Below are 71848 nucleotides of genomic sequence, written 5' to 3' on the forward strand. Positions count from 1 at the left end.
TTTTGTTCAATTCTTGATTTCAATATGGTGTACTTCTCAGTGCCATGTTTACATTACTTTGTTTATTTTATCTTTGCTAATTGTGGAATGCAAATTTTCTTTCACTTGCCATGTTTACTTTTTTCTATCATTCATTTTCTCTGGTATGTTTACTTCTATCTGTAATTTAAACAATTATTGAAAATTTCTCTCCCATGTTTATGATGCTGTGTTGATTTTCTCTGACATGTCAAATTTTCTGTAATTTTCCCTTATCTGTAATTTTCTCTGGCATCTCAAATTTTCTCCCTTATCTGTAATTTTCTCTGACATTTCCATTTTTCTCTGGGATTTAATGTTGACATCTCTATGCTTTAATCATTGTCTAGAAATGGCAAAACGTAAAGGCAGCGAAACACCGGAAACACCAAGCAAAAAACAGAAACGGTCTCAGTCTTCTTATGGACTAGGATCAAAAACCAGCAGCAAAACACTAGAAACACCAAAGAAGCAAGAACAACTCTCTCAGTCCTCTTATCATCTAAGATCAAAAACCAGCACTAAAACACCACAAACTCCTTCCCAAAACACACAAGTCCAAGCTGATGAAGCAACTAGCATCCAGATGAGTACCCCAACTTCAAAAGACTCAAGCTCAAGGGCGAAAAAACCTGTTAAACTCTACAGAAAGAGAGCTCACTACAGCATTCAATTCCGATCCAACCTCTCATCTGTCGTCTCCTTCTTTCAAACACTTAAATTCAGTTCAAAACATCTTCTAGAGCTTCAAAAGACCCCATTCTGGTATTTGATCCAAGCTCTAACCACTGGAAGGATGGATCCAAAGAAATCTAGGAAATCCGATGATGATGTAGTTGTTATAATCCAATGTTACAATGAAAAAACAAAAGCATTCACAGTTGGGAAGAAGAACCTGACCTTTACAACAAATGACATGACCTTGATTTTTGGTTTGGAAGGAGGTAAAGGAGCCATGTCATTAAGATACTCTAAAAAGCCAAAATCTGCATTCCTCAGGAGAAGATTCCAAAAGGACACAAGGCTCACTGGTCCTGTTCTTAAAAATGCCTTGGTCAAAGCAATGAAAGGCAAGCAACCAACTGACTTTAAAGATGTAGCAATCATTGTTACATTGTACTTGTGTCTCACCCTATTTTTTGCAACAAGTGGGAATTCAATAAGTTGGGTTTTTATAAAGTATGTGGAACCTCTTGAATCAATGAAACAGTATGATTGGCCGGAAGCAATCACATCAACATTGATTGATTCTATCATGGCATTGCACAGAACTCCAGAAAAAGTTACGGGGTGTGTCATTGTATTGCTGGTAAGTATAATATCCATTCAAATTTGCAGTTATCATACTTACAAATTTGTGCGTTTACAAAATTTTATTTACTTTCATTTTCATCACAGTATTGGCTATGTGAACATGCAACTATCATTGACTCAGAAGACAGTAACACCACAGACTTCCCAAGATGTGCCAAGTGGAACCTTCAAACCTTGACAAAACAGCTGCAGAAGACACCAGTTCACTCTCTTGCACCTCGACAGGTTAGATTCCTATTGCTACCGAAATCTCAGTGAAATTTCAAAATTTCTCTGACCACTGCTTTGTTTCCCTCCTTGTGCATTGATTGATTAAGATTAATTTTCTCTGAAATATCAATTTCTGTTTTCTTCTTTGTTAACCACTGGTCTATTTCTGCCATTGTAATCAATTTTCTCTGCCATCCAAATTTCTCTGACCACAATTGTAACACATTAACTTATATGCCCTGATTCATTTTCTCTAATATCTGAATTATGTTCTTTGTTACATAATTTTCTCTGGCCCATCAAATTTTATCTCCTTGTGTGTAATTTTCTCTGCCCATAACTTGTGTGCCTTGCATCTTTGATAAACACTGTTTATTTCTACCCTTCTAATGAATTTTCACTGGAATTCAAATTTCTCTGACACAAATATAGTAAAACATTAACTTATAAACACTGTTTATTTCACTGTTTCATAATTTTCTCTGCCCCATAAAATTAACTCCATGTCTCTAATTTTCTCTGGCCCAATACAATTTTCTCTGAAGTTTGTTTCCAATTAGTATCATTTAGATGAATTTTATTTTCCTTATTTGAATTTTTTCTCTCAGTGAATTTTGTAACATTTCTCTAATAAAAGAGTCTCCTGTTACAGATTGATAACAAGCAGCTAGTCAAAAACCCATTTGAGGAGTTCTGTCTTGGCAAAAAGACGAAGAAAGAATTAAAAAAGGCAATTGTCATATTCAAGGAGACATTACAAGATCCATCTGAAGATGGAGGGAATGAACAAAAAGAAGGCAACACAGAAGAATACGAAGCCAGCAATGGACAAGAACATCAAGCAAGCAGCACAGAAGAAGAAACCACCAAAGAAAGTGAAGAAATAGAACCAGAAGACAAAGAACAAAATGAACAGAAAGAAGAAGACAGTGAACAATAAGATGAAGATGAAGATGAACAAGAAGAAGAGAACAATGATGAAAGTGATGAAGAAGAAAATAATGAGCCGATGGACCAACAACATGATGGCATTTGTGGCTCAACAATGCATCAGCCTGAAGAATTTGAGGAATCAAAGGATGCCCAAATTGCTGATCTACGTCAAAGACTGAAGACACTGTCTCAATCTAAAAAAGAAGAAGACAGAAATTGGATGGAATTACTTGCTGAAAAGAATATTTCAATAAGAATTCTGACATCACATAACTCAGAACTTCAAGAAAAAGAAAGCACAATCCGAATGAAACTAAGGATGTTGGAGGTTGAAAAAGCAGACGATGCAAAAACAATTCAACAGTTGAGGTGTTCAAATTCGGAGCTTGAAACTGAAAATGCCAAATTGCATGAACAAGTTCAAGAACTATCTGTCCAACTAGCAACACAACCATACCGAACACCAACACAACTTCAACCACAAGGTCAGTGAAAATCTTGAGCCACAAAAAGTTATGTCCTTGTCCCATCATAACTTAGAGAAATTTCTATTTATTATAATTTTCTTTGTCATTGGTAATTTTCTCTGGAAGTTATATCTCTCTCAACACATTAGTTATATTTCTACTGCTCATTTCATTTCTCTGTATATTTTCTTATTCCATTTTTGGGGCTTGTTTGATATTCACTGTGTATAGTTGGAATGCAACTGGAACAACAACCAACAACCCAACAAGAGCAAATGCCACACAAACAACAACCGAAACAAAAGAAGAAACTCTATGGTAACTGCAAAATATTGAATTAAATAAATTTACATATTGAAATATCATCTGTTGCTTCAGAGAAATTTCACTTTTCCTAATATTTTCACTGCCTACAGTCAAAAAAGATCCAACCTCAATGATAAAAAATTTAAAGGCAAAAGAAAGGAAGGAAAAACAGTATGATCTAGAATTCCAATATCCGAAAGTTGCGAAAGTGACTAGAGCTTCAAAACAAGCTGCAAAACAAGTTGAGCAAAGCACGAAGGACGAAGAAGTGCTTGATGCTAATGCATACGTCTTGCCTCAACCTATAAACATCACAAAATCTTGGGTCTTTCCACAAACTCTTCCCATTTCAAGATTGATAAAAGATCATATAAAAGACATCTTGCAGCACATATCAAATGTGTCTGGGCTTGAGTAAGTACAACAAACAAAATAGAACATAACAAACAACAAATTACAAACTTATGTTGCATTAACAACAATTCAATCCCTTCTTTGTCATCTTGTAGAGCTTTAATTTGGACAAGTGAGTTGAATATCATTACCTTTGAAGACATTGGAAACCTCATAAAGCAAAAAGAAATTGCCAACAATGTAAGTCTTTCCCTTTCATCAACATTTCTCTGCAATGTTCCATCAGCCTTTATAAAACAATATTACAATTATAAATCATATTTTTCAGGTCATTGATGGCTATGGAGAGATCCTTTTGGCTGACCAAATCAGAGAGAAACAACAACCAACCTCATTTTTTTTCACATCCATGTGCTTAGTATGTTACTACTATTTTATTTGATTTTCTCTGGAATTTACTTTCTACTTTCTCTTCTTAACATACTTCTTGAAGTCAGTTGTGTCACTAACAAAACCATTTTTTGATTTTCTCTGAGCACAGAATTTCATCAACATGACAGAAAATCAAAGTTTTCGAGTGTCCTTATTTGACAAGCATATTGAAACAGCATGGAGGAACTATAGGTTCCTCCATTTCCCAATAAATACTGGAGGTAATGAGAAGTCCACACATGGAAATCACTGGACCTTGCTTGTCCTGGACAAACAAGACAATTTATGGAGGTTCTACAACTCACTGAGGCCAAGGAGGGATGATGCAGAAGACAAATATGTCAAAGATGCAAAACAATTGGTAACGAGTGCAAATTTCTCTGATCCATCATCATCTTTATGTAATGATAATTTTCATAGAATCCCATTGACTTGTCCGTAAATTTCTCTGTTATATAAAAATTATTTTTTTGCAGCAAGATTACGTGGAGAATTTTTTGAAAGCTTGTCTTGAAAGAGACGCTCAATCACAACCCTCTTTCAAATTAATTAACTCATAAAACACAAGTTATGACTTTGAGTATGTCAACAATGCTCCACAACAAGAAAGCGATTCGTAAGTTTCATACATCTATAAATAAGATAATTTCAGTTGCATGTTTCTTAAAACAAACCATACCTATAATTTGTATGCAGTCTGGATTGTGGCCTCTTTGTCTGCTATATAATGAAACAATATAGCAAGCATGAACCTATCAAATCCAAATTGTCCACACAAGAGATAAGGTTGATGAGGGCAGAACTCATAGAGAGATTTGTGACCGAAGTTGGCCGGTCATGGACTGAACCAATTGAAATACCCCCAGAAGAACCACAAATGTAATAGTGAAACTAGTGAAAGGAAGACAATGTACATATCCACACAGAGAAAATTGTCTCACATATATGTATATATCCTTTCTTGACTAATCTAAATTTCATTTTTTTTTTTATTTCGACTAATGTAAATTTCAACAATTGTCTGCCAGAGAAAATTGTCTGCCAGAGAAAATTGTCTGCAGAAATTTCTCTGGTATAAACTACCAGAAATTCACAGAGAAATTTAACTTGTATCGTCCCAAGGGGATGCCTATATGATCATGTAATCTGTAAAACTTTGTGTTGGTACAAAACAATCATCAAACTCAACAAAACACAAAGCACACAGTAATTTTATCTGCCACTGGAAAATTTCATTGCATGAATTTCAAATTTCAGAACACAATGCCCATATAGTTTTCTCTGATGGTGAAAAATTTCTCTGGATGAAAATTTCTCTGGCTTTGACACAAATTTCTGAGTTCAAGTGAGTCCAGAGAAATTCTTCCCTGGTCCAGAGAAATTCTCAACTCAGAGAAATTCTCAACTCAGAGAAATTCCAAAAGAGCTTGATTTTGTTTCTTGGTTGTACAATAATTTTTTGAATGCTCTGTCTGCTGTGCACATTTCTTGAAATGACTGATATGAAGCTACCAGAAATTTACAGATAAATTTAACTCATATCTCACCAAAGAAGGTGCCTATATGATCATTCAATCTCTAATGCACTGTGTTAGTACAAAACAATTATCAAATTGAAAAAACACAATCCACACAGTACTTTAGTCTGCCATTGTCAAATTTATGTGGATGAATATGAAGCTTCAAAACACAACACACAGAATTTTCTCTGCCATAGGGAAATTTCTCTGGATGAATTTGACAGGTACTACAAACCCACTGCCTATAGTATATATCAACAAACACACTTTAACTGATATTGAAAAATTTCTCTGGACGAATTTGATTGATATTATTATATACACTGTCCAAAAAATAAATTTCACAAAACAAAATACACAAAGTAATCATCAAATGTATTATTCCATCAATAAAATGTATAATCCTCAACTATTTAACAAAGGTTCCTTGCATGTCCTCTTATTATGGTGACCAATACTCTCACAACGACTACACTTAATCATCCTTTAAAACTCTCCAGTAGAAGCAATTCTGTTCTTCTTCGGCCTCCCAGCAGGCCTCTTGCTCAATGGAGGTAAAATCATAGCATCTTCAATGCTACACACAGGTTTTTCAACAGTTGGAACTGGGCCAATCGAAAAGGAGTATGCTTGATGATACATATCAGCATGAAAAAATGGTTCAACAAATGAATTCAAATTCTTTCCACTCCTAAAAATTGCAGCAACAGCATGTTGACATGGATACCCATTTATTTCCTATTTTCGACATGAACAAGTTCTCAACCCAAGATCAACCATAACCGAAGGAAAACAATGCACTTCAAAGACATTATCAGATGATAAACTCACATTCCATGTCCTTCCGTCCAAAAAAGACTTCTCCAACACACTATCCATACGAGGACACAAAATTTTATTCCATTTACTAGAGAGCAGCCTCCTATCAGACCTCATATTCATGATTTGAAACCGTATCATGTCCACCAAATTTGTTATTGGCAAGTGCCGAGCTTCTCGTATCCATGAATTGAATGACTCAGCAACATTTGAATACATCTCACCATAACGTTTCCCTGCAAAATATGCATCACTCCAATTTTCATATGGTAAACTTCTCAAGAAAACACTCACAATGTCTCCTCCCTCACTTTTTAACTCATTTAACTTGAAATGAAATGATGCCTTTGTTGGAGCATATGCACATTCTGAAAACTTGGACACAATCGTCTCCCTAACCAAATTTGTGTTTCCACATGACAACTTATCCCTCAAATTTCTCTTTAGATGTTCCAGACAAAATCCATGAAAGCAGTTAGGGAAAAACCTAGCAATTCCCTCCACAATTCCACAATGTCGATCTGATATGAAACTTATCACCCTTTCTGATCCTAATACTCCATATAAATGTTCAAGAAACCAACACCAATTGTCTTTATTCTCAGCATCAACAACAGCAAAAGCTACAGGAAAAAAACCTACAAAACAAATAGGAACAAGCATATTAGGTACACACATGCAGAGAAAAATAGAACAATAAACAACCAGAGAAGTTTGACACTGCCAACATCCAGAGAAAATTCACACATTGGCAACATCCAGAGAAAATTGAATAAGTGACCAGCTACAGAGAAAATTCACACAATCATAATATACAGAGAAAATTCACTTAGTGACCACCTACAAAACAACAGAGAAAAATAGAACAATAAAACAACCAGAGAAGTTTGACACTGCCAACATCTAGAGAAAATTCACACATTGGCAACATCCAGAGAAAATTGACTTAGTGACTAGCTACAGAGAAAATTCACACAATCATAATATACAGAGAAAATTCACTTAGTGACCACCTACAGATACAATTCACACAATGACAACATCCAGAGAAAATTCATACATTGACAAAAATCCATTGAAAATTCTCACAGTGGCCACAACAATAGAAAATCTACACAATGGCCAAAACCAGAGAAAATTCACATTCACTCAATTCCTACATGTATAGAAAATTCACATACTTAGATAAAAATAGATATATTTACAATTACCTTCATTCCCATCTTTCCCCGTTGCAGCAAGCATAACTCCTTTGTATCGTCCTTTCAAAAATGTTCCATCAAGAAAAAGCAATGACCGACAATATTTGAAACCAGCAATGCATGCATGAAAAGTCACAAACACTCTTTTGAAACGCTTGTTATCTTCAAAATCTAACTCAAAACGACTCCCTGGATTGTTCTTCAATGCCTCATCAAAATACCACCGTAATTGATCAAATGACAAACAAGAATCCCCATATGTATTACATTTTGCTTTTTCAACACTCAACCAACCACAATTATAACTAATTGAGACCCCATACTTGTCTTTCATTTCTTTCACAACATCCACTGGACGAGTTAAAGGTTTTGCACTTACCTCTTCAAGTATCAGCCCAGAAACCAAGCTGGAAGTCATCCTCGAATGTTTACTCGTACGAACCGCCACACCACACGTATGTTCATTGTTCAAAGTCCTTATGTAGAAGAACCCATTTGTTTTTTCAACAGAAGCATGTACACGCCACATACATCCCCTTGATTCCTTATATGCACATTCTGCCGTAACCCTCAGCTTGTCATTTTTAACATACGTAAACTGAAAACCAACCTCAATAGCATACTTGCATAAAAAAGTACGGAACTCAACCACACCACCCTCAAACTTTTGTCCAACACTCGTAATATTATTCTGCCAACTAGCCGACAATAACACCTTTTCTTGGTGAGAACAAAACTTAGAGAGTGAATTCCTTTCAACATCCACCAGCCTATCACACTCACCATCCACAACATCTACCCAATTAGACCCCACTTCATCATCTTCATCAGAAGTACTACATCTACTAACTGAAACATCAACTATATCAACACCGCGTGCACAAACAACCCTCAACATATTCAGAAAATCAATATTATTTCGAACCATACAATTCGGATGGCCCAAAATAGAATATGAAATACACATAGTCTCAGGTTTCAAATTCTCCCATGTTTTACACAAAATGCCAACCAATTCCTCAAAATTCAATTCGCATGAAACATTAATGACAATAGTATCATTCCCATATTTGCACAGCAACAACACTGCACTGTCCATTGAAACTGAAACAAAAAACAACAAAAAAAATCACAGAAACACTTCACAAGAACAACATAAATGTCCAGAGAAATTTCTAAAAATTATAATTTTCTCTAAACTTAAAATAAAACTCCAAAGACATCTACAAACTGATATTCACCTTCAAGATGATAAAAAACAAAATCACAGAAACTTAATGAATCACAGAGAAATTTACTGCTAACAATTAAACACAATTATAGAAAAAAAATCACATAGAATACAAGTCCAGAGAAATACTTTTCTCTGAACTACAAACTGAAAGTGAGTAACAAACTTACAATTTTCTCTGAACTACAAATACAAGTATAGAGAAATTTATGAACTTACATTCACTTTCTCATATTCTATCTCCATTACAAACTTCTAATAATATGTCCATATGCACTTATAATTTCCTCTGGACTACACAAACAATAGTGCAGAAAATGAAATTTCTCTGGTTTGAAAAAACATAGAACACAACTATAATTCATCAGCATGTTGATAAAAAACAAAGCACCAAAAATGAACTCTAAACATCAAAATCACCTACACTGTCAACACTATCTGAAATTGATCAAAAAACAAAGAATGAAAAATTAATTCCAAAAATAAAAATCAACTCTATCAAGCTGGCCTCTCTCTAAACAAAAATCAAAATCCATTTGGAATCTAAATCGAAAACAAACCTAATTCAACTCAACTCAAAAACCTACGCGATCAACACACTGTCAACACTCTTTCAAATTGATTAAAAAACAAATAATAAAAAATTAATTCCAAAAATAAAAATCAACTCTATCAAGCTGGCCTCTCTCTACACAAAAATTCAAAACAAATATCAAAATGCATGTGCTATCTCCATCGAAAACAAACCTGATTCAACTCCACTGAAAATCTACGCGATCAATACACTATCACACCACTGAAATCTCCGACGAAATCTCCAACAAAATCTACACGATCGTAGCAATCTTTCTCGTCAACTCCACTGAAATCTCCGACGAAATCTCCACCATAAAATCTCCACTGAAATCTCCGACGAAAACTCCGACAAAATCTCCACTTCAAATTCGGTTTCCAAAATGTATCAGTTAAGTCAGCCATATAATATTCAAACAAATTTATGTTATAAAGGAAGGGTAATTTAGGTACTTTATAACCTAAAATAAATTTGAGGGACCTTAGCCATCAAAACATATTATAAAGGACCTCTCCTCATATCAAAAGTAGAGGAGGGACCTTAGGCCAATTTTCCCTAAGATAAAATGTCACATTCTATCTATCATCATTTCATTTTTTCTCTCTTAACCATCAAATCAACTAAAAAAAATCACATATATTTCCAAACACAATTTTTTTAGCCAAGTTAAAAAGTCAACTGAAATAACTAACTTTCTAAAGAAAGCCAAAATATGACGAAGTATTACTGTTATTATGTTATACTTTTCTTTTTTTGGTCTCAAATTGTTGGTATATTTTCACTATTTGAGATATTTTAAAAAATTATTTATATTTTTAAATTTGTTTTGTTAATAATTTTGAAAACTTTATTGTTAAAAATTAATTAAGATCTTTAATTTGTGAAAAATTTATTTTTTAATAAAAATATATTATTTATTGGCTTAATTAAACAACATAAATACTACAAATTTAGAGGGAGGGAGTGAGTGCGAATTTGTTCACATAAATGTTAATAACACAACTTTTTACTAGTCTTATCAAAATTTGAAAATCAACCAATCAAATATTGGATTGTCGTTGATTATACCTTATTTGATTTGATAGTATGTGTGATACTGTTTAATATAATTTTTGTTTATAACTTATTAAGTATAAATAGATTTTAAAAAATTAAAAAATAATTAATTATTTAAAAACTGAGAGGTGGATGTTTTTGGTTTCTGTTTTTGTGTTATCAATTTTTAGCTTAAAAAAACTATACCAAACATGGTCATTATGTATTTTTCACATTATTTAAACGAATTCACACTTGAGAGGAGTACATGTGTAAACATATACGGGGCTTACGAGTAGGTCATAATAGATGAACTTATTATCTAGTAGGTTCTATCATAATTAATGGTATTTTTCATTAAACATTATTAAAAAACGTCATTAATTATTAATTTTTAGCTACAATTTGAAAATCTTGTCACAAAAAATATCACTAATTATAAGTTTTAGTGACCATTTAAAAAAATACATCATAAAAAAATTACAAATTTTTAACTTTCAGCTACAGTTTAAAAAATTTATCACAAAAAAATAACTAATTGTAAGTTTTACCGACAATTTATAAAAATTGTGACTAAAAAAATCAATAATTATCAATTTTTAGCGACATATATTGTTAAAAAAAATTATTTTAGCGACGATTTTACTAAGACTTATTTTTAATAGAACTTGATGAAAGTTAAATTTAACTATTATGACCTATTGATAATTTACCTTAAATATTATATTAGTGCCAGCTATTGGTGGACCACAAAGTTTTAATTTCCTATTTTTTGAAGGGCTCCTTCCTACACCACTCTATTTTTCTTTAAAAAATAAATAATATATTTTATGTTGCTGATAAATTTGAGATTCAACAATTATACGTTTGTTTGTTTGAGGGGAAGATAATAAATTTGAGATTTGAAAATTATTTATTAGTCGTTGCGCATAGTCTTTCCAATTTAGAGTGCTGTTCGGACTCGTAAATTTATTATGAATCTCGTTTTAATGATTAAAATTATTTATTTAATTTTTTTTATATGTATATCATTAACAAAAAATTAAATTGATCTAGCAATGATAATATATTACTTAACAAAGGCAAGTCAACCATGTACCACTCCTAATTTTTCTTTTCTTTTCAAAGAAATCCTAAAAACTCATAATTTAAAGGACACAATTTATTCATAATGACTTGACAATGAGTTTTAAACGATTGAGTTGGTGAGAAATCAAATTTGACACATATCATACCATGTAATTATGGATAAATTATATATGAGTCTTTATCTTTTACTAGTTTTAACTATGTTATTGATTAAAAATAGTATGTAAATAATTTATCTTTGTATTTGGGGATTAAAAAGTAATTATTTAATTTGAATTTTTTGATAGTTTAAAAAGAGTTTCACAGCAATTCAAAATCAATTAATAGTAAGTGAATAAATTTTAAAATATATGGAATTTAATTTGTCCAACTTACAGATTAGATTATATTATTTAGGTCGATGAGACCCATCGTGAGTATCACCTCAATGATCGTAACTGGTAAATTATCCATAAAAAAATCATTTATGAAAAATCAAGTCGATTTAACAATTATAACCAAAGTCTTTCATTATTTTTGTCTTTTAAAAATTGAATAATATAATTTTTAAATAGTATTTGTCATATTATTTTTAATAAATAAATGTTATAATCAAATCGATTTGATTATTTTTATACACGATTTATGTGTGGTGATATAAAAATTAAATTGTTTGCATCATCAAAATAAAATTTAATTTATAAAATAAACTAAAAGAATATATATTATGGAAATTTGAGTGGCTTTTAGAAAAGAGGAGATGGACAAGTCCAAAAATTACCAATCACGCCCATTTGGTTAGCCTCATGTTTTGAACGTCTCTCTCTCTCACATCTCCTTATACCTGAAAGACTGGAATTTTAGACAAAAATAATATCAGAAACACAAACACACACTTTTGTTTCTCTCACTACATGCGGTGAAGACTTGCTGTGAGTCGTCAATTATTGGTTCGTTTGTTATCAGATCATCAGAGTTCTGAGTTGTGGCGGTGATGGTGCCAACAAAAGCAGAGACGAGCGGTTCAGATTCCGAGATACGCAGCACCACCACAGGCATCTCCGTCACCGGAGGAGCAGCGGATCAAGTCCCTGTTGAGAGTGAGGGCTCCACAGAACAAGGTCCCAAGAATCAAAGTGGCCACGCCGATGACCAGGTAATTCTATAACATTCCCTCTCAAATCTCTCGCATGCTATGTATACATCCGTACTTGTGCACATAGAGTGATGGGTTTCTTCTACTGTATACACATTTTTATTTATTTATTTATTTATTAACATTATAGGTAAGTTATGATAATTCCTGGTTTTAGTGTTTGGAATGACTCATTGTAGATATTATTTTAATTAGAAAATACTATTTATATGGCCTATTTTGGTAAGTTTGTTAAAATTATTTTTTTTGGTTTTTTAATTTTTTTGAATCGTATTATCTCTATTTTTTGTACGTCTTTTTAAAAAAATTAAAAAACTAACTTTTAATCTATTTTTTAAAATAGGCTATGTAAAGTTCATATAAGAACATTTTCAACCTTTTTTTTTTTCCACCAAATTTGAGTAAAAACTCTATTTGATATGACGCGCTTCAACGGACTTTTATCAAAACACTAGTTGACTGGGCGGATGTCTAGCCAAGTTGACTAGCCAGTGTAATTTTTTCATAAATTTTTGCAAGAAGGTGGTCATTTGGAGAAACAACCGACCAGATCTGGCTGGTTGGTCGATAGTGAAAATGACATACAGTTTCAACGGTTATGAATAGTAATTTAATGAAGGCACATTCATCCTCAATTTGATGAATGATTTGAGAAATTCTGAATTTGATACTTATTTGATGAAATGGTTGGAGTAGCAAAATGTTAGTTTTTTCATCAAATTTAAATTTGATGGAAGAAAAAGTGATGGGTTGGAAATGTCTAAGAATGATATGACAGGAAACCTCAAGAGGTTAGCTTAATAGGTGCAATTTGAGATTTAGGAGTGTGTTTTCTCTAGATTTTAGGTTAAACTCTCATTAAGAGAAATTTACTTTTTAAGGCTACGCTTGCGGGCTCTGCCCACTCACATGAAGGGGGCGCTTTGTGTGCGTAACTAGCTCAGACATTCGATCATAAAAAAGAAAAGAAAAGGAATAATGTGTCACGAACATTGTTTTAAATATAAATTATATTTATGAGCGTTTTGTTTTAGGAATTAAGTATGAATTTTCTGTTTGTATACTTTAGTTATGTGTGTTAGGTTATGGGTTCTAATGATTTTTTTTTTATAGTAATCAAAATAATTATTACAATAAGTTATAATTAAATCATTATTAAAAGTATAATAAATTATAATCAAATCATACAAAAAAAATATTACAATTAATCATAACTAAATACTAAAAAAAAAAAAAAAGCATAACTAGATGCATGATAGATCTTTCTTTTTGAAGTATGTATTATAAAATTTCAATGTAAGTGATATATGTGTAAAAAGTAAATGAGGGCTACAATGATTAGAATGTTTTTGGGATAATTTTAAAAAATTAAAAAGCATGACGATATTTGTGTTCATATTAAATTGGAGTTTACACATTATATAATACTAATCATGTGTTTGCAGTTATATATTCAATTTGTTTGAAGAATTTGATTATGACAAGAATCATTTGACAATTTTTGATTGAAGAAAATCGTTAAGTATTTTTAAACAGTTTGATGAAAAAGTAAAATTGTTTAGAGCATCTTCAACGGTGAATTAGATTTTTCATTAAATTTGAGTAAAAAATGACTCATTTTACCAAATTTGATACCACTTGCTCCAACGGTGCACTTTCATCAAATTTGTGCCGGGGACAACCGGTTGGTCGACTGGTTAAGCGAAATTTTTTTTTTTTTTGATTTTTTTTAATTTTTTTTTTGAACTTTTTGAACCTTTTAGTGGTCGACCGGTTAGGCAAATTTTTTTTTTTTTTTATACTATTTGAACCTTTTCTTCGAACCGTTTGAACCTTTAGGCGGTCGATCGGTTGGTCAACCGGCCGGGCAATCGGCTGATTGACCGGTTGGTCTCTCCCAACGGTTAGGAACAGTGATTTGGTAAAATGCTTCGCCTATTCTTATTTTGGTAAAAAATTTGCTGAATTCTGGATTTGATATCGATTTGGTGAAACCGTTGAAGCTCAAAAAAATGACTTTTTTATCAAATTTTAAATTTGATACCAAATTTAATGAACAGTTAGAGATGGTCTTAGTAATCATAATATAGATGTAAGTTGAATGAATGGCTATTGAATACCATCCATATTGACGGCGCTGAGAGTATTTCTGTTCAGTATCTCCACGTGGTGGGCTCACAGCTTGCGCAGCTAAAAATTCAATTGAATACCATCCGTTAGATTAGTTCTGTTGTTCACCACTTTTATAGTGTCTGAATATTATCCGTTAGATTAGTTCTTTTTTTTTTTTTTTTTTTTTCTTTCCAAGTGGACATAAGAGAATCGGTTCGAATTCGCCTAAAAGTGGAGTGGATTGCGTGAGAACAAATGGGTCAAGAATCTACGTCAAAAAAAAGAGGCAAATTACATATACACCTCTCTCGAAGTTTGATTAAATTATAGATATTTTTTGGAGATTTTAAAAATTACATCTCATTTTTTGAGATTTGTATTTTCATAACAATTTATCACTTGAAATTTATATTTCATAACAAATTATTCCTTAATTTGATTTGTAAATATAGCATTCAGGGAAAAATTTGTAATTTCTCAAACTTCAGGAGGGTATTTGTAATTTAGCCAAACCTTAAGGGGTATATGTAATTTTCTCAAAAAAAAAAAAAAAAACTTCATCCAAGATAAGTTTATTAATTTATTTTTTAATAAAGATAAAAAAATATTCGTATTAACACAACATAAGAGTTGAACTCTACCACATTTTTAAAAAAGTCAGTTTAACCTGTAAGGAGGATGAACAATAAGAAATAATAATGAGATATGTAAAATTAATCTATATATAGATTGGTTTTTTTTTAGATTAGAAAGTGTTGTTTAGGGTTTTGAATTTTCTTTGTGTGTATCATCTGTTTGGCTAGTTTCATTTTAACTATGTGAATTATTTATTTTATATAATACTATATGTTAAAAAAATAATAAATCGATCTAATAATTATCATGATGAAACCAATTGGGCTATGGAATTTTTTTTTGATTTCTTGTGTTTATCATACGAGTCTCTACTTGAATCAGTCAAATTTTGAAATGTGAGGTCTAAAGTGAAGGATTTGTCTCCAAGTGTATTTGGTGGATTAGATTTTTATTTCAATGATTTAAATTGTTTATTTTATGAGTTATTATATATAGATCATTTTTTAAACTAATAAAAAAATGATTAATTTTATACATACCATCTAAACTTTTAATTGTTCAAATTTTGTTTGAAAATTTTATCGATTTTTAAAATTTGTTTAAACTTGATTCATTAAATTAATCACATTTTTTTCAATTATACCGAGATCTCTTTTCAATTCTCTACCAAAATTTATGACCCAAATACAACCTTTAAATTTATCAATTAATCTAAACCTATTATAAGAGGTTTTTGCAAATAAATTGGTATACACTATAAAGGACCTAAAAATTTGAAAACCTTCTTCAATATGGGCCTTAATTAACCTAATGTTCGGGGCCGTTTGGAAACTTTAAAAAAAGAAGATTATTTTTTTTTAAAAAAAAGTTACAGAATTGATTATTATCAATTAAAAATAAATAAATTTTGCATTTTTTTCACTCATAAGAATTTTTTTTTATTTTTTATTTTTTTATTATTATTTTTTTTTAACAACGTCCTAAATATATTATCTTTCCTAGCTCTTAAAAGAAAAATCCAACCCAAACCCCAGAGTTAAAACTTTATGTAGATAAATACTTGAATTCTTGACTCCAACAATGGAAATATCTAATCCCTTCGTACTAATTTTAAAGGGTTGGACTTGTTCATATCTCATCAAATTGAGAGTCATTTTGATGATTTGAATTATTTATTTTATAAGATATGTATATTATTCATAAAAAAAAATTAATTTGATAATCGTAACACTTTCATTTTGTCGTGTTTGTTTTCAAAAAATAGATGATAATTATATTTAAAAAAATGACTATTTATTTTTGTAGAAATAAACACAATAAAATAAAAAGATAATGATTATGGGATCTACTCAATTTTTTTATTTATTTATATAAATGATATATACAGAAGACTTTATAATATGAACAGTTTAAATTATTAAAGCGAAACTGTAAGAAGCCTTATAAACTCTTCAAATTTTCTCAAATTAAGTTGTGAACTTGAGATAAATGTAACACAATTTTAAATTACTCACGTGCTCAATTAAGATCAACTCTAAAAACTATATATATGTATATTACGGGTGCGTACTTAAAATATAAATTTTAATTTTAAACCGATAATATATTTTTTATGTTGTTTAAATGATGAAAGTGTATTATAGTAAGTTAACCAAATAGTTTTAGCTTCAAGTCTTGTGGTTGAGAAATTAACACTTGACAAAGAGGAGAAAATCACTTGACAAAAGTAGAAAAAAAAATTTATAAACACTAGGTGAAGTGTTCACTTTTAATAATAGTATAGATATAGATAGATAGATAATATATATATATATATATATAATTGCCTTAAAATAAACGGGATTCAATTAAAATGCGGTGGTACTACATGCACCAATTAATGTATACATTAGTGTACCAATTAGTATTATGATATTATTATTGATCACATTTATTATACAAGTTATAAATATTTAAAACCATACAATTAATATCAATATACCACCACTATGTATATTAATTAATACATATAACATTATTCATTAAAATATCACCCACCAACCCACAGACCCAGCTTGCAATAACTCTCATCGTCTTGTTGTTGGAGTGCAGTTATTTAACTCTCAACTACACAAGTTGTAGCACATTTTTCTTTAGAGATATGAGCAAATTATTATTATTTTTGTTGTTTTTATTTTCTTGGACCCCATATATAAACTATCTTGGGTCCGACTTTGGTCCAATCTGAGATCTGATTGGACGATACTGTTGGGCTTGTAGGAGTTTATCATAGGTCTCGTTTTGATAATCCGAACCGTTCAATGTGTAAAGCTCGTTGAGTACTATACTATAAAAAATCACGTTGATCGAATATTGATAGCTATGTGATCAAAAATAATTTTTTGTTAATCGTTAATTTGTTCACTGTCTTTTTGTTTTATACAAAACTGATTTGATCACATAACTATCGATTTTCGACTAACTTATTTTTTATAGATATATAGTACTTGACAAATTCTACATATTGAACGGTTCGAATTATCAAAACGAGGCCTGTGATGAACTCTTAAAGACTCAATAACACCGTCTAGCGATCTCTGGACCAAAACCAAACCCTACTAACTTTATGCTTTATTGGGATAAATTAAGACTGGGCATTCCTCAAGTTGGAGTGATAATATATAATACAACCCCGCTAGGTAGCTTGAGAAATTGGTGGCCCAAATGGCTCGAGGGTCAAAATGACATCGTTTTGACCCTTTTTTTTTTTTCTTTTTTTTTTTCAACTACTTCATCTTTTCATCCCATTCACAGTTGCTTGCAGAGGTAGAGAAACCCCAGATCCATGAGGGAAGAAAAAAAAAAAAAGAAAAAAAAAATAGAGATGATCTGAAGTGACTTAGGTGGTAGTGGTGGATGATCTGGGTTTCAAGGAAGAGAGAGAGAGAGAGAGAGCTCAAATAGAGCTTACATCAAATGAAATCTGGGTTTGATGAAAGCTTACATCAAACGAAATCTACAGCAATCAAATAGACAATTTCCAAGTTAAATTGCTGATTCTACTTTTTACAACCACTCTCTCTGTTTGGTTAGCAAGAAAATACAAAGAAAGATTAAGAAAAAAAGAAAACGAAAGAAGAGAAAAAAAATGGAATTTTAGAATTTGAACTGTTTCCATCAAATTTTTTAGCAGCAAAATTGGGGATTAATAATGTTTGATTCTAGTAGCAAAAATCAGTACAAATTCAAAACAAATTCCAAACTGATTTTTGCTTCAACTGATTCGGTAATAGATTGATCAAACACAAATTTGTGTTGATTTTTTGTGTTTGATCTAATCGAATCAAACATTTGTGTTGATCAAACAAATTTCCAAACAAATTCCACATTATTTATCTTTCAATACAAAGAAATATCAAACACAAATTTTCAAAATCAAAAAAAAAAACAAAAAACCAAACACAGATCTACGCCGTGCTCTTGCCCAAGTAGTGACTTCTTTTGCGAGTGAACCTTTCTTCCTTGCTTTCAAACTGAGGGGTTTCGGCATTCAAAGTCAAAGGATTCATTAGTTTCTCGAGGAACTGGGCAAAAGAGGGAAGCTTAAGCTTTGGTAAAGAGATATGAGAGTGAGCCTAGCTTTGGGCATCCCTTACCTAAGCCCTAAGGAAAGGGATGTGTTTAGGTTCAGAAGCCATGATCGGTATAGTGAGGCTAGCTTTCCCTCTCTTTCTTATCTCTTCTCTCTCTTTTTCTCACTCTCTCTCTTCGTCCCTCCCCTGTTTCAGATATAAAAGAGGAAGAAAGAAAAAAAAAAAAGAGAGCAAAATGCCGTCGTTTTTCAATTCGGGACAATCGAGTCGCGATAAAATCGAGGTACCAAGCTTTATTCTATATAATAATAACAATGTTAGAGGGTTACAATTTTTGTGGCCACAATGGCTCAAAACTGTCAAAACGATGTCGTTTTGGCATGTTTTGCACCCAAAACGACGTCGTTTTGACAGTTTTGAGCCATTGTGGCCACAAAAATTGTGGCCCTCAAACATTTACCATATAATAATAGATTTTGTGTTCCGTTCAAGTTCAATTCAATTCTAGCATTAGATTTTTATATGAATAATGCTTGAGACCCCTTTTTGGGGGTCACCCCCTCACCCCCTTGCCACGTGGTGGGTAGTGATTGGAGGAACAGGAAAAAAAAGAAAAAGAAAAAGAAAAGGCAACCAATGAGAGAGAGAGGGGGTCAAAGGGGGTGGGAGAAAAAAGGGGGATGAATCATTGTTGTTTTATATTTATTTAAACTCGATTTAAAAAATAATTATTTATTTAAACTCGATAATAATGTTAAACTCATCTAAGGCCAAGTTTGGCATATTGTAAAAAAGTTAAAAAGTCAAAAAGTTACTCAAAAAGTTAAAAAGTTAACACTATTCACCAAAAGTCAACAATTACGGTTGCACAACTTTCAATCCTAATTTTTCCTTACAAATCAATTTTTACAATTTTTTATTACACATTTTTTTCATAAAAAGTCAAAAAGTTAACCCAAACATCCATATTTTCTTCCTCAATTTTTTAGTCTAAAAAGATAAAAAGTGTACTTATTTAGGACACTCCAAAGAACCCCTAAAACTAAATTTTAAAAGGTCAAATCAGTGTAATTATTCATTAAATATTACAACAATGATAGATACCACTAATTTTGGAGTTCTAAAAAGACCACTAATGACATGACACTCAATAAAAAAAGAAAAAAAATACAACACCAAGACCAAAATATCAAATCATTCTTGGTGGAGTCTATTACTACATCATTAGTGATAGCACTAATTAATGCTCTCACTCATTTTCCTAAGAAAAATGCTTGGGAGCACTAATTAGTGCTCCCACTAATTAGGTGGCAGTGGGTCCCGTCATTAATGATGTGATGTTTTGGTTTTGGAGTTGTATTTTTTTTTTTTTTTTTTTATTTTTTTAATGCATTAGTGCTATTAGTGGTGATATTTTTAGTGGGATGAATCATTGTTGTTTTCCTAAATATTATTGTTATTGAGGGGCCGCCAGTGCCACGTTGTTTTTTTTATTTTCCTGCATGTGTCGGCATATCCTAGACTAGATCACCATTCCAAATATATTCGGTGTTCCTCGCAAACACTACTATCTCTCTCCCAATTAACCAGATTCCGCCTATCTCCATGTTCACTCTCTCTCTCTCTATCTATACATGTATATGCATGTATAAATCTACGGCGGAGCTGTGAACAGTCTAATTTCTCTTCACTGTTCGCTTCTACAGTGAAGGACCTTAGCTACCCAATTGCGTTTCTTTCATGGTTTGTTTATTCCCCTTTTTAATTTCTTGAATTGATACTTTTCAGTGGTTCTTCAGACCTTAATGCACAGTCTCTTTGTGTTTTCTCACTATTCTAATCAATTCAATTTTACCCATATTGTGGAAATAATCAAAACCCTAAACAGACAGCTTGTTTGTCTGTGTATGTTATGACCCAGGTTATCTTTGGATTAAATTTTGCTCATTTGATTGTTCAAAGTGACTGACAACCCTTTAATTTGAGATTGTTATGAGGAAATTTCTTTCTTTTGATGTGAATTTGTGAATTATTTGATTACTTCTTTGAATTAGGAAAGGACCCAGTATTTACTATGTCAAGAATTTGATTCTGAATGCAGAAATTGAGGAACACAGCTAATAGGCAAACTTCTATTGCAATGGGAGAGTTCAATGCTGCATCATATGTGGCTGTCAATGAAACACCTTCTCCTAGGGTAAATAGTGTTAGGAAAGTCTCAATTTTGCCCCTTGTTTTTCTCATCTTTTATGAGGTTTCAGGGGGGCCATTTGGGGTTGAGGACTCTGTTCAGGCAGCTGGTCCCCTGCTAGCCCTTCTCGGGTTTTTGATATTCCCGCTCATATGGAGCGTACCCGAAGCCCTAATAACCGCGGAAATGGGTACCATGTTCCCAGAAGATGGTGGCTATGTGATTTGGGTTTCGTCTGCTTTGGGTGACTATTGGGGGTTTCAGCAAGGTTGGATGAAATGGCTGAGTGGGGTCATTGATAATGCGCTCTACCCAGTTTTGTTTCTTGACTATTTAAAATCGGCAATCCCAGCATTAGCTGATGGTTTTCCAAGAGTCGTAGCAATATTGGCTTTGACTGCTCTCCTCACGTACTTGAATTATAGGGGTTTAACCATTGTGGGATGGGCTGCTGTTCTTCTAGGTGTACTCTCACTCCTTCCATTTGTAATTATGGGACTTATTGCAATCCCAAAAATAAAGCCTGCACGATGGTTAGTGGTAGATTTTCAGAGTGTTGATTGGAATTTGTATCTAAACACTCTTTTTTGGAATTTGAATTACTGGGATTCGATAAGTACACTTGCTGGAGAGGTGGATCATCCGAAGAAGACTCTACCAAAGGCTCTGTTCTATGCTTTGATCCTAGTTGTTTGTGGGTATGTTTTTCCCCTACTAATTGGTACGGGAGCTATACCACTTCACCGTGACTTGTGGACTGACGGGTACTTCTCAGATATTGCTAAGATGATAGGTGGAGTATGGCTGCGAGTTTGGATTCAAGGGGCTGCGGCAATGTCTAATATGGGGATGTTTGTGACCGAGATGAGCAGTGACTCTTTTCAACTTCTTGGTATGGCTGAAAGAGGGATGCTTCCTGAGTTTTTCGCCAAGAGATCTCGTTATGGAACTCCTCTTGTTGGGATCTTATTTTCGGCTTCCGGAGTGATTTTGCTTTCATGGCTGAGCTTTCAAGAGATTGTAGCTGCAGAAAACTTTTTGTATTGTTTTGGAATGATTTTGGAGTTCATAGCATTTGTAAGGTTAAGAATGAAATACCCAGCTGCATCTCGGCCTTACAAGATACCTTTGGGAACTGTTGGATCCATTTTGATGTCTGTTCCTCCGACCATATTAATTTGTATCGTGTTGGCTCTTTCTTCACTCAAAGTGATGGTTGTAAGCCTTGTTGCTGTTGTGATTGGTCTAGTGATGCAGCCTTGTCTCAAGCAAGTTGAGAGAAAGAGATGGCTTAGGTTCTCCAAAAGTTCTGATCTACCAGATCTTTGTGGTACTGCTCGTGAGAATACTGAATCCCTAATTGAATAAGCCATCCTTATTGTTCTTGCCCATGTAGAGCATTGATTGAAGATGCAAACTTCATGCTGAGAAGATGCAACTGCAGCATTCAATATATTCCAAGAGAAGCTAACCAATGTGCAGATGCACTTGCCAACATTGGAGTTAACCAAACAGAGCACCTTGTCTTCTTAGATGACCCACCCAGTTCTATCATCTCCTTTTTATTTGCAGACATGGTGTCTGCTAGTTCAAGGAGGGTCTGATCCCCCTTTTGTTTATTTGCTTGTACTAAACTCTCAACTTTGTTTTCCTTTCATTTGAATCAAAAAAGAATAAGTCATCCTTATTCACCCAAAAAATAAGTCATCCTGGTTCTCTTTTTGTGCAATGAAAAACATACAAAAATGGTTTGAGCTGCCAACACGGGGAATATTGTGTCTTCATGAAGCTTTCGAAAAGTTCCCAATGGACAACATGATTTCCATGGTAACTTTTCTATCTCATCAAGCTGTTTGCCTTGTTTTGATGCTTATTACTTGTTGCCTTGTTTACCATCTTTGATTTTGGAGGGGCAATAGATGGGTAATGATGATTGATTTAGAAATAAAAACTGTTGAATGTACAATGAAGTTGGTTGAATCTAGTAGATTGCGACATTGTGTACAATTTTAATTAAACTATTACTTCATTTTGCATTTTCATTAGTTTATATGAAATACGAAATGTAACACTTCGGAAAGATATTGATAAATCCAAATCGGTAAATAACACAATAGTTAGTTCACTTCTTTCTTGAAAGTAACTACTGAAATGAGAATTCAACTACTGGAAATAAAAGCCTCTAGGATTATAGAGCGAAGTTCTTCACTGTGGACATGACAGTAACTTCCACTTGGACAATCAAAGTATCATTAATGAGGAAGCCCTTGGAGGTCTTGCGGAGATCAGTTAGCAACGAGAATGAAGGGAAGCCATAGCTGGTTTCTGAAGCAGTGAACCAGTAACCATCTGCAAAACAATAGTTGGGTAGTTGTTATTTCTTTCTTATTTGATCCAAAAAGATCCAATGTAAAGGCAAAGCCCTTTCTAATCTCTGAAAAACGAACAAATCCAAATGGGATATGAATAGTCATATGAAGTTGGTTAACTCAGATCGTTAGATAAACAAAAACGGTGAATACATATGCATGAAACTTCACCTGTCATTTCTTGATGCTGAGAATTCTGGTATTGGGTTCCTTATGCAGAGACTGAATTCTGCATAAATTTTTCGTTCGGAAGGAAGGGTTTCCTAATTATGTAACGCCCCCAAAATAAGATACAAATAAGCCATTACATAAGATTTATAAACATAATAAAATGATATACTTCATTCATCAGAGTTTCTATTACAAAAAGATATTACATGCATTATACATTCATAAATATTTATTCTGAATCTACAGCATGTAATACAAGTTAATAACAACAAAATAAATGCTCTACGCCAAGGTTTTAAAAAGCGGCCGCAATCGTTACGTAACGTCGTTACGTAACGGTTGTGGTAGTTACCGCTACCCGTTACGGCCGCTTTTGCAGTGTGATTGAGATTCATAGGTGTATCGGCCGTAGCGGCTGCTATAGCGGTCGTAACAGTGCCGTAGCGGCCTATTATGCACCGTTACGTAACGGTTCCGAATTGCTTCTTTCAAAAAAACACAAAAAAACACAAAAAAAAAGTTGAAAATGAGGGAAAGAGAGATAGAGAGAGAAGAGGGAAGATGGAGGAATAAGAGATAGAGAGAGAGAATAGGGAAGATGAAGAACATGTTATTGATTTGTTGAAGTTGTAAGACCTATGCTATTCTATTAAGCTATTATCACTCAACCATTTTGTTTGTGTGTGTCTATTTATATATTGTTTGAAAATAATAATAATAATAATAAGTGTGGTCATTATCTATTTGGCTTGGTTAATGTATATATATTTAGACTTTTATTTATTCTCTTACTTTTGTCATTGTTTATCTTATATATAATAGTTAGTGATTATTTTTTGTAAAATATAAAGTCATTAATTATTAAAATAAAATGTAAAAAACTCAATTTATAGTGATTTAAAAATATGAAATATATTGGATCAAACTTAAAAATTTATAAAAATTGATCAATATTTATTTTAAAACCCAATAAATATGATCATGGAAAAAAAATGTGCGTATCGGTAAGTTTTTTTCAAATTGTGTGAAAAATAAAAAAATTCACGGTTCCGGTTACCGCAACCGTTACACTACGGTCTTTACACCCTGCAACCGCACTACTGCCACCGTTACGGCGACCGCAACCGCTTTTCAAAACCTTGCTCTACGTGCTTACATCTTTCCAAGATATCACTTGGTTACAACAAAAGAAAGACTCCTAAACTCTATACATGTAAAGCCCTCGGCTTAAATGAACACTTAAGCACAAATAAAATCAAAATAGAGCCTTCAGCCCTTAGTCCTCTCAAGCTATGTCCTTGGAGGTGGCATGTCACCAGTACCTGAAAATAATTTCCCAAGTAGGGTGAACCAAAGCTTAGCAGAGATAAACTAACATAGTATATGAGGTTTAACTAAGATATAAGTGTCAGATAAATGTTCAATATTCATAATTAACTTATATTCTTTCCATGACCATTCAATATAGATAACCATATCTCAATCCATTTCTTTTCATTCGTTTCGGGTTAATCTATTAACCAAATTCATTATTATCCAATCAATCACAATGAGACTACAACTCAATGGTTCACCATTGTAGACACCCCATTTTTGACCGACCTTAAGACTCAGACGTCACCAATTGGGCGCTTGGTGATGTTGCATAATGTGCTCGTTCAGAAGTCTCAGAGTCGCGGCCGTGAGCCCTGCCTCCGGATTTCCGAACCCTCTTCTGTGCCTTGCCTCGGTTTGCGAACCAGACTCGGTTTTCTCTGTTTCTTTTCCTGAGGGGAGGGAGAGGTCCCGTAGACTATCTCTCAGTGGCCGTGGGCTACATTTTGTGGCTATAGGCCATTTTGCCCATTTCGGAGTCCGGTTTCCGGTTTTTCGGGACCGTTGGCCGTGTGCCTCGGTTCAGGACCGCTTAACCATCTCCGTTTGCTCTGATTTTTGGCATACTTCATTTTTACTCCCTTTTGAGGGACACTGAGGTCTGAGAGACCCACTTCGTGGTCGAACACCACTCCCGGTGCCTAACAGCCAGTTTTCGGGGCCTCGGGCTGCGCGTTTTGGCCCCCGAACCTTCATTTTGCATCGGTTTGGGCTCATTTTTGGTGGAGACCTTATTTTCACTGTTAGAAAGCTTGTAGGAGGGTGGGAGGCCAGCAATTTTGCTGAAAAGCCAACTTCTTTTTGGTCAAAAGTGGTTCAGCATGAATCCGGGAAGGAGAAAAATCTGCGCGGCTTCACGGAAAAGGGCATAACTTTTTCTACAGGAGGAATTTTAATGCAAGGTTTGCGCCATTGGAAAGCTAACTTCTGGGGCTTCATCCTAGGGGGTGGCCGGCCACTTTTTTCCCTTTGACCTAGCCGGCCGGCTAGGGGAAGTGGCCGGCCGGCCACCTGCAGCCAAAATGTCAGGCCGACCTGCTTTTTCAGGTTGAGTACATTCCAGCTGTGCCTTGGTTTTCCCCTGAAAATATCTATATCCGGGGGACCCTTTTGGAGGGAAAAGAGGCCTCATTTCCCTCCACTTTTGCCTAGACCCTTCTCTCCCTCTCTTGCCTATATAGTTGGCCTCCCAACTCAAGAGAAAGGGTTACAAGAATTGGCTTGAGGATATACATACATATCACTCCATTTCCTTCAAGTTTTGGCTCCATTTTCTTCATCATCTTCAAGCTCTACCATCACCACTCCATTCCAGTAGCAAAGGAAGGGATTCCAGCAGCTTAGAGTCATCAAATCTGGTCCAAGAAGCAACAAAAGTGTTGGTCTTCAAGGGTAAGTAGACTTTCCCTCTTTTCTAGCTCATTTTTGCACCATTTCTTAGCCATATATGCCTACTGTTTTGAGCTCCGGCCCTAATTGAAAGTGGCCTTCTTTTGAGCTCTTTTTCACTTTTGCTTAAGGGCTCAACACTGTTTGAAGCCCCCATATTGCACTTGCTTCAATATCTCCTTGTATGTCAATATTCTTGCATGCTTCACTAGCCTATCATTTTTATATTTTTGGACCATGATCAGAACTGAAAGTGGCCTTATTTTGACCTTATTAACATGTTTTATTAAGGGTCTTTGCTCGTTTGGTGAATGCTTTGTATACCTCATGTTATAGCCACTTTTGAGCCTCATTTTGCATTGCATTTCTAGCATGTTTGTGTACTGATTTTGGGGTTGCCATAAACTGTAAATGTGCATATTTTTGGTCCCTCTTCAGTGTTGTAGAAGGGCATTTTTCAGTTTGGGCTTTGCATATACCACTTGCTTCTTTGGCCACCTTTTGGCCCATTTTCTTGCATAAGAGCTTAGCCATATCTATGTTTGTTTTTGGGGTTTTTACAGTTCTGTAAAGTGGCTTATTTTGGGCCCCTCTTCGATGTTTTTGAAGGGCCCTAACCTGTTTGAGGTCAGCAGCTGTGAGTTGCTTCATAACCTCACATTTAGGGCCATTTTTGCATGCTAGTTTTGCCCTGTTTCGGTTAGCTGTTTGGCCATGCTTTGAACTGTAAAAATGCTTATTTTGAGGCTGCCTTGCTTCTGTCTTTTCATTTCATGTATCAATTATGCATGCTTTGTATAGCTGTAAGCCATTTCACGTACTTAATCTTGCATTTCGGGAGAAATTCCATGCATTGGGTGTACTTTCGCCTCGTTTCGGGGCTGTTTTACCCCTCATTTTGCTACTGAGAATTGCATGTTTGCATATCATTTTCCATGTCTTTGCCATGTCTCATTAGAGTGGCATTTCGGTGCTTGAGGGTCGGTCCTCGGTTTGCGTGCACGCGTGCACGCATTTCGAGTTGTCTTATTTTCATCTGATGGCCTCCTATGTGAGTGTGGCTGAGGCTCTCTCATGTTAGTGTAAGCCCATTATTGCATTGCATATGCCATTGCCTCGATTTGCGTGCCCGTGTGCACACGTTTCGAGGCACTTCATTTTCATCCATCGGCCTCTTATGTGAGTGTGGCTGAGGCTCTCTCATGTTAGTGTAAGCCCATATCATATTTCTCTGTCATTTACATCGCGTATGTCATTTTCTCAGTTTACGTGCCCGTGTGCGCGCATTTCGAGGCATCTCTTTTTTTACAGCATAGTGCATACTAGGTTGTATCTTAGATCGCATTCTGTCATTTTCTCAGTTTGCGTGCCCGTGTGCGCGCATTTCGGGGCATCTCTTTTTTTACAGCATAGTGCATACTAGGTTGTATCTTAGATCGCATTCCGTCATTTTCTCGGTTTGCGTGCCCGTGTGCACGCATTTCGAGACATCTCATTTTCATAGCATTGTGCATGTTAGGATTGTATCTTAGTCGCATTTCGTGCATGTCATGCATATTGCATCGTGTTCGGGATAGGAGTTAGCCCGGGCACGGGAAACGAGGTGCATTTCGTACTCCGAGTGACGGAATGTATCTCAATTCCCCAGTCACCGACACTCCGGATTATCCATGATGGAGTTAGGTCTCGTTGTGTTTTCATGTGCATTCATCCCATATTAAATTGTGCAATTCGACTCCTCGGCCATCATGCCTCGATATGCGTGATTGGTGGCACGAGGATCGAGGCATGCATATATCTGTGAAAATACATTGCTATGCCCATTTCCTGCTCTCTGTTGCAGCAAAATGAAGAATTAGCAACTTTTCGGAGTTTGGCACGCTTTCCAAGAATAACTGCTAAACAGAGGCTAATTGGGGCATCCCGGTGGATTTTCGCGCAAGGCAGCCCAAACATACATCATTCATCAGAAGCAAGGCAGTCCCTGGCTTGCACGCCAGTTTTACAGCTTTCTTAGTTAATTTGATTAATTAATTAGGAATTTGTACATTATTTGGACTGTAACATTTGGACTGTAATATTCTTTTATTCGGGACTGTATATTTATTCGGACCCTCTGCGCGAGGGCGCAACTGTAATAAGTGTGCGTGAGTGTGATGTATGTCTTCCAACCCCACGTCTTTCTTCCCTTTTATTTATCCGCTTATGATGGTTAGATTAGGGCATATTTCAATTAGCATACAGTATGACAGCATGTTTGCATCATTCATCCGTTTTGCATGCATCGGGCTCGGCGCATCATACTAACTGCATTGTATTTTCAATTCCAAATTGAATACATGTTAGCTGTAGCATTCCATATGCCATTGTTTAGAATAGCTGAGCCTACTATAGGTTGCATTTTGCATGTGTTGCATTAGGCATTTCTGTATATTTAGGATCATGCATGATTTCTGACCTAGCTTCTGTTTTGGCTTGGAGTACTCGGTGAGTTTTATGCTTTAGCATCCTTGCATGCGTGTGAGTGACTGCCATGAATAGCATGCTTACCATGAGACTATGTGCTTATGTGATATAAACTGCCTGAATGCCTGTGGGTGAAGGTTGAGTTATTTGGATTGGAACAATTCATCAATTGTGAGTTTTAAGCCCACTAGATAGTGGCAAAACCATGTTTTCTAAGCCCACCCGATGGTGGCAAAATCTGCATTTTAAGCCTACTTGCGAGTAGCAAACCATCTTTCAAATAAACAAGCATGAAATGTTTTGTTCCAATTCGGGCGACCCAGTCTATGCTTATATGCTGTGTGCATCACATAGTAACCTAGGCTAATAACCGGAATAAGAACACACAAGGTTTTCAAAAATAGATATCACGGTTAGTAGAGGCCGATCTTTGATCGGGCGAGCGGGGGTGCTCACGAAGTGACCTTCCCCAATCGTACCCAAGTTCCCGAGCCGAGGCAACTTTGGTGATGACGGACACGTGGCCTTTGGCACCGAGTCAGGGTTTCCTAAATTTCCCATTAAAAAACATTTAGGTGGCGACTCTGTATCTGGCAAAACAGTCCATGTTTGACACTTCTTTCAAAAATCTGTTTTTCTCAAAACGATTTGCCGGATTTGGACTCTTTGGTTCAGACTTAGAACCGTGACAAATTTGAGAGTCCTGAGCTGTAGTGACCCCAAATGAACGGAACGGGAGCTCGTTCCTCCCGGGGCGTTCGGGGACGTCTACAACCATTCAATACATACATCACTCAAACACTTCTATTTTGCCATTTTACGGAATTCTCATCCGAGGGAACTAGCACCCATATATACATAAGATTTCGGGACTTTCACCCTGGATACTTCGGCCAACTTAATTTTAATGGAGTCCATCTTCTATCTCCTCTCAAACAATGGAGTACATCCCTTTCTCCTCCCAAACAATTATACATATATAATGTATTAAAACAACATCATATACAATGACTATCCACAACACATATTTATTGTTTCAATCATACCGTCATATTCGATGACATAATTTAAATGGTAGGTTTCAATTCACCTAGCCCTCATGCAATTTCTACAACAATCATAGCTATCCTCCACAGATAGCTCAAAACAGATATTTCTAGAGAGATAGAAAATCTTTATAACAGATAATTAATCAAATTTCCATATATGAGTGATTTAACAAATACAACTACACCATTCATTTATACATCTTCCCAATTTCACATTTCTTATATTAATTTCATTATTTATACAAAATAATTATTTAATTCATTTTAGTGCAAATTCTCCCTTTTTCAAATACCAACCCAAAGGCTAAATGTTCACCATTCTAACACTAGAGAATCTCATATACAAGCCCCATAGCCATTTTGCAAAACCAACATGGAAAACTCCTCTTTCAATTTTTTGAATCCAAACCCCAACTTATTCCAAACCTCCCAAATCCCACCATTTATACAAAACAACAAATACCTAGGTTAAAAATCATATTAAGGTGTAGAATATCCCTACCTCAAGTATAGAAGCCCAAAGGAGAAATGGAAGAAACTTTGAAGATGACTAAACTTCACATTTTTCGGATCAAATGGAAGCCCACGAGGTGCTCTACCTTTTTCTCAAAGGGAGTAGAGTAGAGACCCTTAGATTCTAGGGGATTTGTAGAGAGAACTTGGGTTTTAGAGAGAGAAGGAGCCGTTTAAGGGTTTTTGTGAGAAAAGAGATCAAAAAGTGATGTAAAAATGCTCTGCTGCGAACTGCTATATGCGAGGCTCGCTCGATCGAAGGAGTTGTCGCTCGAGCGAAGGAGCTGTCGTTCGAGTGACCAGACACAACAAATGACCTTGCTTGAACGCAAGAAGGATCGCTCGAGTGTAGAATGCAAAGCTTTAGAAGTTTTACAGACGCACATGCTCGCTCGAGCGCAAGAAGCCTCGCTCGACCGAAGAACTTCATCTTTCCAGAAATTCTACGTCTGGGAAAGAAACCTGAGGACTCTCGAATCTGGCTTGAGCGCAAGAAACCTCGTTCTAGCGAAAAAGCAAATTTCACAAGGCTCGCTCGAATGCAAGAAGTCTCGCTCGAGCGAAGAAGCCAAAATCTGGGCAACAATAATCTAGACCAACCAACAATCAACCTGTTCCAAACACACCCAACATGTTCCAAACTCAAATTCAAATAGTTAAAGGAGGGTACAAGGCATGAATACAATATCAAACCATGAAACCCAAATCCGGAATGTAACAAAAGGTCGGGTCAAAACCGGGATCGCTATAAATTATCTAACTCTAGAAAGAAGGACAGGTACTTTTCATCCGAATGTCCTTTGGGATAGAGCCATATCTTCCTGGAGTCATTGCAAGAAATCATGGAAAACATTTATTGTTAGATTGATTCAATCTACTTATTGGAATTGAGATGAGCTACAATCAATGAATATGCTTACCAATTGCAACTTTCAGCAGTGAAGATATCAGAGTTGAGTTTCTCCATCTAGAGACAAAAAATTATCAATCTTCCAAAGTATTAGTAATGTCGAGTTCCTTCACTAAGGTCAGGCACTCTCCTCTGCCAGTATAATTTATAAAAAAAACTTCTGCTTCAAACACACACGTGTTGCGAAGGAGGTATCCACTAGCAGCATCATGGAAATCACTGAGAGGGAGTAATTAGGCGAAACCCCACCCTGTTTTCATTCCATGAAAGTGTCTTACCTTCCCATCAGCATCTGAGCATTGAAATAGAAGAAAGAAAAATCAGCTGAGGATGAAAAATTTAGAAGCCTCAACCAGTAAGAAAGGAAATCAACTACCTTGGATGGTCACGTACTTGTCTTGAATCTGATCATACACAAACAATTTGAAGCTGACATTGACCTCCCAACCTAGAAGTAAATTACTTGTCTCTGCAATTTCCAAGTAGAGAGAGATATGTCCTCCTTTTCTTTCTTTGTCACCATTTGGGTAGAGAGACAGTTTCCTTCCAAGTTCAACATGAAAAGAGCTGAGAATCAGCTTATGGGTATCTCAACAAGGCCTTAGAAATAAAGAGTTTACCAACTCAACCATTTGTAGCCACTGGCTTCGAAAATGTCTGATTCATAATTCTGCACTCCAGTATTTAAGAGTACTTGTGAGAGTAGTGAGAATCAGTTGATCTTGAAAATGTAGTGAGCTGGTCGTATGTCTCTTGATCTTGATATTTCTACAAAATGTTGAAGAGATAAAATGTGAAATTACTTTGAAACATCTAGTTTGCTTTGTTTCCATACATTCAATTCAACTTCTACGGAGTGTATTTTCACCAAATTATAAATATTGTTCATGTATTTATCAATAAAAAAAACTAGAGTGTAATTGAAACATTCAATAGTTACTTGATTACAATTACATTGTTGATTAGTTTTATAATTTTTCTAGTGATCATTAAAATGTGTATTGATGACTACATGATTCTGTGACATAGACTGACAGTACTATTATCTTAACTATTAAGATTTTGAGTTGAACTATTCTAGAAATGGTTGCCTTTTTTAATGTTAGATTTATTGTATGATTATGGGTACATGTTGATGAACTTTTTTAAATACACACATGCATTAATATTTGAAAATTATCTATTATTAATAAATAAATAAAAAAAATAAAAGTATGGATGGAAATCTCTAAAGCATAAACTGTTAGTTTTCTAATCACAATCGTTTGGTGAGCTCATACAAATTTTCTCTCTCAAACACATCCGCCACATATTATGTCCTTCAACTTGGGTGGTGCTCTTGTTTCTCTCTCTCTCTCTCTGTCTCACACACACACACACACACACACACACACACACATTTCTGCAGAATAATAGCTATAAACACTGATGCAAGGAGAGATTAGTTTACTGACAGTTAATACAGTTGTAACAAATAACAAATAATCTATTAAAACAGTTAAAATGAGGGAGTTAGTGATAAGTTGCTAGTTAGTATGTTATAATTGGATAATATTTGTTAGTGATGGATGAGGAATGCTACAGTGTAAATTAGGAGAGAAATGTATCAGAAAGGGGATCTAATTGTATTGAATTTGTGCTGAATTGTTCTTTCAATTATCTGTCTCTCTGCTCATCTTCTTCCCCCATACTCTGTTTCTCTCTTCTTCCCTTCTTAACTATGTTTTCAAGTTCTCTTTCTTGCTTTCATATTTCTATATGCATCATCCAAGAGACGGTCGCTCGTTCATATATATATATATAGAAAGAGAAGGGGGGTACCGGAGTTGCCATTGTCAAGAGGGATAAGATGGAATGATGATTTCTTTCCCATGTTGTGACGCCTCGATTCTACACTATTGGTTGTAGGCAAGGGAGAGTCACTGCTGAGTCCTATGGTCAATAACCAGGTAAAATCCCAGATCACCGAAGGAGTCAAATTAGTCTCCCTTCTAGGTTCAGCTTTCTTATGCAGCGCACTACCCTTTTGACAGATTCTAACAAGTCTTGACACAAGGTCTCATAAGCAACGATAAAGTGTATACCTTTGATTACATTGAATATAAATACATAACAACCACAAATATTCTTAATTGCAAAAGCTTGTTCCATTACATTACATCCCAAAAAGGAAGTTTAAATCTTCATACGAGTCTTACAAAAATATTAAAAGAGAAATTTTTAACTTTACTAAGATAGCCAAAGATCTTCGAACTTTTCAGGCTCGTCGTCTCTAGCTATATGTTCCTCTTCGGCACTTGGCATAACACGCCGTGAGCTTTGACTGCCCAGTAAACACACTCACATCCCATCCCTTTTTCCCGAGTCCAATACACAATCACAAATATAACATCAAGTAGTAAAGCATGATACACAAATAAATAAATAAATAAATGGTTACAAGTTAGATGCTAGTAAACTAAAAATCCCCCAAAGAGATTTCGTCCTCCCAACCATAAGAATCGGACGCGGATTATTCGGTATACCCCCTCTTTTGCTGCTTTGTTGCAGAACTAACCTCGGATGCTTACCAACGGTTATATACCTCGTAGCGCTAACCGCAGGGTCTCAAAAGAGACGGTAAGATAGGGCCTTGCCCAAATCCCTCCTCACACCAAACCACCTAGGGTCCGAATACAACCGCTCCGTTCAAGGGTTTCGAAAACCGCTTGCGCAAGATTTTGACTTCCAAATAGGGAACGCATCCCAAGAATCCATACATCACATTTTCTTATCTTTCATTGTTTCAAAGGACCGAAAACCCAATAAAGTTTTCCGTTGAGTTACATGTTTAAAATCAAGGTTAGACTAACTTAACAAGATCAAAATATCCACATAAGCATGCATCATTAAGATGAAGGAGATAAGAACATAACCATAACACATATAATATCATGCCGCGATATGATCATAAGCTAATAAACATTTTCATGAACACAAGCGCTTAAAACATCCATGCTCAACAAAATTTCCAGATTCAATATCATATAAAGATTAGAATGAAAAGGCTATTTTAGAATGTTTTTACCAGACTCGGCCTTTCTATGGTTCGTAGAGAATTTAATCTAGTTTTCAGAACATATTTCGGAAATGGAATAGCTTTTCTAGATTTTAAGTTATTTAGAAAACACTTCAGCGCTGTCCAGTTCGTCGACTGTTACGAAAATTTGATTTTCTTGCAACCCGCTCGCTGTTTTTCCATGAAATCAATTTTAGTGGAAAACTAACTCCTTAAGGAAGATTTTGACATAAGATAGAGGTCCAGAATAATTTTATACATTTCTCTAGAATTTTTGAAAGTTGGCTACGAAACAGATTCCAAGACACCATACTCGAAATAAGAAGATTTGTGAGAAAAGGGATCCATTAAGGAAATGTTTTTTTCTTTTGTGATGAAACCATGCTAACTAACATATATTAACCCAGAAAATTTGTTTGGATGTGTGCCTTTGGAAAGTTTGGGAGATTGGTATGAGTAGAATAGTTTTGTACTGAAATGAGGGAAACCACAAGAGAGGGAAAGTCGTGGTTCAACTTTTATCATTCTTAACACAAATAACTCATCAATAACACATCTGAAAATATTATTTAGAACCCTTAAAAACATGTATTTGAAAAGGAAAAATGAAAGAGAAGGTTGTGTTGTGGCTTACTTGCTAAGCTTTGAACAAGATAGCTCTCTTCTCCCTTCCTCTTCCTCTCAAGATTTCTCTCTTGTTCTCCTTTCTCTCCTTTAGTCGAATGTGTGTGTGTGAGAGTGTTGCTAGTGTTTGCCATGCTAGGGAGTGGTGATATTTATAGGCAAATTTAGTGCAACATGGCATAAAAGCCCACTGGTTGGAATTGAAAGGTCAAGTTAGGATTTACTTGTCATTAAAGCCCATTAGTTGAAATTGAAAGGTCAAGTTAGGATTTACTTGTCATTAAAGCCCACTAGTTGGAATTGAATGGATCACTAGTTAGAAAATGAATGGACACTAGTTGAAATTGAATGGACTATTATTTGGAAAATTTAATGGACCACTAGTTGGAAAATGAATGGACCATTATTTGGAAAATTTAATGGACCACTAGTTGGAAAATGAATGGACACTAGTTAGGATATTCCTGTTTCGATAAAAAAAAATGTTAATTGACAAGATTCGAAATAATTTTAATAACTGAGGGGCTTAAAGCAATAATTTAAACATTATTTTTTTTTAAAGCGACTACATTTTCAGGGCTTCACACATGTTCTCTGCCTCTGCCCACAGTACTTGGGCAAAGACTTCATTACTAAGTCTATTGCAGAGTCTGCACCAAGCTTTGTGCCAAAAGGCAAAAACAATTTTAAAAAAGCAAACCCATTAACGTCTGCTTTGGCATCCTCCTATTATTATTTTATTTTATGACTTCTGTTCATGTGTGCCTAGTTATGCCAACCACAAAAATGCAACCACTTCAACAAATTTGTGACAACTTGATTAATTTAGGGATGTGATATCCTGTTGTAGGGATGTAAATAAGGGTCATCTGGCTGGATCACCGAGTATTGGGCTGCGAAAATGGTGCTGAAGTCCACCTGCAGGTTATGCCTAGCGGATTTTTTGACAGACCGGGCTGGCTCGGTCTAGGGCAAAAAAAAAAAAACCTTATCAATTTCATTCAAAGTATTCTTCACTTTAGTGATAAGTTAAGTGTTTCTGATTTAATGCTTTTAATTTTAAGCTAAATTATGTTATCAAGTAGAGCTTCAAAGAATTGATAGCCATGGGGTTTAGTTATATTTGATTGATTGATGGTATTATTATCTCAATTATTGAGGTTTTCAGTTTAACTGTGATTATGTATTGGTGAATTTTCTCATATAATTAAATTTCCAATCATAATTCATACAATATTTGCAAATTATTTGACAAAAATAAAAAATAAAAGCTCAAATTGCCTAGGCCTCTCAATTTTTTTTAAAACCCATATGAGATGTAGGTTTATGTATGGCCTCCAACAAATTCTTAATTTGTTTTCAGTCATCTGGTAGAAACAAATAATTGAAATACTAATTCTTGAACGCATGACCTAACAAAAATTATTGTAAATCACTATAAAAAATATAAAATAAAATAAAAAATCTCGAAACTTATTGCAAATTTTGATATATTCAACACCAAAGGGGAAAAAAAGAAAAATAAAATAAAATGACAAAAGCTAAATTTATTTAGTTAGTTAGGTTAGAAAAAATCGAAAAAATCATTTTTATTGTTTGGTTATTCCAAAAAAAATAAAAATAAAAACTGAATATTTGTTTTCTTTCATATTTGTTTCCCTTGTCAAAACAAAGAACCAAACGAAGCATCAAGGGGTACATGTTTGGCCATCAATCTATAATTCCAGTCAATTTCTGTGACATGGAGAAGTTTTTCCATGTCCCAAGGGTAGAGCTACCTTCTTCTCGAAATCGGCTATATGAGAAAATAACAGGGCCATGGCATTTGCTTATTGGTCTGTGGCGTGGTGTGACGACCTAGTGCCCATGGCCACCGAATATTTTTTTTCATATGAAGGGTACATAAAACATTTTCTAGAGATTGTACATAGTTAAATATAGCACATAATCCCTGACTTGCATTTTTAACACTTAGAAGGATAGTTCAATTGTTGTTTCCCAGAAATATTACCATCAACATACGTTTTCAACATTTAGAAGGAAGAAATAAAACAATACAATAATAGTGAATTACTACAGAGATAAAAGCCTCAATTATGTATATGTTTACTCTGAGAAATTCTTCACTGTGGATGTGACAATAACTTCAGCTTGAACAATTAAAGTATCATTCACAAGGAAGCCCATAGAAGCATCATGAAGGTCAGTTAACGACAGGAATGAAGAGACACCACCGGCGAAGTTTGAAGCAGAGAAACAGTTGGAAGCTGCAAAGAAAACAGTTGGCCAATCATTGTTTGATTACTATAAAGATCCATGTAAATGCAAAGCTCTTCATTATCTCCAGAGAATAAATGAAATGTCATACTTATTTTGAACATAAAAAGGAATAGGTAAAGCTATCAGCATGCTGTCAGAGACACATGAGATATCCAAATGGATAAAAAAAAAAAAAAAGGATGGAAATTTAACATTCATCACCTGTAAATTCCGCATGCTGGTCATTGTATTGGTTCCTAATGCGCAGACTGAATGTTGAATATGTTTTTCGTTCAGAAGGAAAGGTATTCCAATTATCTAACACTAAATATAGGGACAACCATTTGTCCTTTTCCAGTGAATCTCCTTTGGGATAGAGCCATAGCTTCCTAGATTTGTCAAGAGTACGCCATTAAAAGCAGTTATTTGTCAGATTAACAATAGGAGAAGCGAAATTAATGATGGCATACCACTTATGATTTCCAATAGTGAAGACATCTGAGAAATGAATTTTGCCATCTAGAGATGAGAAGTTATCAATCTTCCAAGTGTGAGTATTGTCAAGTTCCTTCCCTAAGGTCAGACACTCTCCTCTGCCAGTATAATTTATAACAAAAACTTCTGCTCCAAACACGCATGTGTCTCGAATGAGGTATCCATTAGCAGCATCATTGAAAGTACTGAGAGGGAGTAATTGGGCAAAACCCCACTCTCTTTTCATCCCATGAAAGCGTCTTACCTTCCCATCGATATCTGAGCATTGAAATAGAAGAAAAAATCAGCCGAGGATGATAATTTAGAAGCCTCCAGCAAGAAGAAATGAAATTGATTAGTTACTAAAGAAATTAACTACCTTGGATAGTCATATACTTGTCTTGAATTTGATTATACACAAACAATTTGAAGTTCACATTGACCTCCCAACCAAGAGGTAAATTTCTTGTCTCTACAATGACCAAGTAGACAGAGATGTGTCCTTCCCCTTCTCTTTCTTTGTCACCATTTGGGTAGAGAGACAATTTCCTTCAAGTCAACACAAAAGAACTAAGAATCAGCTTGTGGGTATCTCAACAAGGTGAAGAATGAATGTTTAGAAAGAGTATACAAACTCAACCATTTGTAGCCACTGGCTTCGAAAATGTCAGATTCATAATTCTGCTCTTCAGTATCTGTTAGTATTTGTGAGAGTAGTGAAAATCGCTCGATGTTGAAAATGTAGTGAGCCGGTGGTATGTCTCTTAGTGATCTCGTTACTTCTGCAAAATTTTGACCCAAAAAAATGTGAAATACTTTGAAGTATCTAGTTCGCCAAATTATAAATATTTGTTCATGTATTAATCACTAAGCATACATGTTGTCATCAATAAATAAAAAAACAAAAAATTCATCTACCAGTGTAGTTTTGACATTTGAGCATTCAATAGTTGCTTAAATACACTTCAATTGTTGATTAGCGTCGTAGTTTTGGTGATTATTAAAATTTATGTCAATTAATTAGATTTAGTGACATCTGATTGATAATATTACTAACTGCTCTAAAGATGAATAGCGTTTTTAATGTTAAATTCATTGTATGACCTATGGATGTGTTGATAAACTTTTTAAATAAATAAATGTGTTATCATGATATTTAAAAATTATCTACTATTAATTGAAAAAAGAAAAAAAAAAAAGGAAGAGTATAAAAAAAGAAAATTATCTCCTACCAATTGAAATATAAATCATTGCAATTTGTAAATGAGTAAAATGCATTTTTTTTTTGCTTCACAAAAAGCATAAATTGTTACTAGTTTTCAAATCACATTCGTTAGCAGACCTCATCAGTACAAGTGATTTTTTCATAACTATTGAATGATATTATCCAGATTCTCCATTTTAATCATTAATCATAAATGGAGAGGATCTCAATCTATATAAACATACATATACTAATGACATATAAACATTGGGAGATGGTCTAATTCCCATTCACTTCAATAACAGATCTACAACATACAAACACACAGACAAATACAACCTTCTATATCTTCAACCTGTCATAGATACATAGGTGGATGAATCTGTCACCAAGGCTTATCAAGAAAATCTGAAAAAAAAAGAAAAAAGAAAAAAGAAAAAACTTGTTTCTCTCATTACTCTGGAAAATTCTAGAGAGAGAGAGAGAGAGTACCAGAGTTGCCATAGTCAAGAGGGATAGCATGCCATGAATTGTGGTCCATGTTCTCTGTCTCTGCATCAGATTTGGATGAAAACTTCATTCCTAAGTCTACTGAACAGTCTGCACTGAAGCAAAGCCTTTGTATAAACAAAATGCAACATTTGCTGAATGGAAGAGTGAGTGATTAATAAAAAAGCTGAGAATGCATAAAGGCAAAAGCAATTAAAAGCAAACCCATTAAATGGTTGCTTTATTAACCTTTTATTCTAGAATAATGCCATATGTACCCATTGATATACTAATTAGTGTATGTGGCATAATTTATTTTATGACTTTTGTTCATACATATGTAGTAAAAGCCTACCACAAAAACCTTTCCACTTCAACAAATTTGTGACAACTTTGATTGATTCATGTGTTTCATTTAAAGCTACTAAACGCTATTCCAAACTGACTACAATAATAATATAATGACCACATTTATATATCATAAAGTGTTTACTATCTCGTTTTATTATTGTAATGGTTTAAAGGGCTGCATTACTAATATGTGATAACACATCTGATAATAAATAATTTATATGATACATAAATATAATCATTATAGTATTATTGCCCGCCAATTGGGGAAAAAATTAATTAAGAAAAGAAGAGGCATTACAAAAAACAATAATACTAGGTATCATGAAAGAAGTATCATGAAAAGTCTTCATGAAGAATCTCCACCCTTGGATTAGTTTATAGTGTTTGTAATATTTTATTATATGTTATACAATCACCCTTGGATTTGTTTCATGAAACTTTTCATGATATTCTTTTCATGATGCGTAGCATTACTCTACAAAAAAACAAAGTGCTGGCAAGGTGTCAACAATTGGACTGCGTTTGGATCTTAAGTTTGAGTAGGGATTTGTGGAAGGAAAAGAAAAGAGAGAAAAAAGGACAAAAATAAAGGGTAAAATTTTGTCACTTCTAATCTATTTCAGCTTCAAAGATCTCACAGTATCGATTCCAAAAATGAAATTTTCAACAGAGAAGCAACCCACTCTATCTTTGATTTCACCCAAATAGCAGTCCTCACCTTAATTAGCTCCACTAGATCATCCCAATTCACCTCAGTTCCATTGAAGACAACCACATTAGTAGTCCAATGAGACCACATAATTGCAAAGAACAGAGATTCCCAAATTTGTCTAATCAAATGCATTTCAAACAATCCTCAGAGTTCCACCTCACAATGACATTGTCCCAGTAATTTGTGAAGCTCAACCAGTGAATTTTCTTTTCCCATTCAAACAAGTTAAGAAACTCAAGAGAACTTTCCCAAACCCATACATCAGACCAGAATTTAATTCAGAAAATGATATTATGGTTAAGCTTTGAATTGAAGTTGAAGTAGTAGACTTTAAAAAAACTGGATGAAATGAGCTTGAATTGATAAATAACAATAGCTAGTTGACAGAATAATCGTAAAGATATTGCAGTATCTTCTTGAAAATAACTACTGAGAATTGAAATAACTACTGAGAATTAAACTACTGAAACGAAAGCCTCAAGGACTACATAGTAAAGTTCTTCACTGTGGACATGACTGTAATTTTGCATTGGATAATTAAAGTATCTTTGATGAGGAAGCCCTTGGAGGCATTGTTGGCACATAAATTTTAAACCAAATTTATGTTTAAATTTCAAATACAGTCAATGACACACATAGAGCCTACAATAAGATTGTTGTAGGCAATCACTTCCCAAAATGATTAATTTGCTCCGTTGAGGTATATAAATAAAACAACGTCGTATCTTAACGACGTTATTCAAGATGCTCAAATGACACGTGGAGCCTACGAAAAATGACACCTGTAGAGCCTACAGCAAAGACACCACACAGGATGAAACCCCAAAGATCAATTCGGTTAATCAGATATACGATTAATCAGATAGCGCTATTATTCAAAATTTAAATAGCGTTATCATTCAATTTGAAATTCAAATATCATTCAATTTGAAATTCAAAATGAAGATGAAGCGTTCCTATCACCTGATGGCCCTCCATAAATATGAGGACCATCACACAAGACCGGGGGATAGAAAAATCAGAAGTGAAAAGATCAGAGAGAGAGAGAGAGAGAAAGAAATTGAGAGCTAAACAATTCGTTACAAGAAAGAAGAGGAGAAGCCTAGAGAACTCAAGAGCCTACGCTAATAGCAATGAATAGGTAAAGGGTTCCAAACCCAAACTGTATTTTGTATTCGAGGGTTCAAAACCCATAACAATCTCAATAAAATATTTATTTATTTTTTCTTAAATTATCTTTTGTTGTTTATTTTGTTCTTCATTAATCGGAGGTTTCATTTATATAAAATGTCTAATTAACGATCTGAAATACAGATCGGAAATAAGAACCTGCTATTCAAATAATCAACACTGTTTAGTCCAAAAAACTAAACAGTGAACATTTGTAACGTAAATTTTGAAATGTGCTGAAACACTTCATGTTTTAAAATTTGTGTCTACAAATTCTGACACGCCCAGTGGGACCTTATTTCTCCTCCCATCTTTTGAAGAACAAAAAAAAATATATATATATAGTTGAAACTTAGTTGTTATAGGAATGCTGAAGCAACTGTTAGGAGACAAAACTACACTCCAGTGGTTCTGAAATCACCAAGGTTGGAGATAACATCCATCACCCAAGGGGCTCCGGAGCGAATGCTCTTGGCTGTCCCAAAGGTAGAGCCAACGAAATCCTGGAAAGATGCACTTCTTTCCCCTGCCACCCAAGGGGCTCCGGAGCGAAAGCTCTTGGCTGTCCCGAAGGTAACTGGTGTGACGAAGAAAGTCACACTTCTCCAGAAAGCTGAAAGTTTGAGAAAAATTAATGAAGATTATGTGAAAGTGTCAAAGCAGTACGCAATTGTGAGGGCCACAGCCCGAACGAAGAACTTTCTAATTCAGGCAAAGGAGGCTAATCAGTTTGCAACTACGACTTTTGTTGCAGCTTCAACGGGGGCAACAAAAAATGTTGTGGCCCAACTACTCAAAAGGGTAGAAGACTCCATTAAAATGGTGGAGTCTGCCCAGAAGAAAGCTTCTGTTGAAAACATGGCCATCATTAGGGCCATTGGGAGAAGGGTAATGACCCAAACTCCTGTTGATGGAAAAAAGGCCCCTGTTGTTGAAAAAACAGTTGCTGCCTACGAACCAATAGTTTTGTTCAGAGCACAAAATCGGTCAAACCAAATCTCAGTCAACTCTCAGGAGCCAAAGGAACACTCGTTGGCTCGACAAGGTTTGAATAAGGAACACCCGTTGGCTCGACAGGGTTCAAATAAGGAACACCCGTTGGCCCAACAGAATAAGGAACACTCGTTGGCTTGACAGGGTTCGAATGAGAAACACCCGTTGGCCCGACAGAATAAGGAACACCCGTTGGCCCGACAAGGTTCGAATAAGGAACACCTATTGGCCCAACGGGATTTGAATCAACATCAATTGGTCCACTCTAAAAATGTAGGGACTGTTTTGAAAATTCATGAGTTTGCAAAAATGCAAACGGTTCCTTCTATGCCCCTGGGGGCTCAACTTGATACGCCATTCGGTCCAGTTTCGAAAAGACAAAGGCGAAGAAGAAATAAGGCTTTAAAGAAACTGGAACTAAGAACAGTGGCAACAAATGTTATAGGAGCTATTGAAAGGGCTCTCTCGAAAGATGAACCCCAAAAACAAATTGAAAGTCCTGTCTTTGTTGGAAAATCCAAGGTGGAGGAGGGTAAGCAACCCTTGGGAAATATTTCTACTTTGGTTGAACTATCTATGGAGGGAATAAGAAAAGGGCCTGTGACAAGGTCCATAACCCGTCAGGCTCAAAACAAAGCATCGCAGTCAGATGCTTCAAATATGAATAATGTTGTGGGGGTTGATAATCCTTTATACGAACAAGATGATTCTATCTCGTTTGTTTCAACGAATATTGGAAACAATGAATTGAAAGATATCAACAAAGTCACAGTTATGATGACTGAGGTTAAGAAAGAAGGTGAAAATTCGCAGGTCCAGCAAGACCAAGGTCTCAAGGAAAAAGTGGTGGCCCTACAGGAACAACTTGAGAGAAGAGAACGAGAAATGGCTGCTATGTTGGAGCAAATGCAACAGTTGCAGGCCCAAATGACAGGACCAGGAAGTGCACCCAAACAAATGACACAACCTGTTGTGGGAACATCTGTAGGCATACAAAGTACACTAGCCCCAGGGGGCAATGGTCCTTGTTACTCTGATCTAACCAGTGGTGGTATGAATCCAATGCTCATGGCCATGATTGATGATATGGTGAGGAGACAAGTAAAGAAAGTCAAAGAAAAAGATGATGAGAATTTTCGAATAATTATAAAACCTTACCCAGCATGGGTAGATGCTGTTCCATTCCCTTCTGGTTTTTCCCAACCAGATTTCAAAATGTTTGATGGAACAGGAGATCCAAGACAACATGTGGCTCATTTCCTTTCAAGATGCGGGCCAATAGCCCAGAATGAGGCCCTGTGCCTGCAGCTATTTGTCCAATCGCTTGAAAGTTCTGCATTTACTTGGTATGCTAATCTTCCTAAGGGATCAATCCTAAATTGGGATTCCATGGTGAAGGAGTTCCTTAAACAGTTCTGCAACACACAAAGACGAGTTGGAGTACCAGAACTGATTGAGACCAAGCAACGTGACAATGAGTCTGTTACAGATTTCATTGCAAGATGGCGAGCTTTGACATTTGCTTGTCCTCAAAAGTTTACACAATTAGAGTTAATTCGGATGTGCCTTAACAACTTCCGACATGAGCTCTCTACAGCTCTTATGGCTCAAACTTTTGAAGGATTCAATGATCTATGCACTAAAGCTCATGATATGGAGCTGCATCTAGCTAAACGAAGGAGGCCTAGGGCTGTTGAAAGGGTTGAGTCCTCGACTGCAGCTACAATCGAAACCAGAAAGAAGGGTCCCGTTGTAGTAGGGGCTAAAAAGCCTAAGGAATTTAAAAAGGTGACTATGAAAGAGAGGTTGGAGAAGAAGTATTCTTTCATGGATGATCTGGTCGAAGACCTATTTAAAGATCTGTTGGAGCAAAAGTTGATTGCTCTCCCTGAGGTGAAAAGACCACATGAGGTAGGAAAGACCAATGATCCAAAGTATTGCCCCTACCATCGTTTGATTAGCTATCCGATAAAAGAGTGCTTTGTTCTGAAAGATAAAATTCAAGAACTTTTGGACTCTAAAATTATCGAACTCCCTCCTCAAGAGAAAGCATCTGCTAACCCAATCACTATCGACAATGATAATGAAGGTGAATGGGTTGTTTATCAGTCAAAAAGCATGAAGAAAAAACAAAATACCACAGTGAAAGCTAGAAGTGTGGTTGATTCAACAATACAAGGGCCAAAAGTTTCCAAAAAGCAAAAAACAAAAGTTTCTAGGAAACAGAAAAAAGCCAAAGTAAGTAAGAGACAAGGAAAGAAGAACCCAAAGACGGAAAAAGGGGAGAAATTGGTCCCTGATGAGCAGTTAGAGCAAGGTCCCCTTGTCCCAGTCACATTGGAGGAATTTCTACCTTCAAAATTTCAATCAGTGGAGTTGCAGACATACTTTGATAAAAGAAGGGAAGAAAAGTTTACTTTGACCCCTTGCCTAACCATAATTGTTTTGAGTGATGACGAGGAAGATGAGGATGAAGTTGGTTCAAAAGTTAGGGAAAGAGATTGCATTACATCTCCTATCTGTATACCTGACTCACCAGAGTATACACCAACTTCTCCAGAATATACACCAGCCTCTCCAGAATATACACCAGCTTCTCCAGAGTATACGCCAGAAGCCTTTTCTCCAGAGTATTCGCCAGTACCACCAATGTACTATCAAAGCACTCCAGAATATGTAAGGGGAACAGAACAAAGAGACACTGGGTGTAGGTCCGACTTTGAGCTTGTAAAAAAGGCGAAAAAACGACTACACTTCAATGATGATGAGGTGAATGGCAGGTGTAAGTCGGATGATGAAGTATGGAAGCATTCAAATAAACAAGCAAAGTCATCTCAAGTTGAGGATCCTAATGAAGATTGGGAACTTGACTTTTCCCCTGATGATTCACCATACACATCCCCAGCTAGGACATACGATGGAGAAAGTGTATCAAGTGACCACTTTGACTTTCCTTGTAATGTCATCACTGTGGACGTAAATTTTGAAGAGCGAGAAATACATATCATTCGCAATCCAGGTGATGATGAGAAAGCAAAAATTGAAGCTAGAAGGGAAACGGAACATCAGGCGAAAGTAACTGTCTCTTTGAAAGATGAGGGTTTTGAAGCCCATCAAAATTTGAGTATTGAAAGAAGTCAAATTTCTGGACACCCTTTCCCTAATTGGGTCGAATGGGTTCAGTTTCCACGAGGATATGTAATACCTCGTTTTCCTTTATATAATGGGACAGGTTGTCCAAGGCGCCATTTGGTTCGTTTCCTTGCACAATGTGGAAACACAGTAAAAAGCCAGGCATTACTTCTACGGCAGTTCGTTCTTTCTTTGGAAGGATGGGCAGCGGATTGGTACTTCAGCCTACCACCTAATTCAATCCCAGATTGGGACACCATGGCTGATCGATTCTATAGGACATTTTATAAACCATGGCCAATAGAAATTGAGATGTCAGAACATTTGGATGACGAAAGTACATCTTCTCAAACATATGATTTCATAGAAGGCACAATTGAGGAGAAGATTAAAATTGTCCTTGACCTTCGAGAGATGGGCACTTATCGCCCAAGGGATTTGTTCCCTTTATGGGTAGAGCAAACACCATTTCCTGAAGGATATGAACTTCCAAATTTTGTCCTATATGAGGGGTATGGAGATCCTCAAAAACATATTAGGCATTTTTTGAAACAGTGTGGGGAAACAGCTCAAAATGAAGCACTTTGCCTAAAACAATTCCCCCTTTCCTTAGAGGGGATCGCCTTTGACTGGTATTGCTCCCTCGATGGAGTCATAGTGCCCAGTTGGGAGGCCATGAAGAATGGTTTTGAAGAATCTCAATGCTTTTATAGGCGTGACTCCCGGTACCTAAGAAATGGGAGAAGAGTGCAGCTCCAAGAAGATGGAGAAGTGACTGATGATGATGATCACCCTGCAGCTGGACCAGTTAACATGGTCCAAATAAGTGAGGGAATAAAAGAAGTTGAGGTCAACGAAAAGGCGGTTGCTGAAGTATGCCAGACTTATTTGACCTACCGGAGGAAATTACGAAATCCTCAGGACCCTCAAACGTCGGAAGTTCCACAAGTTTTGCTGGAGGAAGAGCAAGTGAAATATGATGTACTAGCTCATCTAAAGAAAATTCCAGCATTGTTGAGCGTATATGATGCACTAAAAATGTCTCCATAGCTTCGAAAGTCTTTAATATATGCCCTGTCCAAGCCAGAGGATTTCCACAAAGAAATTGAGGGTAGAAATCAAGAGAAGGCAACTACATGCATGGCTATGGTAACTTTTGGTGACAAAGACATGTGTGCTGAAATGACAGACCATAATCGGCCTTTGTTTATCACTGGGCTTATCCATGATGTGAAAATTTCTCGAATTCTTGTTGATGGAGGATCTGCGGTGAACCTTCTGCCTCGGAGGGCCTTAAATTTATTAGGGGTTCGAATTTCACAACTTCGCCCAAGTCGTTTGGTCATTCAAGGATTTAATCAGAATGAGCAACGCCCAATGGGGAAAATTGAATTACAAACCAAGTTTGGGGATATTGAAGAAAGCACTGAGTTCTTGGTTATTGATGTAGACACCTCTTACAATGCTTTGCTTGGGAGACCATGGATGCATAATCATCATGCAGTGCCATCAACTTATCACCAATGTATTAAGTACCCGTTGCCTTCACCCAAAAAAGAGGGGACAATTGTGGCTGACAATGATCCGTTTGGAGAAGTAGAGGCCTACTATGCTGATGCTCGCTTCTATACAAAGACTTCACAAAGAAAGGGAAAAGATGTGAAGAAGTCTGAAGATGCTCCGAATGTCAAAGACGCTCTAGAGTCTATTCTAGTTTCAACAAAAAGAACTTTTCGATATGTGCCAAAGTCCGAAAGGAAATTGGGGGCAAAGGCTCTAGCTCCAATAAATCCAATTTTGGATCTCAAGGGTGAGTTCACGTTGCCATTAAGGAAGACAGAATGCACTTATGTGGAGAAATATAATAAAATTGTGGTCCCTTCTAAAGGAAAAGGGTCGAAACCCATCATATTCCACTCACTTGGAGATGTTGAACAGAAAGTGAAAGTTGAACAAATGCCAGAAGAAAACATCTCGAGTTTTGAGAAGCCTACCTTCAGTGCAGAAATCACACAGATGTTGGTAAAAGTTGGTTTAGATCCTGAAAAAATACCAGGAACAATGACACCCTTTGACTTTGCATTGACACTTTCATAGAGGCAGGCTATCCAGCAAGGCGGTATTATCGCCGCTAGGACAGAGGGGTTAGGCTATCAGGGGAATGAGGAAAAATTTCCAGTAAACATGATTATCACTCAAGATGTATTGGAAGATGTTGACCAAGATGAAGCTCAACCTGCACCAACAGAATTTGAAGCAGGAGGCCAAGCCATCGTGGATGACCTTCGTGAAATAAATCTGGGTGATGAAGGAGAAAACAAACCAACCTTCATTAGTGCAAATTTAAAGGAAGAAGAAGCTCGGCAATATATTTTCTTTTTAAGGGAGTATCGTGACATATTTGCATGGAACTACAGTGAGATGCCTGGTCTTAATCCAGAGATTGCAGTCCATAAGCTTGCAATTCACCCTGAGAAACGGCCAGTTAAACAGCCTCAAAGGCGAACTCGACCAGAGCTTACAGCCCAAATTGAAGCCGAAGTCGACAAGCTTATCAATGCAGGATTCATCAGAGAAGTCAAATATCCAACCTGGCTAGCAAACATAGTGCCAGTCAAGAAAAAGAATGGTCAAATCAGGGTTTGCATTGATTTTCGTGATCTCAATGAGGCTTGTCCTAAAGATGACTTTCCTTTGCCCATCACTAAACTTCTTATAGATGCAACTACTGGGTATGAAACCTTGTCTTTTATGGATGGATACTCAGGATACAATCAAATCCGAATGGCACCTAAAGATGAAGAAATGACTGCATTCAAGACTCCGAAAGGAGTCTTTTGCTATAAGGTAATGCCTTTTGGCCTGAAAAATGCTGGGGCCACGTATCAAAGGGCGATGATTATAATTTTTGGTGATATGCTCCATGACACCATCGAATGCTATGTTGATGATCTCGTCGTCAAGACAAAGGAAAAGGAAAAGGAAAACCATGTGGAAGATTTGAGAAAAATCTTCGAACGTTTGAGGAGGTACAAACTCAAGATGAACCCACTAAAATGTGCATTTGGAGTTTCATCAGGAAAATTTCTTGGGTTTGTGGTTCGAAACAAAGGGATTGAAATTGACCCTACCAAGATTAAAGCTATTGCCGAAATGCCTCCTCCACGAAATTTAAGGGAATTGAAGGGGCTACAAGGGAGATTGGCCTATATTAGAAGATTTATTTCTAACTTGGCTGGTCGATGTTTGCCGTTCTCAAGATTGATGAAAAAGGGTGTTCCATTTGAATGGGATCAGCAATGCCAAAATGCTTTTAATAGTATTAAGGAGTATCTTTTGAAGCCTCCAGTACTTATGAGCCCAATAAAAGGAAAACCACTTTTGTTGTACATAACAGCCTTGGATGGTTCGTTAGGGGCATTGTTGGCACAACATAATGAGCATGGGAAAGAAAATGCCTTGTATTACTTGAGTCGTACTTTGGTTGGGGCAGAGGTCAATTACTCCCTTATCGAAAAGACATGTCTTGCCTTGGTGTTCGCCTTGCAAAAACTAAAGCACTATGTCTTGGAACACGAAGTCAAGTTGATATCAAGAGCAGACCCCTTGAAATATATACTTTCACGGCCCATACTTTCAGGGAAAACTGCAAAGTGGGCTGTAATTCTCCAACAATTCGCAATTGAATATGTTCCCCAAAGAGCTGTAAAGGGGCAGGCTCTAGCAGACTTTTTGGCAGCACATCCTATACCTGATGACTCACCTCTAGTAACTGATTTACCAGATGAAGAGGTTATGCAAGTAGAAATTCAGAAAGGATGGGAGATGTATTTTGATGGAGCTTCAAGGAGTCCAGATGGCAAAAAGCAAGAAAATCCTAAAAACAATAAAGCTGGAATTGGAATTGTGTTTGTGACTCCAGACAATGCTATAATCACCCATTCTTTCGCCTTAAGTGAAGGATGCTCCAATAATGAGGCAGAATATGAAGCTGTAATTGCTGGATTAGAATTGGCATTACAAATTCCTATTGAAGAACTCTCAATTTATGGAGATTCGGAACTGGTGGTAAAGCAACTCCGTGGAGAATACATTGTTAAGAAAACAAGTCTCATCCCGTATCATGAAAGGGCTGATCAATTGCTTTCGCAATTCAGAAAAACACATATTTTCCATGTGAAGAGAAGAACAAATGCTCGAGCTGATTCACTTGCAAGTTTGGCTGCATCACTCACCCTACCAGATAGCAAAACAATTACTATCACGGTAGGTGAAAGAAGGGTGTTACAACCTTTAAAAGAGGTTTCTGACTTGGTTCCAATTTTGGTCGTCACCACGAAAGGAGAAAACGAGGAGGATTGGCGGGAACCATTCATAGCTTACCTCCAACATGGTAGGCTACCTGAAGATAAAGTAAAAAGAATTGAAGTGAGACGCAGGGCTACCAAATTCGTCCTGTGGAAAGATGGAACGTTATACAAAAGGTCTTTGGATGAAATGTTCATGCGGTGTATAGCCAAGGAGCGTATTCAAGAGGTAATGGCAGAAATACATGCAGGTGTATGTGGGGCACACCAAAGTGGTCCTAAATTACATATGCAGCTAAAACGGTTGGGATACTATTGGCCGACTATGATTGCAGATTGCATAGATTATGCTCGAAGATGCCAAGTCTGCCAATTCCATGGGAACTTTCTCCACCAACCCCCAGAGCCTTTACATTTAACAACTTGTTCTTGGCCATTTGCAGCATGGGGTATGGACATTATTGGTCCTTTTGTACCTCCATCTTCAACAGGATATCGATACATCCTAGCTGCAACTGACTATTTTTCAAAATGGGCAGAGGCTGTGGCTTTAAAGGATATAAAAAGCACAGTTGTCTCCGAGTTCATCCGAACCCATATCATTTACAGGTTTGGGATTCCAGAAAGTATCATCACGGATAATGGACAGCCATTCAGGAGTGATGCTTTGAACAAGTTATTTGCCAAGTACAAAATCAAAAACAACCATTCATCAAGATATCATGCACCTGCCAATGGTTTGGTAGAAGCTTTCAACAAGACATTGTGCAAAATTCTTAAGAAGATGGTGGATAAGAACAAAAAAGCTTGGCACGAAAAGTTACAAGAAGCTTTGTGGGCTTATCGAACTTCGCACAGAACTCTTACTCAAGCAACCCCTTATTCGTTGGTTTTTGGAGGAGAAGCAGTGTTACCACTTGAGGTTCAAATACCATCATTACGAGTGGCAATACAAGAGTCCTTAACAGAAGATGAAAGTGCAAGAGTGAGGTTGGCTGAACTGGAGACCCTGGATGAAAGAAGGTTGTATGCTCAACAGAACTTGGAAATCTACCAACAAAGGATGGCAAATGCATTCAATAAAAGAGTGAGGCTTCGTTCCTTTAAAAATGGAGACTTGGTACTAATGGTTAGAACACCCATAGTAGTCTCACGAAGAACCAAAGGAAAGCTTAAGCCCAAATGGGAAGGACCTTATGTGATTGAGAATGTTTACTCTAATGGGGCCTATTTGTTGATAACGATAGATGGTGACATAATCATTCCCCCAACCAATGCAAGGTTCTTGAAGAGATATTACCCTTAAGAAAGCCTGCTAGGTTGAAAACCCGAAAGGGCGGCCTAGGCAAGAGTTAGGGCCAAAAAAAAAAAAAAAAAAAAAAAGCCTGCTAGGTTGAAAATCCGAAAGGGCGGCCTAGGAAAAAGTTAGGGCAAAAAAAAAAAGCCTGCTAGGTTGAAAATCCGAAAGGGCGGCCTAGGCAAAAGTTAGGGCAAAAAAAAAAAAAAAAAAAACCCACCAGTGGTATTGTATGTGGTTAAACTGCTAAAATACCTCACCGAAATCTAAGGTGATAAAACATTAGATACTCCTGGCCTGCAAGAGTATAAACTGTGTACGGCTAAACAAAGGTCAGAACCACCAATGGTATTGTATGTGGTTAAATTGCTAAAATATCTCACCGAAATCTAAGGTGATAAAACATTAGATACTCCTGGCCCGCAAGACTATAAACTGTGTACGGCCAAACAAAAGTCAAACCCCCACCAGTGGTATTGTATGTGGTTAAACTGCTAAAATACCTCACCGAAATCTAAGGTGATAAAACATTAGATACTCCTGGCCCACAAGAGTATAAACTGTGTACGGCCAAACAAAAGTCAAACACCCACCGGTGGTATTGTATGTGGTTAAACTGCTAAAATACCTCACCGAAATCTAAGGTGATAAAACATTAGATACTCCTGGCCCGCAAGGGTATAAACTGTGTACGGCCAAACAAAAGTCAAACACCCACCAACGGTATTGTATGTGGTTAAACTGCTAAAATACCTCACCGAAATCTAAGGTGATAAAACATTGGATACTCCTGGCCCGCAAGAGTATAAACTGTGTACGGCCAAAATAAGACAAATAAATGTATTGTATTGAGAAATTTCATATTACAAGTAAATCTATTGTGTACGGCTAAAATAAGACAAATCAACGTATTGTATTGAGAAATTTCGAATAACAAATAAATCCATCACTGAGCGAAATTTCATTAATACATTATGTTCGGATGAATAGCAAAATAAAAGTACATTCATTCATTAAGAGAAGCCTTAGCCCTTTCAAAGGCACGTTCCACAACACTGTGTTGTCCATTCTTTTTCTTGTGTTGGCTCAAAACATTCAGAGCAGTTTGCACGTCTTCTTCTGATTTAGAAACACTCTCGGAAGCTTGTGCAAAATCACACATAAAGGATGCATGTTCCGCTTGGGTGGATGACAATTCCTCTTCAAGTTGTTTGAGTAACTCTTTGGTTTGAATAATCCTTTGATTAAGACCCGCAATGTGCTCATCCGGCTTGATAATTGAAGCAGACAATTGTTCATGTTCGCCAGAAACTTTGTCGAAATGAAGCTTCTTCTCATAATATTGGGCCTCAAATTCTGCAGTAGACAAGTTTAAAGAATCTGCAAGTTGGGTTTTCAAAGCAAAGCACCCAAGGAATATCTTCACCTTCTCATAAAAGGAGATGAAGTCTACACCCAAACTCTTCAAAATCATGAAAACGTTGTTTGCTACAGCAATCATGCCATTAACATCCGTCATTGATTGGAGAGAAATAGTAAGACCTTTCTGAATATGGGTGGCTGCTTCGTTAGAGGAAGTTCCCAAAAGAAGGTTAGATGGAGCAAAGGGTGCTTCAAGTTTGTCAAATAATTTATTAACCCCATTTGCTTCAAATAAGTCTGCAAGAATTTGGGCCTCTTCCGAGATATCAGAAGTAATTTCGTCTGTCTCTTCCAATGTGCCAGAAGTATTTTCTGTGAAAATAGAAGGAGATACTCAATGAAAACACAGAAGGTAAAAGCAATATATATATATAGATGAATGAAGTATACCTTGGTGTACGGCTTGAAGAGACTTAGGTGGATGAGACAAATTGTGATTTCCACAAGTGGACCATGGATTTTGCAATGTGGCATGATCTAAAGAGAAAAGAGTTCCTTGAGTATCTATACATGATGAAATAAAATGAGGTACAAGGAATGAATAAGAATACCCTTAAAGGTAGCCAATGGCATATGCGAGGCAGCTGGGGAAGTTTGAGGCGCAGTGCCTAAGAAAATGAAAGGTATTAAAAAATAAAATAAAATAAAAAAATAAAATAAAATATAAAATAATTTTTTTTTTATACCTTTCTCTAATAGCTTGGATGACTCGTTCGAAGGAGAAGAAAAAGCTACATTTGCTGAAGGCGATTTACTCATCTTAGTCAGTGTGCCATCTAAAAGAGGGGTGTAGTCATAAAACTCATCTTCACTCTCGCTACTTCCATTGAGAGAACAATCAAAAGATTTGGTAGGAGAAGGAATTTCAACACTCTTAATCCGAATACGACCCAAGGCAGTTAATTCATACCCATCTCCCTCAAAGAGTTCTTGAATCATATTCTCATCTTTATCTTCAAGAAAAGAGTACAAGTATGTGCGAAATTGATCCATTGGGGTTTTGGTCGCTACGGTGGGTTGGGAAGTTCCTGTGCAATCACTGATAGACATAGTCTCTGGAAAAAGCTTTGCGAGACAAGCAAATTGAGGGCCAGAATTTACTTGCTCAAAGCTAAATCTCATTTTAAATTGAGAATTACACATATCCTCGAAAAGATGAAGGAGATCTGAAACCGAGTAACTAGACCGAGAAGGAGCAACAAGTGGTCGACTATTATCCATTCTTTGAGGTGATGATGCTTCCAGAGCAATAGGTGAGGATGATGACCTAGCTCTAGAGTAAGAAGGATTCTTCGTCTTTCGGTCTTTAGTTGGCATATCCAGTTTTCTCTTGCGTGAAGATTTCGGCTGGGAATGAGTAACATATTGGAGCACGGTAAAGGAAGTTCCCAACCACCAATGGGCATAAGGCATGGTTACGTGAGAAGTAGATCGGAAGCCTGGTAACTCCAATGAGACTTTTGTACCGCAGCGTAACATATGACGCCAGTTGTAATAAAATTTAGACCACTCAGAGGGCCGCCGACAAGATACATTAAGCGGTATAGGGCATGCTTGAGCAAACCCAAATTGACGACCGTATCGGTTAGGGGAGTACGGTTCAGAAATAAAATTAAATCCCATTTTAAAAGATAAAATCCCTTGCCTCAAAGATATAAGATATCCAAGGTGGAAAGGTGATATCCTTTCAGAGTCGACCAGAATGCCTGAAGGTTCACTTTCATGAGTAAGAGCCCTAAACTGACACTCCGTACGATAAGTTAGGAGAGAGTCCATAAATGGAAATTTATCAGTAAAAAACTGGGCAGCCGATTGGTTTCCAATAAACCCAAGATATGGCATGAAATGAATATCAGGAATCGGACAAATCGACTGAGGATCCCTATGAGAGTAAGTCTTGACAAAATATAGTGAAATCTATCCAAAAAGGTAATGTAAAGGACCCTGAATATTTTCCTTCCCAGGTGAAGATGATGATGCCATTTTGCCAAGACAATGATAGAGGTATGCAAGGACGGGGATGGCCAGGCTAAATAAGGTTCCACCTGCCATTTTGGTAGCTACATGAAAGGTCGTCAGACGAATCTCCCCGGAAGAGTGAGGGAAGACAAATCCGCTAAGCCAGCTCGCCAAAAAACTAGAAAGATACACATCATCAGGGATCCTGTCTTTTCGTTGAAAACCACTAATTGAAGTTGGGGATTCGTCAATGAATTTGAAAGTCCAGTGGTTAAACTTCTTGGATTGACAAGAGCTAGCATAAATGTTGAAAAGCCCACGACATGCCTTGGATGTCTGGGACGAATATAAAATGTCATTGGAGGGGGTGAACTCTTCATAAAACTCACCACAAATGGGGAGCCCGCTAATGCGATGAAGGTCCCATAGAGAGATCCCAAGTTCGCCGTAAATGGTGTGGAAAGTGTTGGTGTCGGGTGACCACCACTCTAAGAATCCTTTGAGGAGGGAAACATTCCTAGCATAAGCAAATTGGGATACATAGATTGCAGCATAAATCCCACACTTCTTCAAAATAGGGGCAAATGTGGAAAGAACGTCATTCAACCAAAAAATCCATATAGGGGATTGCAAATGGGTAGAAATGCCACGAACATTAAAAGAATTATCCCACTTCAGTTTTTCATGCTTCATTCTCTTAAGAAGAGTATTAAATTCGGAGCAGTGAAGGTCTTCAGAAAATGGACGAAGGATTGAGACAGGGAATGAACCAATTGATTTGGAGTGCCCTTTCTCGAGAATCTCACAGCAATTTCGAATTCCTGTATAGATCAAGTCTTCAAAAGCCGTATGTAAAGGGATGTAGGGGTCCAACTCGGTAGGTGACAATAAAGCAGTAATAGGTTTGTGCCGAATTTTTTTCGGACCATATTTATCCAATACATTCCTTTTGTCACGTCGAAGATATTCGAGTGTCTTTTCCATGCTTCCTAAAAAAAAATAAAAAAATAAAAAAAAGGGGGTTTAGTTGAGGCAAAATGTCCTAATATAAAGAAAGTGACGAAAGCCCCTTGCCAAGGTTTCAAGCCGTTGGGGTGATGAACACAATCACTGCCAATGACTCAAGCCATTGGAGTGACGGACACAATCACTGCCAAGGTTTCAAGCCATTGGGGTGACGGACACAGTCACTGCCAAGGATTCAAGCCGTTGGGGTGACGGACACAATCACTGCCAAGAACTCAAGACGTTGGGGTGACGGACACAATCACTGCCAAGGTTTCAAGCCATTGGGGTGACGGACACATTCACTGCCAAGGTTTCAAGCCGTTGGGGTGACGGACACAGTCACTGCCAAGAACTCAAGACGTTGGGGTGACGGACACAATCACTGCCAAGGTTTCAAGCCATTGGGGTGACGGACACATTCACTGCCAAGGTTTCAAGCCGTTGGGGTGACGGACACAGTCACTGCCAAGAACTCAAGACGTTGGGGTGACAGACACAATCACTGCCAAGGTTTCAAGCCATTGGGGTGACGGACACATTCACTGCCAAGGTTTCAAGCCGTTGGGGTGACAGACACAATCACTGCCAAGAACTCAAGCCGTTGGGGTGACGGACACAATCACTGCCAAGGTTTCAAGCCATTGGGGTGACAGACACATTCACTGCCAAGGTTTCAAGCCGTTGGGGTGACAGACACAATCACTGCCAAGGACTCAAGCCGTTGGGGTGACGGACACAATCACTGCCAAGGATTCAAGCCATTGGGGTGAAGGACACAATCACTGCCAAGGATTCAATCCATTGGGGTGAAGGACACAATCACTGCCAAGGATTCAACCCATTGGGGGTGACGGACACATTCACTGCCAAGGTTTCAAGCCATTGGGGTGAAGGGACACAATCACTGCCAAGGATTCAAGCCGTTGGGGTGACGGACACATTCACTGCCAAGGTTTCAAGCCATTGGGGTGAAGGGACACAATCATTGCCAAGGATTCAAGCCATTGGGGTGAAGGACACAATCACTGCCAAGGATTCAACCCATTGGGGTGAAGGACACAATCACTGTTAAGGATTCAAGCCGTTGGGGTGACGGACACATTCACTGCCAAGGTTTCAAGCCATTGGGGTGAAGGGACACAATCACTACCAAGGATTCAAGCCATTGGGGTGAAGGACACAATCACTGCCAAGGATTCAAGCCACTCATTGCCATAAGGTTGGAAAGGGCAATGATACCTGCAAACAAACTCTGACGCCTTGCGTGTTGCCTGCAAAAGCGGGACAAAGACGTAAACTAATTGCCATAAAAAAAAAAATCATAATTCGTACAATTAAAATTCACTTGCACGAATCACGAGGGGGCAGGCTTTGATTAGATTAGATTCAAAAAAAAAAAAAAAGACAATCCTTACTCTAACTACCTTCCCCTCATAGACATTAAGTTCATCATTCAAGGAACTACCCTCGTCAGGGTACATGTTTAAGCCACAACTAATGGCCACGGTCTGCAAGAATAAGGATTTATTTTTTTTAAATAGTGCTCCTCTATAAAACAGATGCAGAGAGGTGTTTTCTCTGGGCCATTACTGCAAATCTCCGATAAAAAAAAAAAAAAAAAGTCTGTTCCAAATTGGGTTTAGCAAAATTTGTGTTTGCTGTTACAAAAAAAAAAAAAAACAGTAAAGCAAGTTTTTTCTTTAAACCAAGAAAAGTCTTTGTTATTTGGGCTCTACTATGAAAAGACTGTAGAGAACTGTCTCTTTATGGGAAGAAAGGTTTTCTATTTTGCAACAACCTTACAAAAAAAAAAAAAAAAAAAATTGAAACAAAGGTCACAATACACATCCAGCTTGTTATTTTCAATCAACTAAATGCATGATAAAGCATGCAAGTATGATGCATCTACTACACACACATCTGCCAAAATTGACTTCTGAAGAACAGTTTTTGTGACATGCTAAACGGTTTGAAACTTTGTTTGGCTTCATGGTCTAAAGAAAAATTGTGAAAAAAAAAAAAACTTTTGTTTGGCCTATTTAGATTCATGGTCTACAAAAAAAAAAAAAAAAAAAAAAAACCTGCTAAATAGTTTAAAAAAAAAATAAAAATTTGAAGCTAGTGTGGGAATAAAAAAGGCAACCTGTGTTGGTTTGTTCTTTAAGGACTTTGTTTGGTCTACAAAAAAGGGTTTTTTTTTAAAAGTTAAAAAAAAAAAAAAAAACTGTCATACCTGATATAAAAAAAAATTCCTTGTGTGTTCCTTAAGGTACTCTTTTTGCTGGAAGGAGAGGAGAGACAATGGCTAGACAACTTTTGAAGGATGAAGACCTAATATGCACTACAAAATTTGCAAATAGGGGCTACTGAAAATTGCTAAAAAAAAAATTTCTACTAGAAGAACAGCTTTTGTTGAAAAGAGGGAAAAAAAAGGGGCTGGAAAGTTGCTGGAAATTTTCTGGAAGCAAAAAAAATCTGCTGAAAAAAAAATCTGCAGGGAAAAAAAATATATGAATAGGTGTAATATAAAGGAAAAGTCTTGCTTAAGAAAAGAGGTAGTGGTCTCCTAAAATACTTCAAAGAAGCAAGAGTTTAGGTAGGATTTGAAATACTAAGTAAGAGTTTGTGTTGGATTAGAAATCCTACCAATGCCAATCTATCCTATTCCATTTAGACAAACTCCTAAAATATATATAGATATATATATCTGCTGTAAAACAAATCCTAAAAATAATAAGTGACAAGTTGGAGGCCCACAAAAGAAAAGGGCCCATTAAAAAAAATGGTGGCCTAGAAAAGGAAAAGTCCATGATGGTCTAGAAAAATCCATGATGGCCTAGAAAAAAAAAAAAAAAAAATCTGCTGTAAAAAAATATGGTGGCAAGTTGGAGGCCCACAAAAGAAAAGGCCCAATTTAAAAAATGGTGGTCTAGAAAAGAAAAGGTCCATGATGGTTTAGAAAAATCCATGATGGCCTAGAAAACAATGTACTGCAAAAAAAAATAGTGGCAAGTTGGAGGCCCACAAAAGAAAAGGGCCCATTAAAAATGGTGGCCTAGAAAAGGAAAAGTCCATGATGGTCTAGAAAAATCCATGATGGCCTAAAAAAAAAAAAATCTGCTGTAAAAAAAATGGTGACAAGTTGGAGGCCCACAAACGAAAAGGCCCAATTTAAAAAAAATGGTGGCCTAGAAAAGAAAAGGTCCATGATGGTTTAGAAAAATCCATGATGGCCTAGAAAATAATGTACTGCAAAAAAAAAATAGTGGCAAGTTGGAGGCCCACAAAAGAAAGGGGCCCATTAAAAATGGTGGCCTAGAAAAGGAAAAGTCCATGATGGTCTAGAAAAATCCATGATGGCCTAAAAAAAAAAAAATCTGCTGTAAAAAAAATGGTGACAAGTTGGAGGCCCACAAAAGAAAATGCCTAATTTAAAAAAAATGGTGGCCTAGAAAAGAAAAGGTCCATGATGGTTTAGAAAAATCCATGATGGCCTAGAAAACAATGTACTGCAAAAAAAAATAGTGGCAAGTTGGAGGCCCACAAAAGAAAAGGGCCCATTAAAAATGGTGGCCTAGAAAAGGAAAAGTCCATGATGGTCTAGAAAAGTCCATGATGGCCTAAAAAAAAAAAATCTGCTGTAAAAAAAATGGTGACAAGTTGGAGGCCCACAAAAGAAAATGCCTAATTTAAAAAAAATTGTGGCCTAGAAAAGAAAAGGTCCATGATGGTTTAGAAAAATCCATGATGGCCTAGAAAACAATTTACTGCAAAAAAAATAGTGGCAAGTTGGAGGCCCACAAAAGAAAAGGCCCAATTAAAATGGTGGCCTAGAAAAGGAAAGGTCCATTATAGCCTTAAAAAAAAAAAAAAAAAAAAAAGAAGAAAAGAAATGGTGGCAAGTTGGAGGTCCACAAAAGGAAACGTCTAATTAAATCTTGGACCTTACTCATGATCCTTAAAAAAATAAATAAAAATAAAAATAAATCAAGTCCACAAAAAGGACCCATGCAACAAAAGTAAATGGCCCATGGACTATAAAGGGCAATTAACCCTTTATTTAAAAAAAAAAGAAAAAAAGAAGATCAAGTCCACAAAAAGGACCCATGCAACAAAAGTAAAAGGGCTCATGAAAAAGCCGTCAACCAAAAAAAAAAAAAGGCTAGGGACGAAAGCAAAGAAATAATCCCATCCAAGACCTAAAGATCATCCACATAAAAGTGCCAAATTGTCGTGACTCGAACAGTTAAGAAAATTCACTTGTGCAAGTCACGAGGGGCATTTGTTGGCACATAAATTTTAAACCAAATTTATGTTTAAATTTCAAATACAGTCAATGACACACATAGAGCCTACAATAAGATTGTTGTAGGCAATTACTTTCTAAAATGATTAATTTGCTCCGTTGAGGTATATAAATAAAACAACGTCGTATCTTAACGACGTTATTCAAGATGCTCAAATGACACGTGGAGCCTACGAAAAATGACACCTGTAGAGCCTACAGCAAAGACACCACACAGGATGAAACCCCAAAGATCAATTCGGTTAATCAGATATACGATTAATCAGATAGCGCTATTATTCAAAATTTAAATAGCGTTATCATTCAATTTGAAATTCAAATATCATTCAATTTGAAATTCAAAATGAAGATGAAGCGTTCCTATCACCTGATGGCCCTCCATAAATATGAGGACCATCACACAAGACCGGGGGATAGAAAAATCAGAAATGAAAAGATCAGAGAGAGAGAGAGAGAAAGAAATTGAGAGCTAAACAATTCGTTACAAGAAAGAAGAGGAGAAGCCTAGAGAACTCAAGAGCCTACGCTAATGGCAATGAATAGGTAAAGGGTTCCAAACCCAAACGGTATTTGGTATTCGAGGGTTCAAAACCCATAACAATCTCAATAAAATATTTATTTATTTTTTCTTAAATTATCTTTTGTTGTTTATTTTGTTCTTTATTAATCGGAGGTTTCATTTATATAAAATGTCTAATTAACGATCTGAAATACAGATCGGAAATAAGAACCTGCTATTCAAATAATCAACACTGTTTAGTCCAAAAAACTAAACAGTGGACATTTGTAACGTAAATTTTGAAATGTGCTGAAACACTTCATGTTTTAAAATTTGTGTCTACAGGCATCATGGAGATCACTAAGCAGCATGAATGCAGGGTAACCATACGAGCAATGAGAATCAGCACTGATCCAGTAGCTACCTGCAACACAATAGTTGTGCAATTGTTATTCGATTGCCAAAAATAAAACCATGTTAGAGGGAAAGCCCTTAATAATCTATGGAAAAACCAACAAATCCAAAGGATGTTATTATTTGTCATATGATGTCAACTCTGAACTCAAAATTAACATAAGAAAATTTTCAAACGATGAATATGAATATGCGAGTTAACTCCACCTGTAATTTCTCGATGTTGGTTATGGTATTGGTTCCTTATGCAGAGACTGCCTTTTGTAAATATTTTTTGTTCTGAAGGAAAGTTTTCCTGATTATCTGATGTTAAAAAGAGGGACAGGAACTTGTCCTTTTCTTTTGAATATCCTTTGGGACACAGCCATAACCTCCTGGAGTCAATACAACAAGACATGGCTAAGCAGTTATAAATCCACTAATTTGAATAAAATAAAATAAAAAATAACCCCCAACTAGTATGCATTAATGTGTGCTTGGGAGGGGTCAAATTGGTACATACCTAACCTTTGGCATGAATGCACAAAGTGGTTGTCCTCGTACTTGAACCCATAACCTCAAGATTAGTAAGCCAAGGTAAGTGTAAGTACTGTCAAGTTCCTTAAGGAGGGATAGACACTCCTCTCTGCCTGTATAATTCATGACAAAAACCTCTGCTCCGAACATGCAAGTGTCATGGATCAGGTATCCACTACTAGGATCATTGAAAATATTGAGTGGAAGTAATTGGGTGAACCCCCATTCAGTCTTCAACCCATGAAGGCGTCTCATCTTTTCGTTGGAATCGAAAAAAATCAGGTGTGCAGATCAATGCCCAAATGTTGAATATAATGAAAGAAGCCTCAAACAAGCATAAATGAAATCAACTACCTTGGATGGTCATGTACTTGTCTTGAATCTGATCATACACAAACAATTTGAAGCTCACATTGACCTTCCAACCAGGAGGTAAATTATTTGTCTCTGCAATTACCAAGTACGGAGAGATGTGTTCTTCCCCATTTCTTTCTTCATCACCATTTGGGTAGAGAGACAGTTTCCTTAAACACAAAAGACCAAAGAATCAGCTTATGGGTATAGCTGAACGTATAGAATCGTACTACAATCCCGTTTCTACTACGATCCTGATCTTACAAAAAATTCTTATTATTTATTTCTTATATATATATATATATGTATATACACGTGTATATCTATATAAAAATTATATTATAAACTCTTTCTCCAAACATTTTTTCTAATTTATATTAACATGAAAGATGCATTATATCAAATTTATCATTTTTTTAATGATTTTAAAATTATTTAACATACATTATCATTATAGATAATTTTTCATTTTATTTTACCTTAAAAGTAAAATTTTAAGATTTTACGGTCTGGTCCACGAGTCCTCACTAACAATCTTACCTAAGATCTTGATTTTAACAACTTTGTATATAACTGCTTTATATTTTGATTTTGACATTTAAATTTTGATAACTTTTAAAAAAAAATTTGATAACTTTTCAAATTGTTTTCTTCTCCTTCTATATTCAACTGGTGATTTTCATAACACACCCATCGAGTGTGCACACCGCCTAATATATTAGAAAGACGGTTAAAAACTGGCATTTTGACTTTTTTTTGGGCTTTTTTGAAAAAAACGTGTAAACATTGTGAGAGATGATGTGACTTAAAATGAATTAAAAGGTGGAAGATGGCTTTTAACCATCTTTCCAAAATAGCACGTAATCAACATGGGTGGTGCTCTTGTTTCTCTCGTTATTTATAGAATCCTGACCATCAACACCCAACAGACGGACATTCTTATATATACAATAAGGGTTAATTTTACCTTAATTTCACACTATTTTAGTAACCATTTTTTATGTTTCACACTGGACTACCAATTTGATCTATTTAACCATTGTAGGGAGGGTTCGAGGTTAACAATGATTAAGAAAGTGATTAGAGAGACAAAACTATGTTAATGGTCAAACAAGGTTGGAATGGTTGGAGAATGAGTCAATAAAAATTGGGAAAAGTTGGAGAATGAGTAGTTGGGTGAGAGTGGAGCAAGTGGTTTAAGGAAAAGAGAATGGCAGTGCACAAATGTGCAGCATCTCCCTAAGTCCCCAAAATCCTCCTCTTGGACCTTGGGAAATGGTTCGCATTTATAGGCTTTTCCTTAGCACCAAAAAATACCAAGTGATCAAATAAAGTGAGGATATATGTCTTTGCGAATCACATGGAATATTATGCCTTGGACCACCTGGCTGAAGGTGTCATGTATCCTTCTGCATGTACTATGTACTATCTGTTTGGTATAGATGCCCTAGCAAGTTCACTTGCAGCGGGAGTGTTTGTCGCTGCAACTTGCCTCTTTAGCTTGAACCTCAATAAGTGCACTTGCGGCGGTAATGTTTGCCGTTGTACTTGCCTTCTCAGTTTGGTTTAGCCAAGACATGCATTCTCAAGACTTCATAGCCTGCTATTAGCTATGTTCGTGTTCACCTCAGCGACGCCTCCACCCTTAGTCATCTAATTACAAACTCTCCAACTTCCCAGGGTGAAGGCCAGCTACGTCTGCTATCAGCTATGCTCTGCCTTAGTACTAAGCCTAAGGGGGCTTCCTTGATCTTACCTGTGCAACCAAGGCAGGTTCATGTCCTGGGTAAGTAGAAAGGGAGTCCCTTGCACTCGGGCTGCCTTGCTCCTATATTCGCGGGGTCACCGCGGTATACTGGTGTCTCTGGGCCTGCTATTAACTCCAACTAATAAGCCTTGGGGCCTGCTATCAGCGCCAAGCTAGTGAGTTTCGAGGCTTGCTATCAGCCTTAGGGACATGTTATCAGCCCTAGGGTAGTAATGCCTTGGGGCCTACTATTAGTGCCAAGTATTAGCCTCTACTTGTGGAGGGGAAGCTTCTCCTGAAGGCTGCTATTTAATTGCTGCGACGGCTGTTTCATGTGGCAAGTTCAAATGGCAGCGCCGACAATACTAGAGATGGTGGCAACGACAAAGTACCTCTGCAACTTAGTTGCTTCGGTTTTCTCTTTCTCTTAACAACTTCAAATGGCGGCGCCGACAATACTTGAGATGGTGGAGCCGACAATATTAGGAATGGTGGCGTTGAGACAAAGCGCCTTAACAACTTGACCGCTACAAGTGCTACCTCCGTAACTTGACTTAGACATTTTTTTTCATGGAGTCTGTTCGGACCCTTGGCTGGTCGGACCTGTTTTGGCCCACTATTGACCTACTTTCCTTAGACTTTAGCCCATACTTGTTTAATCATTCCTAATCGCCTAATAGTGGCAACTTCCGCACTTAGATCCATACTTAATTTTGATGTTAATTTCTGACCCTCTATAACCCTAAAGTCTAATTTTTTATGGTTAAAATTTGATCACAAACTTCATGGGATTGATTTGTACTGATGAAGGTATAGAGAGAAATAAAAAGAGAGAGAATATGTGTTTTGTATATATTCGAGTGTGTACAATGAGCTCCTTTATATAGGAGAGAATACATATGTTAAATATGTAATGAATCAATCACTGTCAACCAAATCATCTAATCTATGAAAGGTGGATCAATCAATCAATCAATCAATCAACCTATATATATTACTAGATATATACATACTAACAGCTCCTCGCAAACTCAAGGTGGAAAGACATCAACCATCATGAGTTTGGAAACTAAATCAGTGAAACGTCCGGGAGGATGAGCTTTGGTGAAGCTATCAGCAGGTTGATCAGTAAAAACAATGGGATGGAGATGAACCGTTCCACGAATAACATGTTGACGAATAAAATGACAATTGATTTCAATATGTTTAGTACGATCATGGAAGACGTCATTATGAGTAATTTGAATGGCACTGTGATTATCACAATAGAGAGAAGTAGCTTCAGTAGAAGAGACGCCCATGTCGGCAAGAAGCTAGCAGAGCGACAAAAGTTCTTGAGTAGTTAAGGCTACCGACCAATTGCTGATAGAAAATAGTATCAGAGAGAAGAGTGCCATCTAGTGGAGTAAGGCGAGCTTGAGGATCAATCGGAGTAGAGGCAGTCTTGCAATCTGTAAGTATAACGCGAGCAAGAAGATCGGATACATATTTGGCCTGAGAGAGATAGTAACCAGTTGAGTCATGAGAGATTTCAAGACCCAAGAAATAATTGAGAGAACCAAGATCCTTCATCTCAAAATGGAAGCTAAGGAACTGTTTGAGGCTAAGAATACCAGCCTCATCATCACCTCTAATAATCATATCATCCACATAAAGAAGAAGAAGAGTGGTGCCTTGAGTAGTCGCCTGAATAAATAAGGTAGAGTTATAGGAGCTAGAGGTGAAACCAAAATCATGAATAGTGGCACTAAACTTGGCAAACCAAGTACGTGGAGCCTATTTGAGGCCATAAAAGACACGTTGTAGTTTGCAGACTTTTTGTGCCAGAACTAGAGACCCAGGAGTGGGTTTCATATAAACCTCCTTAAGAAGATCCCCATTGAGGAAAGTATTTTTCACATCCATCTGAAAAAGGCCCCAATGACGAGCAGTAGCAACATCAATCAAACTACGGACAGAAGTGAGGCGAGCAACAGGAGCAAAAGTCTTTTCATAATCAATACCATATTCCTGAGTGAAGCCCTGAGCAACCAGACGAGCTTTGTAACACTCCATGGATCTATCAGAATGAGTCTTGATTTTATAAACTCATTTACAACCAATCGTAGTCTTACTAGGAGGAAGATCAATAACAGTCCAGGTATGAATTTTGTCTAATGCCTGTAATTCATCAGTTATAGCTTGCTGCCAAAGAGGGTTAGAACTGGCCTCACGATAGGTAGTAGGCTCATAAGTAGAAAAAAAAGTTGAGCTAACAATATAATCACGAAGACGAACATTAGGTTGGGTGACTTATGGACGATCGGAAGGGGCATGCTCAAGAGGGGATGAGCCAGATGAGGAAGACTCAGTGCGACCACTAGGACCATTAGAGAGAACAGACTCAGCGGGATCAGGAGTAAGCAATAACGTCTCTAGAGGTGGACATCAAGGAAAAGATCTATAGAAGAATCAGTAAAGTGAAGAATGAGAGCTGGAGAAGATTAATGAAAAGAAGATAAGGAGGAAAACATTTTATGTTCCCGAAAAACATGGTGAGAGATACGAAGACGTTTAGAAATTGGATCCCAATACCGATATCCTTTATGTTCAATGCCATACCCAAGAAAACAACAAAGACGAGAATGAGGTTCTAGCTTGGTGTGTTCATGAGGCTGAAGAATAACAAAACATGCAGATCCAAAAACCCTAAGTGTGGTGTAAGAGGGGGAATTTCCATACAAACGCTTGTAGGGTGTTTAATGATGAAGGACTGGAGTAAGGATATAATTGATAGTGTAAATAGCAATAAGTGCAGCTTCTCTCCAAAAATTTTTAGGATAAGAAGAAGAAATGAGAAGAGCTCAAGTAGTATCAAGAATATGCCTATATTTTCGTTCAGCACGTCCATTTTGTTGGGATGTACCGACACAAGAACAATGAGGCTGAGTACCATAACTCTAAAGAAAAACCAAAAATTCAGAATCCTGGTATTCCATAGCATTATCAGAACGAATTTTTTTTATGGTTTTGGAAAATTGGGTTTGAATCATTTTTGAAAAATTGTAATAAAGTTGTTTAAGTTCAAAACGATTTTTCATAAGAAATATCCAAGTATAGCGTGAAAAATCATCAACAAAAATAACAAAGTAACGTGACCCCCCCATGGTAGGTGTAGGGGATGGGCCCCAAATATCAAAATGCACAAGATCAAAAGAAGCATTTGAAATAGAATTACTTTTATTAAAAGATAAAGTCGGTTGTTTGGCAAGTTGACAAGATAAACAATCCAAAGTATTTGAAGAGATAGATCTTAACTGACCACTAGAAATTAAAAATTTTAAATGACTAACTGATAGATGACCTAACCGACAATGCCAAAGATGAAAAGTGGATAAGGTAAAGGTAGAGGTAGATGTAGAAGCAGCCAATGGACTGGAAGCTGGAACATAAAGATAGATGAGTTCATAGAGATGTCCATGCTTATAGCCGATTCCAAGTGTTTGTTCCATCCGAGGGTCCTGCACCAAACAACCATTAGTAGAAAAGGTAACGGTGAGACCATGTTCACATAACTGACTAATGGAAATAAGGTTTACAGTGAGAGCAGGAATAAGATAAACATGAGATGAAGACAAATGAGACGTAGAAACAGAACCAATATGACTCACTGACATGAGAGATCCATTAGCAGTATGGATGGAAGGAATATGAAGAGAAGAAAATGTGGAGGAAAATACGGTAGAGTCAAAAGTCATATGATTACAACAGGCAGAGTCAAAATACCAGGAAAATGTGCCTGAGGTGACAGACAAGACAGTAGCAGGAGGAGTACCGGAGGTGGAGAGAAGCTGTTTGATCAAAGTTTCAACATCAGTCTGGGAGAAGACAGGGGTGGAAGGATCAAAAGGTTCAGACTGTGAGAAGTCCTCAGAGACAGCAGTAGCAGTACAATGAGCAGGCATAGACCAAGACTAAGGCCCAGAATGATGTGAACGTCCCCGTGAGTGAGAGCCACGAGAAGATGACCCAGTAGAGGATGGGCGAAATGGATTACGAAAGCAATCTTGTTGGAGATGTCCAGGGCTAGTTTTGTTGCAGTAACGACAAGACTTGACTAAACAGTGAACTAGAAGATGAGTAAAAGGAAGTCTACGATTTTGACAATAAGTGCACTGAGGAGTCGGCTGTGTGGAGGAAGAGCCCATTGACTGAGGAGTGGACAGAACTGAGTCCACATGGGGAGTGGAGGATGGACCAGGACGAGTTTCTTTAGAGAGAAGCTTGGATATAGCCTGCTCAAGGGAGGCAAAGACGTGCGATGTAGTAGGGTAGCCTGGACTGGCTCAAAGTGAGGAGTGAGAGCTATAAGAAACTGAACCAACCTCTGCTGATTACGATAAGTGATAAAGAGAGAAGCATCATCAGGATGAGGCCAGGCTGGTTCGGACAGAGCAAGTTGATCCCAAATAGAATAGATTTGAGACAGAAAGTCATTAATGGACTGATCAGGCTGTTGGCGCATGCGATGGAGGTGGCTTTGAAGTTGATACTGATGAGCAAGACCATTAGTCTGATATCGTTCTTTGAGGAAGTCCCAAATATTTTTAGCAAGTATGGAGACCGAGTCAAGTTGAAAGCGGCCGAACTGAAGGCTAATAGATGTAACAGAGGTATTCCTGAACCAAGTGATGATCTGATAGGTTTTACTATCCCATTCCTCCAAACGGTCAGCATATTTCCTGCAGATTCCTTTGTCTCTTGGGTTAGTTCAGGCACATCACCAGTAATAATACGCTATAATTTCTTGCCATTGAGAAAGCCAGTCATGGCTTGGGCCCACAGAATATAATTTGAGCCATCGATAACATAAATAAGATGAGCATCGTCTGAGCGATCCATAGAGGCAAAATTAGAAAAAACAGAGTGTACCAGTGAATCCGAAAGGTCGAAAATAGGTGGGAACCAAGCCAAAATGAGCAGAAAAGGTGCATAAAATAGATAGAAACAAGCCAAAAGTTGAATTTCAGCCAAATAGGGCGTAGGGCTGACGTTAGCAAGAGGAAGACTGATGTCAGCAGGCGCGGCTCACGTTAGTATGGAGGAGGTGCGGCGCAGTATAGCGGGGGCAGTGCGGAGTAGGTTAGCAAAAGCATTGGAAGCGGCTGGGCTTGAGCCGTAGCTTAACGGAAACGGATGAGGGTTGACGTCGCCGTGTCGTAGCTAACGTCAGCGACACAGGAGGCGTGCGTGAGGGTGCGTAAGTGAGTGGCAGCGGAAGGGATGACGCGCAGAACGTCAGGCGGCGCGTGAGGATGCATGCGGGTCATTTGACGATAATTTTGGTGGCGTTGGAATTGGGAGAAAATTTCGAGCCAGAAAGTGTGATGGAACTTCTGGTGATGAACAGAAAAAAAAACCTTATAACTCTGATACTATGATGAAGGTATAGAGAGAAATAAAGAGAGAGAATATGTATTTTGTATATATTCAAGTGTGTACAATGAACTCCTTTATATGGGAGAATAGATATGTTAAATATGGAATAACTCAATCACTGTCAATCAAATCATCTAATCTATGGAAGGTGCATCAATCAATCTATATATATATATATATATATTACTACATATCCACATACTAACATGTATAATTGTCTCTAATTCAACTATATAAAACTGAAATAAAAAATTTTAAGAACTACATATACACATACTAACATGTACAATTGTCTCTAATTCAACTATATAATACTGAAATAAAATTTTTTAAGAACTAGCAGAAAAAATTAAAAGTTTAAGCAAACAAAGAAAAAATGATAATAGTTTAAAAAATAAAAGTAAAATTAATCCTAGCGAGAGAGAGAGGGGCACCACAGTTGCTATTCTCTTCCATCTTCTCTGCTTTCTCTACGGGAAAGAGTTCAGTGGTAAATACTCACGAGCCTTTGTTTTTTATTTTAGAGGGGATTCATGAGTCTTTTTGGGTGGGTAAAATACTCGAGTCCTGATACTCCGAAGCCAACCTTTTATTGGTAATCTGGGGACGCGTGTAAAGACGATACCTTGTTTGGTTATCTGTTTTTTTTTTTTTGGTATTTTTTTTAGTGAATTTTTAAAAATATTTTGTGTAATTTTTATTTTTATTTTTTAAATACACTTAATTTAGATACACTCACAATGTATAATATTTGTATTTTTTTAATAAAAAAATCATCAAATATGAAAATTCAATACTTTTTCATATTTTATTACATTCAATAATTTTTTTAAAAAAAATTATACAAATTTTATCAAGATTAAGTGGATCAAAATAGTAACAAAAATTGATTAAACTATTTTTAAAAAATCATTAAAGTCCGTTGAAATCTAGTATGAGTTTTTCAAACCATCTACTAAAGCCTATTTTGGAAATTGATTTTTCTAGTAAATTTTTTGGCATTTGATAAAAACGATTGGTAAAAAACTATAGGAAAGTTTGTTGCCTCTTTCTGATTTTTAACTAAAATTGTATGTTCTCAAAATAGTCTTGTACTTTTTGCCATTTAAATACGGAAAAAATTGTTGAAGAATCCACTTTTCGTTGGGGTATATATGACATAAGTTTTGTGACTTCTCTGTTTCGATGGCATTTTTTATTTTATTTTGTATTATCCTTGTATCGTTACACTCTCACACACTGTTATCATCAGTGACTATTGTCAACTGCCGAACACTAACGCGTGCATTGTCAAAAAACTCATCATTGTCGGAATATTCACCAAAATGTCGCTGGAAAATTCATTAGCGTTAGAGGCCAGTGGTAATATAAACAAATAGGTAAACAGGTAAATAAGTTGGTGGATATAATATGGTCTTTCAAAATATTGTTGTTTTAAGGCCTGAAAAAATAGAATTTAGAATTATTCCAAAAATTTTAAATTTAGACTTCTAGACAGAGTGCATTTATAATAATGGTTTTTGGAATTCATTCAAGTATAAAATAGGGCTGAGTAAAATTAAAAAAAAAAACTGCAATAAAAGTGTTTTTCACTATTAAAAATATGATATTTTGTATTTATTTTTTTACGACTGATTGTTTAACGGTCACAAAAAAAAATCACTTTTTACAAGAAAAAGGTTACTCCTTTTTCTTTGACCCCACTACCTGGATTGACTAACTTTTTAATTTTTAATTTTTATTTTTTTTTCCTCTTTTTTTTTTTTTAAACCCCCCACTAACTCCAATGTAATAAAATTGATCAATTTTTTAATTTTTATTTTTAATTTTTTGTTCTTCTTATCACTTATTGACATGGGTTCTGCGAGATTAACGGGTTAAAAACAAAAAAAAGTGTCTATCATTTATGCTTGTTACGTCAAAATCTCATTTTACTTGATCATGATCAACTTAAAAACAAAATAATAAAAAAATAAAAAAACTGACCTATGTTCCCCTTTTTTTTTTCTTAGTTCCCAAATCTGAACTCCCTCTCTCTCTCACTCTATCTCTCGCTCGACTCTCTCCTTTAACTCTCCATTCTCTCTCGCTCGAATCTCACTGTCCCTTTCACTCGACTCTCACTTTGATGAAGATTTGAAGATTTTGATAGACTGTTGATGAAGATTTGAAGATTTCAATCTGCTGTTGATGAAGATTTCGATCGATTCATAATCAAGATTCATAACCAGTAAGCCTAAACACTTCTCTTTGTCTCTCTGTGTAATGTTTGACACATCTTCATCGATTCAACTCTCTCTATAATGTTTGACACATCTTCATCGATTCATCTTCATAGCTCGAATCTTACTCTCTGTAATGGTTGACACATCTTTATCAACTAACCTGTAATGTGTAAATTGAAACAATAATCCATTCCACTCTCTGTCTCTCTCTTTAATCTAGCTCATTAGAGATGGCATTAAGGGAAGCATCGTGAACTCAAGAGGTTGTTTTTACCGGTAAATCAATTAATCTTCAATTTGTCTGCCTATATGTGTTTTTTAATTCAATTTTCACGATCTGATCTTGCTATTGTTTTTCGTTTTCGCTATAATCATCTCTCTCTCTCTCTCTCTCTCTCTCTCTCTTTCTCTCGTTTCATGATTTGAGCAAGGATTTTGAACAGAGATTCAGTTTCAGTGATTTTGAATGATTCCATTGATGAATTTTAATGTCCTTTTGCGTGCTCAGATTCAAATCGTCTATGTTTTGCTAAACTCTTTCCGCTTATGCATGCAGTTTGTTTATTGGGGATGTAG

General features: G+C 36.4%; 5 protein-coding genes and 1 long non-coding RNA gene across 34 annotated transcripts in view; 4 read left to right on the top strand and 2 right to left on the bottom strand.

The window, feature by feature from the left end:
* The first annotated feature begins 2232 nt into the window (after positions 1-2232).
* LOC145806096 (uncharacterized) lies at positions 2233-3298 on the top strand. Its single transcript, XM_082901859.1, has 2 exons — positions 2233-2960; positions 3174-3298. The coding sequence occupies exons 1-2, from the start codon at positions 2552-2554 to the stop codon at positions 3281-3283; spliced, it is 519 nt and encodes a 172-aa protein (XP_082757985.1). The 5' UTR covers positions 2233-2551; the 3' UTR covers positions 3284-3298.
* Positions 3299-3539: 241 nt separating this feature from the next.
* On the top strand, positions 3540-4992 carry LOC145806097 (uncharacterized). The gene is made up of 6 exons (XM_082901860.1): positions 3540-3662; positions 3758-3842; positions 3931-4020; positions 4144-4395; positions 4511-4650; positions 4731-4992. The coding sequence occupies exons 3-5, from the start codon at positions 4012-4014 to the stop codon at positions 4592-4594; spliced, it is 345 nt and encodes a 114-aa protein (XP_082757986.1). The 5' UTR covers positions 3540-3662; positions 3758-3842; positions 3931-4011; the 3' UTR covers positions 4595-4650; positions 4731-4992.
* Positions 4993-5280: 288 nt separating this feature from the next.
* On the bottom strand, positions 5281-7755 carry LOC145805282 (uncharacterized). Its single transcript, XM_082900394.1, has 3 exons — positions 7585-7755; positions 6386-7011; positions 5281-5334 (listed from the first exon to the last, which is right to left on the bottom strand). Exons 1-3 carry the CDS (start codon positions 7616-7618, stop codon positions 5281-5283), a joined length of 714 nt encoding a protein of 237 aa, XP_082756520.1. The 5' UTR covers positions 7619-7755.
* Positions 7756-12231: 4476 nt separating this feature from the next.
* Positions 12232-23097, top strand: LOC114298080 (putative polyamine transporter At1g31830). Of its 2 annotated transcripts, none has more exons than XM_028242589.2 (2): positions 12232-12639; positions 21001-23097. In XM_028242589.2, exons 1-2 carry the CDS (start codon positions 12478-12480, stop codon positions 22456-22458), a joined length of 1620 nt encoding a protein of 539 aa, XP_028098390.2. In that variant the 5' UTR covers positions 12232-12477; the 3' UTR covers positions 22459-23097. The 2 variants fall into 2 exon arrangements, with proteins under 2 accessions (XP_028098390.2, XP_028098389.2); XM_028242588.2 differs by lacking the exon at positions 12232-12639 and adding an exon at positions 20378-20642.
* Positions 23098-36923: 13826 nt separating this feature from the next.
* LOC114298082 (uncharacterized) lies at positions 36924-39658 on the bottom strand. The gene is made up of 6 exons (XM_028242591.2): positions 39443-39658; positions 38387-38528; positions 38126-38295; positions 37743-38025; positions 37495-37661; positions 36924-37280 (listed from the first exon to the last, which is right to left on the bottom strand). The coding sequence occupies exons 1-6, from the start codon at positions 39528-39530 to the stop codon at positions 37120-37122; spliced, it is 1011 nt and encodes a 336-aa protein (XP_028098392.2). The 5' UTR covers positions 39531-39658; the 3' UTR covers positions 36924-37119.
* A 31276-nt stretch (positions 39659-70934) lies between these two features.
* Positions 70935-71848, top strand: part of LOC114298084 (uncharacterized) — a 3586-nt gene continuing 2672 nt past the window's right edge. For 5 of the 28 annotated variants that reach the window (XR_014348619.1, XR_014348624.1, XR_014348621.1 and 2 more), the window contains exons 1-3: positions 70989-71277; positions 71493-71548; positions 71829-71848. The exon at positions 71829-71848 is cut by the window's right edge and continues 84 nt beyond it. This is a non-coding gene — a long non-coding RNA (uncharacterized LOC114298084). Of the gene's footprint in view, positions 71278-71492; positions 71549-71828 lie in introns of all 28 variants that reach the window. The other 23 variants (XR_014348620.1, XR_014348627.1, XR_014348622.1 and 20 more) reach the window with 16 other exon arrangements.

This window comes from Camellia sinensis, chromosome 13 (genome assembly GCF_055761805.1).
Source record: "Camellia sinensis isolate YWXY chromosome 13, ASM5576180v1, whole genome shotgun sequence".
Classification (NCBI taxonomy): domain Eukaryota; kingdom Viridiplantae; phylum Streptophyta; class Magnoliopsida; order Ericales; family Theaceae; genus Camellia; species Camellia sinensis.

Coding starts and splice junctions, on each gene's coding strand:
- LOC114298082 (XM_028242591.2), bottom strand. CDS start 39,530: ATGAAGTTTTCATCCAAATCTGATGCAGAGACAGAGAACATGGACCAC. Junction 38,529..39,442: donor TCTTGACTATGGCAACTCTG/GTACTCTCTCTC, acceptor AAAATTTTGCAG/AAGTAACGAGATCACTAAGA. Junction 37,281..37,494: donor CCAGCATGCGGAATTTACAG/GTGATGAATGTT, acceptor TTTTCTTTGCAG/CTTCCAACTGTTTCTCTGCT.
- LOC145806096 (XM_082901859.1), top strand. CDS start 2,552: ATGGACCAACAACATGATGGCATTTGTGGCTCAACAATGCATCAGCCT. Junction 2,961..3,173: donor AACACAACTTCAACCACAAG/GTCAGTGAAAAT, acceptor CACTGTGTATAG/TTGGAATGCAACTGGAACAA.
- LOC114298080 (XM_028242589.2), top strand. CDS start 12,478: ATGGTGCCAACAAAAGCAGAGACGAGCGGTTCAGATTCCGAGATACGC. Junction 12,640..21,000: donor GTGGCCACGCCGATGACCAG/GTAATTCTATAA, acceptor TTCTGAATGCAG/AAATTGAGGAACACAGCTAA.
- LOC145805282 (XM_082900394.1), bottom strand. CDS start 7,618: ATGCTTGCTGCAACGGGGAAAGATGGGAATGAAG. Junction 7,012..7,584: donor GGGGAAAGATGGGAATGAAG/GTAATTGTAAAT, acceptor TTTGTTTTGTAG/GTTTTTTTCCTGTAGCTTTT. Junction 5,335..6,385: donor TGGACGGAAGGACATGGAAT/GTGAGTTTATCA, acceptor ATTTTCATCCAG/AGAAATTTTTCACCATCAGA.
- LOC145806097 (XM_082901860.1), top strand. Junction 4,396..4,510: donor TCAAAGATGCAAAACAATTG/GTAACGAGTGCA, acceptor ATTTTTTTGCAG/CAAGATTACGTGGAGAATTT.